Source organism: Coptis chinensis, chromosome 6 (genome assembly GCF_015680905.1).
Source record: "Coptis chinensis isolate HL-2020 chromosome 6, ASM1568090v1, whole genome shotgun sequence".
Classification (NCBI taxonomy): domain Eukaryota; kingdom Viridiplantae; phylum Streptophyta; class Magnoliopsida; order Ranunculales; family Ranunculaceae; genus Coptis; species Coptis chinensis.
This window is the reverse complement of record NC_141461.1, coordinates 91,697,716-91,769,504: the sequence shown is the minus strand read 5'-3', so window position 1 is coordinate 91,769,504 and position 71,789 is coordinate 91,697,716. Positions and strand designations below refer to the sequence as shown.

The 71,789-nt window shown below is 36.9% G+C and overlaps 5 protein-coding genes and 1 long non-coding RNA gene across 6 annotated transcripts; 3 read left to right on the top strand and 3 right to left on the bottom strand.

The window, feature by feature from the left end:
- Positions 1-14,737: 14,737 nt before the first annotated feature.
- LOC147495404 (GATA transcription factor 21-like) lies at positions 14,738-16,241 on the top strand. Its single transcript, XM_086564056.1, has 3 exons — positions 14,738-15,124; positions 15,254-15,646; positions 15,742-16,241. Exons 1-3 carry the CDS (start codon positions 14,927-14,929, stop codon positions 16,075-16,077), a joined length of 927 nt encoding a protein of 308 aa, XP_086420182.1. The 5' UTR covers positions 14,738-14,926; the 3' UTR covers positions 16,078-16,241.
- Positions 16,242-20,793: 4,552 nt separating this feature from the next.
- On the top strand, positions 20,794-27,678 carry RH20 (DEA(D/H)-box RNA helicase family protein). The gene is made up of 9 exons (XM_086564055.1): positions 20,794-21,181; positions 21,732-21,911; positions 22,014-22,175; positions 22,268-22,422; positions 24,840-24,932; positions 25,038-25,123; positions 25,217-25,443; positions 26,346-26,579; positions 27,291-27,678. Exons 1-9 carry the CDS (start codon positions 20,860-20,862, stop codon positions 27,347-27,349), a joined length of 1,518 nt encoding a protein of 505 aa, XP_086420181.1. The 5' UTR covers positions 20,794-20,859; the 3' UTR covers positions 27,350-27,678.
- A 1,603-nt stretch (positions 27,679-29,281) lies between these two features.
- LOC147495402 (uncharacterized) lies at positions 29,282-33,920 on the top strand. Its single transcript, XM_086564054.1, has 3 exons — positions 29,282-29,744; positions 29,839-30,000; positions 33,287-33,920. The coding sequence occupies exons 1-3, from the start codon at positions 29,696-29,698 to the stop codon at positions 33,595-33,597; spliced, it is 522 nt and encodes a 173-aa protein (XP_086420180.1). The 5' UTR covers positions 29,282-29,695; the 3' UTR covers positions 33,598-33,920.
- A 2,410-nt stretch (positions 33,921-36,330) lies between these two features.
- On the bottom strand, positions 36,331-38,414 carry LOC147495401 (uncharacterized). The gene is made up of 4 exons (XR_015199984.1): positions 38,219-38,414; positions 36,915-37,026; positions 36,711-36,833; positions 36,331-36,598 (listed from the first exon to the last, which is right to left on the bottom strand). It is a non-coding gene; the product is annotated as an uncharacterized LOC147495401 (long non-coding RNA).
- Positions 38,415-38,963: 549 nt separating this feature from the next.
- On the bottom strand, positions 38,964-43,841 carry LOC147495400 (uncharacterized). Its single transcript, XM_086568369.1, has 4 exons — positions 43,770-43,841; positions 42,896-43,170; positions 40,055-40,207; positions 38,964-39,798 (listed from the first exon to the last, which is right to left on the bottom strand). The coding sequence occupies exons 1-3, from the start codon at positions 43,839-43,841 to the stop codon at positions 40,198-40,200; spliced, it is 357 nt and encodes a 118-aa protein (XP_086424495.1). The 3' UTR covers positions 38,964-39,798; positions 40,055-40,197.
- A 4,415-nt stretch (positions 43,842-48,256) lies between these two features.
- On the bottom strand, positions 48,257-51,257 carry LOC147495399 (rust resistance kinase Lr10-like). The gene is made up of 3 exons (XM_086564053.1): positions 49,608-51,257; positions 49,125-49,358; positions 48,257-48,683 (listed from the first exon to the last, which is right to left on the bottom strand). The coding sequence occupies exons 1-3, from the start codon at positions 50,601-50,603 to the stop codon at positions 48,417-48,419; spliced, it is 1,497 nt and encodes a 498-aa protein (XP_086420179.1). The 5' UTR covers positions 50,604-51,257; the 3' UTR covers positions 48,257-48,416.
- Between the last annotated feature and the right edge of the window lie 20,532 nt (positions 51,258-71,789).

Here is a 71,789-nt window from a genome sequence, read left to right as displayed (position 1 = left end):
TAACTTCAGATCGACGAGAACACTGAGTTCTCTAAAGATTTGTCAAAGTTGGAGCATTTCGTCTAAATTTTGTCTATGTTCCACGCCAACTCGCCATGCATATGAGCTAGGTGGTGTTGAGTATTTGAGAAGGATATGATAATTAGAGTGATGGCAAAGTCGTGGGGTAAGGTGATAGGGTGTCACTGACACTTTGCCTGCCCACTCATTTAATGACTTTTGTCAAATACTAAAAAGAGAAGACGTCCCCATGCAAATCTTGATCCACCACCCTCTTTCTCACGAGTCACGACCAGAGTCTCCCAAAAGCCTGACAAACAACAATCCTCCTTCAGTTCTTCCTCAAGGAGGAAAAAGATATCAGCTGGTCTCAGCTTTCCCACCTAATGTTATGCCGCGTCAAGTAAATGTAAGTGTACGTAAAGAAGCTAGAAAAAGCCACTAAATTATTTTGTTTTCATTTTGGAAGTCTCTTAAATTTTCGAGCGTCGTGATCAGAATAATCTTGTGGCTAACACATAACACGGTGAAAATCTGCAATCCTTCAACGATTTTTAAGACCTGATCCGAAATAACTAATGATGGGAGAGTTTGTCTTATAGAACCTGCTAATGTACTGTCCTTGATTCGTTGTCACTGTTATCATTTGTCTAACACTCTTATCCCAAGTTTAAGGCGTGGAACAATATGGATCTTATTGAAGTTTATCTATAATAATATGTCTTTCAATTCATTTGTTTAGGTACTTTCACATTTTCCACTCAAATAGCTGTCATATTGTCAATTTGTTACAATAATACCAAAATTCATAAATGCGTCTATAGTCTTTACACTTGTATGTAATATTGCGCAGCAATAACGAACGGTCTTTAAGCAGCTACAAGGAATATTTTTGTGTTTCTCTTCTAGAAAATGATGTTTCTAGATCTTGAATTCAGGATTGTTTCTAACTTGAGAATTAATTATGAGGTAATACCAGGTGCCCCACATTGAGTGAAGTACATGCGATTCGATCTCTCCTGAGTACCGTTATTTAGGAGCATTATCAGAAAGGACTTGGGAAAAAGAAGAGTATGCATGCCACTTGTATCGTATCTGAAGCGTACGATCATGAATGTGCTTGCCCCCCCAGTCCTGATTCTTATCGTCCAACTGGCCAAGTATTTAAAATGCATTTCTTAGAGCATTCCCAATGCAAGTGAAAATAATCCCCCCCCCCCAAGTCCTGATTCTTATCGTCCAACTGGCCAAGTATTTAAAATGCATTTCTTAGAGCATTCCCAATGCAAGTGAAAATAATCCCCCCCCCCTTATCACCACCACCTCAACACTTATTCACCCTCTTTTCACCATTTTAGTGAAAAACAAGGTGAAGCTGTGCAATGCAAAGGTGAATAAAATATTTCGGACGGGATGTTAGATTCCGTCTGGAGGTTTTTGATTGAGACGGAATGTAATATCCCGTCTCGTATTTTATAACTAGACGGAATGTAACATCCCATCTGATGAGTCAAATATGAACAGACGCGAACATGCTCCATTTTCACTTTCTTCCCAGCCTCCATTGCGATTTTCTAGCCTCCATTAACAATTTTTTTTCACAAACTTCAATTCCTAATGACTTCTCCCCCCCCCCCCCCCCAATGCATCCCCACCAACCTCATCATATGAAGAGCATTCCCAATGGTTTGGAAATGTCAAAATATCCAAAAAAATTAGCAAAAAGGATCGTCGTCAAGAACGCAAAATGTGGGCGAGGAGGACGAAATTGAATTTGGGTTCAATTTTCCACCGCATTGTGAAATCGAGGAACATCCACCATTAGCGTCAACATCGGTCTGACACGTAGCAAATCGAGTGGCAGAGCCTCAAGTAAGTTTTAGATTTTTTTTATGTTAATTATTATTATTTATATTAGTTTATATCAAGTTTGTTGTTGTGTAATTAGTTTGAATTTGTCGCATTGTTTTAAAAAAAAATAGTTGTAATTATATTGTATTGCGTGTTGGTTGAATGTAGGAAGTACACCTATGGAAAGTGCGTTGTACACTTTCAAATGTTGTGTTGTGGTGGCATTGTATGAAATAAAAAACAGATCCTAATTTTGTCACGGTTACCAACATTATAGCCGCCACATCATTTGGGAACTTTTTGAATTTTAATTTGGAACAAAATGATCAAGCATTGTTATTTGGGATAGTTGAGCGGTGGTGGCAATCTACCCACACATTCCATTTCCCATAGGGTGAGCTTAGGATTACCCCTCTTGATTTCACAATGCTCACGGGTTTCCCAATTGGTTATGGAGATGTCGTTCCTTTTGATGAAAATTTAGAGGTTTTTACTACGGCGATGAGTTTCTTTGAAGGTTTTGATTTGGTAGAAGATGATGAGGAAGACGGGTTTTTGAGATTATCAGCTGAACAGTTTAAGGGATGAGCTATAAATATGAGTTGGTTTACTTCGAGATACTTGAATAGGCTCAAGGAGAAGCCGAAAGACTATCATATTGGTGAGGAGTCGATCCACAAATATGTACGTGCCTTCCTCTTCTACTTTGTTGGTGCGGTATTATTCAGATACGCTGATAGTTATTTACGTATTGGGTGGATGGCCGCTGTCTCAGACGTATAGAGGATGTGGGATTATGACTGGGGTCAATCCATCTTGGCATACCTTTACCGCTAGCTAGACCTTGCAGTTAAGACGAAAGCCGCTAAAGGCAATTTGTGCGGCTTTGTTTGGATTATACCAGTAAGTCTTATTTATTAAGTTATTGTTTCATTTCATTTATTTATCTAATTATTATATATATATTGATATTGTATTTTATCTATTGATTTAGTATTGGTGGTACGAACATTTTCGTGTGATGCATCCTGTGTTGAAGAGGTTGGAAGAGAATGAGACTCATGACCTAATTCCATGTATTCAAGCATATATGGGGGGCTTCATCATAGGTAGAGGGGGTATGGGGATCTATCGCATAATATTCATAACACTTGTTAGCAGATTGAGCTTTTAGGAGCTACTCGAATTGAGTGGCAACCCTGGGCCGAGTCCTTCATATTTCACCCCTTATGCGGATATTCTAGATGTTCCAGAGAACACTGAGTACCGTAGACTATCCTATATATGTCATAGAGCAATGTTTCTTTCTCAGCGGCGAATGATACTTGTAGGGTCAGTAACTGCATGGTACCTTGGGGACAGATGTTGGCGTCAAGTATCTGGAGAGATTGTTATATCTTACCCACCACCTATAGATATGACAACCCCTGATATTCTTCCTGCAACTCTTTCACACTATAGAGCAAACCCAAATGATTGGCCAGACGCATCAGCTTTCATTTTTATGAGAGACTATGACTTGTATTGGAAGAGGGTTGGTCGAGGTCTCTTGCTAGGTCCGGGGCACCAATTTTGAAGGGGTTACTTCTGAAGCATTAAGGCCTGACATTCATTTCCTAGAAGGAGTGGAGTTGCCACGATCCGCGCCCCAGGGGTGTTTCATGATATTCAGATGCCGCAAAAGAACTCCACAGATATTTGATGAGTCGGACATTTGGCACTGGAGCATGATTACTTCTCAGGGGCAAGATATGAGCATACCTATTCCACCAGTAGATTCCGCATTGGTAGCAGATTTGTCAGTACAGTTTGAGCAGTTAGCCGAGGTTAGTATGATTTGAATTTATTCATGATTTATTATTATTATTATTCACTATAACCCCTAACATGCATTTGTTTTGTTAAATAAGAAGAAGTAAGGTCAGAGCTCCTTAACTACAGCTCTCTCAGTTATGCCATGCATGCGTCCTTCATAGAGTCCTCTCGTCACATTTTGAGTACTTACAAGAAGAGCGAAATCGAACTTTGTAGCTTCAGAGACGTGTGCAAGAGTTGGAGAATGCTGGAAGTGCCACACCTCAAGCTCAACCTCAACCAGAGAGGCGACAATGACGTAGGGGGGAGAGCTCTTCGATCGAGCCTTCTCGTAGGGGGAGGAGGTCCCAGTAGACATTTTTTTGTAGTTTGTAATAATTGTGCGCCATTACTTCTCTTATGGCATTTGGGATTGTTGTGTGTAAGGACTTTTTTATTAACAAGTTTTTCTTTGATGAGTTTTGGATATGAATATGTCATTAAACAAAGGTTATGACAAAAAAAATTAAGAAATTATAAGTTAGTTTTTTTACCGAGTTTCTGTGTTAGACTTGGATGTTGTTCAGGATTGTTGTTTGTCTTATTTATTATTTCCAAAGTATATTAGCAGTTTTTGGATATGAATATGTCAATAAAACAAATGAGGTTATGGAAAAAAAATTCAGAAATTATAAGTTTGTATGTTTCCAAAGTATAAGTTCGTATGTATCCAAAATTTTGATGGAATTATAAGTTTGTATGTTTCCAAAAAAAATTCAGGAATTATAAGTTCGTATGTTTCCAAATTGCATTTAACTCATTTCCTATGTCTTGGTTATGACAAGAAATTTTGATGGAATATCACTCTTTTTGCAGGTGGTTTGGTTCTGACAGGAATAATGTATGGTGTAGACCGAGATGGAATGTAACATCCCGTCTGGTATTTTCAAACCGAGACGGAATGTAACATCCCGTCTGGTGACTAAAAATCCATGCCTCTACGCCTTTTACTATTCCATACATTGGAATTATGGATGGTGGCCCATAAATTGGAATTATTGATGGTACATTTGGATAGACATTTGGATAAAATGTGTTGTCACTTGGAGAGTGAACAAAAATCTGATAAAATGTGTTGTCAATTGGAGAGTGGACCAAAATCTAACTATCACATGTGACCTTACCTTTCATATTTCGTTTTACTCTTCTTTCTTTTAGATCAAACAAACAAACAGCCATCTTTTTTCCCACAACCAAGCTAAAAATAGAAAAAATGTCTAGAGAAGAAAGAATTGCATTTAACTAAAGGTTATAGGGAAGATCTAGTAGTAATAGTTCGTCTTCTAGTTTTACCGGGTCGTCTTCTGGTACTTCCGCTGAAAATGACTACATGGAAAGAGTAAGAGATGAGCATAATGATATGATGAGGCGAAGGAGGAGGAGGTTGCAGTTATTATCCACTGCTGGGGCATTAATGACTCAAGCAACCATTGAAATTGAAGATGTGGATACAGACAAACGCGGTGGATCTGTGAAGGGCAGAGATTACACGTTTAGAGATGGTGGTGATTTCAGTAAACAAAAGATAATGAGGGATTACTTCATAACGCCTTGTAGGTGGCCTCCTCATAAGTTTAGACGAAGGTACATGATGACAAGAGAGCTTTTTATGTATATGTTGAAAACTGTTGCAACATTCAACGATTACTTCAAAGACAAGGTGGATGGATTGGGTCGGCAAGCAACTTTTGGGTTACAGAAGGGACTAGCTGCAGTTACACAATTAGCAACTGGTTGTTCTTCTGATTCAACAGATGAGTATTTACAAATCGGAGATTCCACAGCAAATGTATCTATGAAACGTTGGTGCAAGGCAATAATCACGGCGTTTGAGGAAAAGTACTTGAGACGGCCAACTAAGGCAGACACTGCTAGGATATTAGCTGAAAATGCGGCAAGGGGTTTTCCAGGAATGCTTGGATCAATTGACTGTATGCATTGGGTGTGGAAGAATTGTCCAACTGGATGAGCTGGAACACATGTAGGGTACAAGAAGGAACCAACTTTGGTACTTGAAGCCGTTGCAGACAAACACTGTTGGATCTGGCATTGTTTCTTCGGCTTACCAGGTTCGCATAATGACATTAACGTGCTTCATCGTTCTCATGTTTTTGAATCATTAGAGCAAAGTGAGGCTCGTGCTGTTGCATTTAATGTGAATGGTAATGAATACGATATGAGATATTATCTTGCTGATGGTATTTACTCAAAATGGGGCACATTTGTTCAAGCCATTCGTTATCCAAGAAATAAGTATGAAAAGATATTTACTCAACGTCAAGAAGCTACAAGAAAGGATGTTGAAAGGACATTTGGAGTTTTGTAGGCACGATGTCATATATTGTTAAGGCTTCTGCGCATTGTCATAGTGTTGTTGTTCTTGGAGACATAATGAAGGCATACATTGTAATGCATAATATGATTGTTGAGAATGAACGTGAAAGTGGAGTTTGAAATTGGAAAGGTCAGAGAAAAGAAATAATACCTGCGCTCTTTCAGGAAGAGGATGGTTTTCATTTTGTCTATCAGATGATTGAAGCAAGAAATAAGATTAGAAATGAAGTTACACATACTAATATTCAAAAGGACTTAGTTGAGCATGTTTTTAATTGGACTGGCATTGAAGAAACAGCAGATCCGATACCAATTTATGATCCAAATTGGTCGGATCCAGAGGAGGGAGAAGGAGGCGAAAATTAAAATGGAAATGAAAGTGTATTTCATATGTATTTCCTAACGTGAACTATGAAGTTCTAAAGTATTTCCAATGTATTTCCTAACGTGAACTATGAAGTTCCAAAGTATTTCCTACGTATTTCTTAATGTATTTCCTATGTATTTCCAATAAGTTCTTATGTGTTTAATGAGTTGTGTTTTAATAAACTATATTACAATGTATTTTAATTTTATTGGTAATTGTATTTCTATGAAAATAATTATATTGGAAAGAACATACATAGTGCATTAATTAAAAAAAAAACAGTGAAATAAAAATACATAGTTCATTAATTAAAAATACAATGAAATTAAAATACATAGTGCATTAATTAAAATAAAATACTAGATATTACATAAGCTTAGTTAGAGCTAGAACCACCTCTAGCCCTTGCCCATTCATCATGTATTTCAGCTTGTTGTTGCTCGATTATAAAAGTGGTATCGGGATGGAGGACACTTGTATCGGTCGCTAAAATCTTAGCTTCATATTGCATCTTTTGAAGCCGATTTTTTTCAAATTGAACTTGATTTTTTTCCATTTGAATATGATTTTTTTTTCTTTTGCCATCATAGTTCTTTGACCATATGCAAGTTCCCTTTCCCTAAGTTCTAAGCATTTTTGTGTTTCATTTGCATCCTTTACAAATGTATCCTCTAAACGTGTAAAGTAACCCTCCAACATACCAACTGATTTTTCTTTGTTTCTCTTGGACTTGGCTTTCTTCGATCCAAGAGGACGTTCCATTTCTTGAGGACGCTCTATTTCTTGAGAACCCTCCAATTCAACTCCACCAACACTTGGTGAATTAGAAGTTAAATCTTCACTATCATTTTTGCGACCTTTTCCCTTTGTGAGGCAGCTTGACCTTGCCTCAAAAACGTTACTCTACTTTGGATTATCCTTGAGTATAACGTAACAATGATCAAGTGAAAAAACCATTTTTTCTTGTAGTTGGTACGTCATCCTTGCCTCGGACAACTAAAAAATAAAATGGTGGTAATTAGACTAAAATAATCATTAAGACTAAGATAATTAAGCTAAAATAATAATTAGACTAAGATAATAATTAGACTAAGACTAAAATGGAAATAATAAATATACTAAGATAATTAGACTAAGACGGAAATAATTAGACTAAGACTAGGATAATCAATAAATTCCAAATTGACAAAGTTGTAATTACCCGGCTTTGTATTGTTGTAAGCATGTCGAGCCTCCACCGCATTCACAAGCATGTCGAGCCTCCACCGCATTCACAATTGCAACAAACTTGTTCATCATTTTTGAAATATATTTCCATATACCGCTAATTGAATCGGAAGACCTATCCGAGTATCCGACCCACGTGCTTGATTGAACTCGTTTGTTACACGATTCTAAAATCCTTTTGCATTTTGGAAAGCACCAACAATGGAGTCTTCACTAATTTTTATCCAAGCAAGACATAGAGCTTGATCTTCGGACATGCTAAAGTGAGTTTTTGCTTTTGCTTGAGTGCTACCACTTGCTTGAGATGCTTGAGATGATGCCATTTGATATTTTGTTTTTTTGAAGAACTGATTTTAAAGAAGAAGAAATATGATATATGATTGTACGTTGGAAGTGTGAGTTGAAATGAAACAAATGTTGTATATATACCAAAGTTTTTTATTTTGACCGTTCTGACTTTCTGATTGTTGGTGGACTGTTGACGGGATGTTTGATTCCGTCTAGAAAAAAAAAATAGCAAGACGGGATGTTGGATTCCGTCTGGTGAGTTTTGTAATCCAGACGGAATCCAAGATCCCGTCCAAAGTTAACAAGTCAGCCACTATCTCGGTGAAAGATTTCACCTTGAAATCAACTGGGAAAAATAGTCATAAGTTATTCACCACTGCATTGCACACCCATTTTTCCCAAAAACTGGTGACTATAGTCACAAACCCCTCATAATCCCCTGCATTGCAAATGCTCTTAAGTATATTATTATTTCAACTCTTAAGTTGAAAATATATGTATCTTCTAAAACAACGATAAAATTTAAATGATACTCCTACTTCATCATTTTTTAGTATATTGTTGGGTTAATTCAATTTTGGCCCCACTTTTAATAGGGTGTTCAGCATTTGGCTCCTGTAAGTTGTGTAACGTAAGTCATTTTTGGCCCCAGTTCTGTTAGTTGACTTGGTTAGCTTTAACTGCTCCGTAGCATATTTTCAAAATGACAAATTTACCCTTCATGTGAGTTGCGCGTGAATCTCGTAAATACTAGTTTCGTAAAATTTCGATTTTGAAATCCAATACAAATTTCATTTCGATGATATCGATTTAAAAGTCCACGTGGCAAGTATCTATGCTACAAACACTGACAGCTTGGATTAAAATGTTACATATCACGAGATTTTACATATCACGAGAATGTAGTGGAGAACACGGGAAAACAAGTTATCTTTTGGGTTTCTTAAAGCTTATGAAGCCATTGTCTCTCTCACTCCAACCCACTCCAAAACCATACTCCTCTTCAAGTTATCATATCACTTCATCAACTCATCTCCTCTTCAACTCATTATATTATCACTTCATCAATACAAGTGAAGCAAGTTTAAAACATCAGTACCCTTTAAAATAGTGTGTTCGATTAAGTGAGTAGGAAACTTTTCATTTCATTGGAACAATGTGAGTTGGATCAAGTGTGTGGAAAGGTACGACCTTTATGTTAGTGTTGCACGTAATTTTGTGGGAATTTTGTTGTGTTGTTGTGATGCATGAAAAGTGATGAATATAATAAGGAATGTGGGGACCAAACCCTAGAAATTACTGAATGGTAGTTTTGTAACTACATTTACTTTCGAAATTTGAGGGCTTTTTAAATTGAACATAAATTAGCCCAAATTATATCACATAAAATGGGGCTTTCGTCAAATTAGGGTTCTATTTTTACTTTGTACATAAATTGGCCCCAATTTCTTGTAAAAAATTGGGACTTTCATCAAATTAGGGGTTTATTGTGCATATTGAACGTTAAAAATAGGGGGTTTTGTCTAATTATATTTTGATTTTACAAATTTAGCATGTTGCTATTGTTAAAGCTTATTTAATCATAATGTCTACATGTGTTTGTATGCATGTTCTATGTGTTTATATGCATGATGTGTATGCTTAGTATATGTATGCAATTGATTCTATATAAATATGCATTTCCAGAGTTATGGCTTCACCTTTAAGAGGTCAGAGAGAGTTCCTGATACACTATGATGGTTTCTGGATGCAAATAGTGCCTGGTAAAATGAAATATCTATATTATCATGGTGGTTCTCAGTTTCATCTTATGTTAGATGGGGATGAATTGAGTTATATGGGGCTCATTGAAGATATTCACAAATCTATGGGGGATGATGTTCCCATTAATGGTGTTAATTGCATTTGTAGAGGGTTCTTGACTACCATTTACAATGATGTTGGAGTTCTGAAAATGTGGGATACTATTAAGGCAGAAAGGGATCAAAAGTTTCATTTGTTTGTCACCATGGTCACTCCAGATATGATGCAACCTACTGAAGTCCCTGAACCTAAGCTCCATAGTAAGCCCAATGCCAAACAATATAAGAAGTAAGCCCAGCATTGGTTCTGTTTTTAAGTCTAAGTTGGTTTCAACCCAAAGCCCAAGCACATCTACCAAACACCATATTCTTAACTTTGAGGTAAGAAGGTCACCTAGATTTTCCTCTCCAGTTATACAACTTTCTCTAATAAACCAAGCTTCTCCTCTTACAACAGAATCTAAGTCCAAGTTAGTTTTAACCCAAAGCCCAAGCACACCTACCAAACACCCTATTCTTAACTTTGAGGTAAGAAGGTCACCTAAATTTTCCTCTCCAATAAACCAAGCTTCTCCAAATGAACCAATTCTCATTAGTCTCACAACTGAGAACACTAATCAAGGTGAAGATGGATATGAAGAGATAAAACAAACTGCAGAAGATATTGTGAATGAGTTTGTTGAGTTATTTGAAACTGGGGAAGCATTTATTGATGTAATACAGAGTAATGTGAGTGAAGATGATGTACAGAATGATGAGAGTGAAGATGAAGATGCACCTGGAAGGTACTTTCAGAAGTTTGAGGTAGGTGGTCCATGTGTGAACATGAGAGCTAGGTATGAAAGTACCCAATCTGATAATGAAGACGAAGATTTCACACCTAAAAAAGATGATGAACATGCTGATGACTTGGTGAATGACGCAGCAAATCTTGAAGAAGAAGTTGATGATGTGATTAATAGTCTTGGGAAGTTCACAAACAACTTGTACTAGGAACAATACCAAAGTGTTGAGGATGAAGATGTAAAACAAGAACTTGTTTTGAAGCTAGAACCTGGCATGCAATGGAAGTCAAGGGAAGAATGTAGGAAATTTCTTAAGACTTTTACAATACAAGACATATTTAGTTTCAGGCAAACGCAAAATGACAAGAAGAGGTACATAATTTATTGTATTGGTGAAGACCATTCAGATCAAGAAATGGTTAAAGAATGCACTTGGATGGTAGCATGTAGTTTTACAACAGACAACCATACTGTGAAGTTAAGGAAATATGTGGGGACTCATACTTGTGAGGTTGATGGAAAGAATCGTGTTGTACAAGCCAAAGCTCCATGGGTTGCAATAGTTCTTGAGGATTTCCTCAAAGATCACCCAAATATGAAGCTTGTATATGTTCACAAGAAAGTTTTTAGAAGATTTGGAGTTGAGTTATCTTATTACACTTCTTGGAAATCTAAAGTCATGATGTTTGAGAAAATAAATGGGAATTGAATTATGAGTCTAGTTATGCAGTAGTATCTGAGTTGAAAAACCAGATATTTAAAAGGAATCAGGGAAGTGTAGTGAATTGGTATAAACATGCTAAAACATATGAGTTTGTTGGATTCTTGCTTGCTTACAAAGCATCATTGGATGAGTTTGTCAATGGTTGTAGACCTATGATTGGATTAGACGTGCCATTTTTTAAAGGGAAATATGGTGGATATTGTCTAAGTGTCATGGCCTCAGATGCACAGAATGGGATATTCCCAATTGCTATATATGTTTGTAGGGGTGAGAATAGGGATACATGGAAGAAGCTTTTGAGCAAGCTTAGGCCTCATCTAATCAAACACAATGATCCATTGACATTTATCTCTGATAGACAAAAGGGTCTCATTGAAGCTGTGAATGAAGTGTTCCAGAATCTAAGCACATGTAATAAATTACATTATACTTATTTACATGTATTCTATCATTATTCTTTGAATTTGTTTAGGATTTACATTATACTTATTTACATGTATTCTGCCATTATTCTTTAGGTATTGCTTTAGACACATGTACAAAAACTTTAAGGTGGATTTTAAGGGTCAGTTGTTAAGAGATTTGAGCTGGAGGGCAGTAGAAGCATTTAAAGAATGTCATCATGATATTTATATGGAGAAGATAGAGGCTGTGGATGAAGAAGCTAAGGAGTGATTAGAGAGGGAAGCAAAATCCACTTGGGCTAGGTCACATTTTGAATATCCACCTCATCTCATGAGTGCTGTTAGATTTGGCTATAATAACTACCATGATGATGAGGTTTTGGCTGCTAGAGCTTATGTGGATGAGCATGGTCATGATGTTTCTGTTGAAGAAATTCATGCTTATATCCATAAGTATAGGGACAAGAAAGAGGAACAAAGGGTGGTTGTAGTACTACCAAGTGAAGATCTATGTGATTGGGAGAAGGAAGCTTGGGAAGAGTATTGTAAGGAGTATGTAGATGAGTATATTATCATCCCTAAAACAAAATCTAGAAAGGATAAGGGTGCTAAGGGAGAAGGAAGTTCAAGACAGACACAATTAAACTGCTAGGGGAAGTAAAGCACAAGTTCAAACACAAACACAAACACAACCAATGATGGTTGTGCAAGCTTTAATGTGTGCACAAGAGTTTGAAGTTCTGCAGATTCACCTCAAGCAAAAGAGGAAGAAGTGACCAGTACATGATTCTTTGATTCTGTTTAAAATTATTAATTTTTTTGTTTTTATTTATTTTGACTGAATGAATGAGTGTTTCTGTAGCAAGTAAATGTTGATGCTGGTGGTTGGTTGGAAAGACATGTTGCTGGTCTTTTGTGGGGGGTTGTAAAGACATGTTGATATGTTCCTTTTGTTTTGTCCTGTCATTTCGAACTATGACTTTTTGTTAGGTTTGGTTCAGTTAATGAATGCTTTTGGTTAGGTTGGTTATGACTTGTCTTTTGGTGTTGTAATGAATGCAAAAACTTGAAATGCAATGTAAGGGATGAAGTAGGATTTATGTACTTACAGTGTCTATGTAATGGATGAAGTTTGTTATGTACTAGATGTATTTTGTAATATATATAGCAACTTCAATTTCTTCTTAGATAATAAATAAACTTCATTACATAGTAATACATAACAGTACAATTAGCAGTACACAATTCCTCTCACATTAACACTATTGGCACAAACATTAGGTAGATGACACCCATTGCATAGGTTACACACTTCACACAGCTCAAATTCTTCTTTGCACAGGCTGCAAGCTTCATTCTCAACTTTTCTGTCAAAGTAGATCCACTCCACAACACTACATTGGTCAAATACTTCAAATACTTGTATTCTAGAATTCCTCGTTGTCCACTCCACAACACTTCAAATACTTGTATTCTAGAATTCCTCGTTGTCCACTGTTAACACGACCAAAAACCACTTTCATAAAGCCACAACAACAAGCACGAGGGAAATGCATCCCAAAGTACTTACATGTAGGAGCATATTCCCAACTTCAAAACACGATTGACAAACCTGCAAAACAAACATAAATTGAAATTTAGTCATTCCATTTACATATATTTTTGTTTTTGGCCCCTGTTTCAAAATAAATTTTAAGCTTTTAGCCCTTCCTCCATTAATGGATTGTGGGATATCCTTCAAACAAAATACAAACCTTTGGTGCACCAACGATGACAACTTCACTGCCCCGATTGTATTCTTTGATTTGGAGTCAGACATGAGCAAAAACCAATAAGCAATTGGTCCAGTACTTATAGATGATCAGTATATCCGTTGGGAGCAACATTCAAAGCTCCAATGGCTAGTCACTAATAACCTTTGGATCCCAACCGTTGGATTTGGACACGTGTCATTAGTTTTTGTTTAAAAAAAAATCACTTGTGGCACGCGTGAGGGGTATTTAGGTCATTTTGAAATTATGAGGAGCAAAACCTATGTAGCAGTTAAAGCTGACCAAATCAACTGACAGAACTGGGGCCAAAAACAAATTACGCACTTACAGGAGCCAAACGCTGAATACCCTATTAAAAATGGGGCCAAAATCGAATTAACCCTATATTGTTTATACTGATAATATGGGAGTTCAGAGAGCATAACAGAGTTCATTATTAAGGATTCAAAGGGAGTACATTCACTGATAGAGTGATAGGCAACGGTGAGTTCCATCATGGGATTTTGGTGATCTAACACCTTAGATAAGTTTTTTCTACCAATTGATTACTGTCCCAATGAAAATAGGTAGTCCCGCACTCCCGCTTCACTTCTTCTTCCTTCGATCTTTTCCCCTGTATACAGTAAATAATGGTCATGTCTTCTGTAATAGTAATCTACAAAACTGACAAAAGGTGTCGGGGGACTAGTTCATTTGCCATATAATGTGGTGAGCCTACTTCTTCCAAAATGCCTTATACAATTAGTAGTCCTTGGATTATGGTTGCATTGAACAAGTAATAATACGAAGGTACTGATCTTGAGGCAGACTTGAGCATTATATATAAACCTAGCTTCTTTAATTAGCCTAGTTGGGAAATGACGCCAGGCCATTTGAATTTATAAAGCAATAATTCCAACCCCAAAATCCCACGCCAAGGTCAAGGGACAAGGGGAGGCTGAATGAGGTGCTGTTTGAAAATGAGTCTGCAAATATCGAATATCATATGCATCGGAGGATCTTGACTATACCAACAAAAGGTGAACTTTGGAGAATGAAAAAGATTAGACTATGTGATTCCAGACGACCAATTGAACTGTTTTGAACCTTGTTCAATAATTTGCCTAACAAGTGGTCCAAACTGTATGTGTTGTAGATATCATCTATACTTACGCATCATCCAATATACTCTTTATTTGTATTATTTGTGTATATACACTGTGCAAGTAGTGTATGCATGGGAGGGTAAAATATTGCAGATAGGATTTTGTCATTTTGGGTCGTGTGGTTGCACTCTTCACGTTTGGTTTTGTTTTCTCCATTTAAATTGTTTGTTTGCTTGCCATAATCAACTCACGTGATCTTCTTTAACGTCTCTCATACCTTCTCTTTTCAGAAATTTTTCCATATATTTACCTCAGTCTTGATCAGGTCCTTTTGCTTCTAGCTAGCTTTTCAGTCTCTCTAGCTTCCCTCCGCGCAGTAGTACAGCAAGAGGACTGTTTTTCTTTCCTTTTCTATCTCTTTCTCTCTTCGATCATGACTTCATCATTTTCTCTATTGCCTCCTTCAGAACCCAATGAAGACCAATACTTCACATTTCTTAGTTCACCCTCACAAATTTCTTTCTCTTCTTCATCTTCACTAGTATCTCCTATATCCTTCAATCCATCTCAAGATCATCAGGAAGGAAGCTACAGTATACAAATTCTAAAACAATATCAGCAATCACAAGAGGTAAGGGAAAAAGGGTCTGGTGTATTCCTATTAAATACACATTATTATATTATTTTCGAGTGTTTGAGCTGAGTGATATGATTTGTGATCTTGCTGATTTCTGTATTTATGATATTGATGTTATATTAGATAGATGAGTATGCTTTAAATGGAGGATCAAGTGATCGACAAAGCCTTTCGCCTCCCTCGCTCTCAAGCTTGGAGAGTGGCAGTGAATATGGCCTCAAATTATCTCTTTTTGAAGGTGATCAGCAAAAAGATGTCGGCCCAAGTGATAAAGGATCACTTAGCTGGATGTCTTCAAAGATGAGGTTGATGAAGAAAATGATTAATCCTGATAGAATGGGTGCAGAAAAACCAATAAGAAGTAAATTATGGTTTCAAGATCAGAATCAATCATCATCGCCTACTAATGCCAACATTTCAAGTGACAGTTTAGCCAACAACACTATGATCAGAACTTGTTCTGATTGCAACACAACTAGAACCCCTCTTTGGAGGAGTGGTCCTAAAGGTCCCAAGGTAAATTCACTCTATCGATCACCTTTCTATGATCTATTGATTATCTAGTAACACCCCACTAACCATCTTATGAAAATTGTACTGTGATGCTGCAGTCACTGTGCAACGCGTGTGGAATTCGACAAAGGAAGGCCCGAAGGGCCATGGCGGCAGCCACAGCAGCAGCAAGAAATGGAGTTGCCCATACGGACACCTCACCTGTGCAGACTAAGCTGCATTTCACTAAGAAAAAGTCAGGAAAGGGTCATGTTGCACAACAGAATAAACAGTTCAAACTCGGCATAACTCCTCACAATCGAAGGAATCATGGTTTTGAGGATTTTATAGTGAACTTGAGTAACAACTTGGCCTTCCACCACGTGTTCCCACAAGACGAAACCGAAGCCGCTATCCTGTTAATGGCACTCTCATGTGGCATCGTTAGTGATTGAATGTTTTATTGATGTTTTTGGTAATATTTCAGTCACTTCATTAATTTTCGATTGAATATGTGTGTGGAGGGAGTTTATTTTTGTTGTGGGAAGAGAGAATGTGAGGTACCATAGAATTTGGTGAGCTGCCCAAATCAATAAAATAACAGTTTTTGTTGTGATTTTATCTTACGAGTTTGTGACTAAAAAAACCCGTCTTCTGTCTTTGTTATCTATTTCTATTCCGTACAAAAATGATATCTAGGGTTTGCCAACCACATTTTTCATGTTTGCTACTTTGCTGTATTTCTCTTTCTTCTCATGGTATGAAATTATATGTTCTTTCTTGCTAGTTTCCAGTCTGCTATATATATAGCTTTGTTTTGAGATAACAAGAAGAATAACGGGAATAACCCAACAATTTAAACTGATCATTCTACTATTTTTTGACTGCTGGACTGATATCTTCTTAGATACTATGTTACTATATTTCAGGGAATTTAATACAGAAACAGGAATAATCCTTTCATGTACATATAGATTTGCTATTTACATCCTTTTGTTGCACATTTGTTGTACAATATATATACAAATATAGAAAATGAAAGGTATTTATCATATCAGGCTTTCTCCTAAACGGACATGTTTGTGGAGCAGCTTATACAGTGTATTGAACAACTTTTTAATTTAAGCTTATTAACTTGTTCATGGACAGTTTATATTGGACACTATATAACTATATAAACTGTGCAAGATACTATATAAGCTGTTTGTTAGGAGATAGTCCGTTTAAGAGAAAACATGCTTATCATATTATGATAAGGGTGACATGCAACCATAGGTACTCTCTTGAGAGATCTAAATATAGTCCATTATTGGTGGTGGTACGATATTGAAGGAAGGTAACGGTCGCCTCTCTCTCGTCTCTTGTGTCAGTAATTAGGTAACTGGGTGGTTTATTCAGTATAGCAAGTACATGGGTGAGATAATATATCCAGAAGCAACAAACTCCTTTGGCATACATGTTTGGATCGTTGCTTAGAATTCAGACCAGAAAGAGATCCAGCTGAATTGAACAGTGTAAGTTTTTAGTTACCACAAGATTAACAGCGCAATGTTTTGAAAAAACAGTTGTTCTCTACGCAATTATCATCCTTATTTGTCGCAAAATAATTAATTTAGCTTAAGACTCTCGGATGTAAAAATGCGGTGAAGGAATATAGGAAAACAAAGATCCAATAGTTTTCTGTCAGAGGCAAAAAAATCAAACGACTGATTCTTATGGTTCTTGTTGTTAAATGCCGCAAATGAGCAATCAAGGAGATTCTTGACTAGCAAGCAACACATACACGTACAATAAGTAGTATTCCTGGATTCTGATTTTGCAATTGATAGGTGTTCAGGAATATGATAGATATGAGAACCAATAATATACAAACGGGAGAGAAAAGTTTGGACTATGATATAAGGAGATGAGCTGTATAATAATAAATTCATTAATACCAACTATGTTACTGAGATCATCGATAAAAAGAATAATATACTCATATATGAAACTGAAAAACTAAGATTGTTTACCAAACCTTATTGATGTAATGATGCGTTTGCCCGTGTTAATTTCGAGAGAGAATTGTCCTGCCTTTCCAAATTCCAACTTCAACTCGCGTGTTACGTTGATAAAATGCCACAAAAATATCACGTGTTGGCATTTTGGGGTTTCGAAATTCAATGTGCATAGCTTGTAGACGTCAAATTCTAGCATGTCCTTCATGGCATCGCGAAAACTAAATCGATGGAGACAGAAACCAAACCTATATACCGTGATAACACTAAAAAATCAAATGGCAATTGACAAAGATCGAATCATCAGACATTCTGTTATGTCGCCATGGAATTTACACCTTTCATTACATCAGTAATGTCATGAATTATCATCAATAGGTGGATTACGGGTAATGTACTCGTGCAGTGATTTTTTGCGATATTTTCTCCAAGGGCTCCAAGCCCAAATATGTCTAATATTTTGAAGAGTCTTTTACGTTTGGGGTTTGGTCCGCATTAATTGTTTTATAAGGTTTTGGTCCTCCTGACTAACAGTCAACCAAGTTGACATGTGCCTCACACACACATAAGGGTATGATGGGTATTTACAAAATACCAACCGTCAACAAATAGGTTGACAATTTAGTCAGGAGGACCAAATCCTAATAAACTGATTAGTGCGGACCAAACCCCATATACCAATTATTTAGGAGGACCAAAACCTAAAAGACCCTATTTTGAAATCTAACTACCAATGCAATAACCGTCTTTTTCTTCGACTTACCAATTTGCCTTTGTCAAAATTTAAAGAAAAATCTAAAATATTTGTTGAAAAAAAAACAGAAAATGATCTTTCAAATGTGTGTTTTTTCATCTTCTATGTTGACTCATAAATAGAATGATTTTCCATAAATCTCTTTTTATTGGGGCTCAAATGATAATTATTGAATTTTTTTATTAAATAAAAAAACAACAGAAGGAATTGTTGACCAATATTCTAAGGGTAAAATCGGAAGTGCATATCTAAAAAAAATGTTGCTAGCTGGATCTCCAAAATTAAGTGTTGCTTCTTGATTGGGCTTGGAGAACTTGGAGGGAATATCGCTGGGAGCAAAAAATCACTCGATACTCGTGAGTATATTTAGTGATGTGTTTGTGTATGAATCTGAGAATCTCCAGTCTTACTTTTTTTTTGCTAAAGGGTAATTGTATTAGATAGCAAAGAAAAAACAGTATACATTTGTGAGGGCCTTGGGTAGACCACTCCAACATACATTTCCTAAATTTTTAAGAAATAAATCTGAAATAGGTAGAGTGTTGGTTCTCTAACCTATAAACAAAATTAGGTCTATGCTCCCACCATTGCTTTCGCCTTTTGCTAGGGTTGGCTCCTTTCTTTGCACACAAGTTGCTCCTTAAATTTGCCTCCCTCCATGTGCTTGTTAGAACTATATTTGCCTTTTTAGGCTCTAAACCGAGTTGGTTTGGAATGCTTTGTTGTTCTGCTTGGGAGTCGACTCCACCCATAAAACCCCATCTCAATCGCCAGAATACCTTCAACAATAGCTCTTGATTGACCACATAGTTTGAGCCTATTCCCCAATGTAAACTATATTTAGTGATTGCCTGTGTGATTTGTGTCAAGAATCCTTGGTGCTCGTCTCGGTTTATTCCTCGGTCCCAAGGCATGAAGTGCTTCCAATTCTAGAGGGTGTTGTCCATGGTGCCACCAGAGAGCTCATGTGCTCTTAGAATAGCCCTTTTGATATGTATTCTGACCTGCCCCTTCTCAAATATTGGTGCTCTTAGAATAGTCTTACTAGAATGACAGGAGCTCAGATCATAAGATCTATAAATTAAGTGACTTTTCTTTTAATGCGCTTATGCGCGTTGGGGTTGTAGCTCAAATAAATGGTATAGTGTTTTATATATGCCCTAAAGAGATGTACGTACTGTACTCCATTGTTTCCTAGAAGATGGATGTAGCCTAAATGGTAAAGCGCTTTAAATGGACTAAGAAAGTACGAGGATGCCTTGCATCTATCTACAGTCTAATTTTATTTATCTAATTATGATTTACTAACCCGTAAGCGGATGCGAACACTTGGGTTAGGTTTGGCAAAAATGGAAGCTAAGCTAATTGTATCTTATCTAGTGCATGTTTGTGCCCCCATCTCCCATTTCTTCCCATGCGTCTTCTTCCTTCTCCATTCGATCTCCAACAACTCTCTCCCATCTTTTTCATTATCTACAGTCTCTTAGCTAGGTCTTTTTCTTCATTCTTGCGCGCTTCAGTATCTCCTTTGTGTTTTTTGTTATTTTGCTAACCATATCACGAGAGATCTTCTACAACGTGAAAACTTTAGTGCAATAATTGGGGATGTAGCTCAAATAAATGGTAGAGCGTTTTAACTGTACTAAAGAAGTACGAGGATACCTCATATCTCCATATCGATTTTTTGTTTCTTGCGAGTAACTCAAAAGGGCAAATGTGCAATGCGACTAAAATTAAATCTCTCACAGAACCACACTTTCTTAAGAATCGCCCACATGGACCGGGACAAGAAAATATCAGGTTTACCCCTAAAGCAAAAAAAAAAAAAAAAACTTGCGCGCGCCTGACTTATGCATACCTATTTGCAAGTATGCACAACAATCAAATTTCATTCCTAAAAATATGTATACACAATCGGTGTGCATATTACTGCTTCACTTGTTTCATGTTAGGTTTTGCATGTTTAGTTTAAGGTTGCAGGTTAGGAATTACGATTTACTTCCATGCTAGGAAATGTATATGCGCAATGATTGTGCAAACCTGTTTGAATAAACACATAAAAATCAGTGAGCATAGCTATTGGGATATAGACAATGATTGATAGCTATATACATTTCCACGAACAAACCATCATCATTGTGAATACCAATTAAGAGTATGCACAAACAATATATGAACAATAATCAGTTTGTATGTCTAAAATAGGTATGCACAATCATACCTTAATGGGTATGGTGACCTATAGGGGTATAATATCCGAAAAAATAGGCCGGTCAATATTATTTATCTTTGTGGCATAATTTTTCGCGTCAAACTTGGTTTTTTTTTCCGCATATTTTAATTCCGGATTTCAAAACCGGGTGGGTCCATTTTGACCCGAACATGGGCCGCAGTAAAAAAGGCCCATTGTCCTTCGTTTAGCAGAACTTCAACACCACGGCTAATTCCCTTGTCTTCCTCAGCCCCCCTCTATTTTCTCTTCAACCATGAGTCGTTACGACAACAGGTCAGGTGACCCAAGTTCATATCGTCCAAGAACTGATTCTAGTTTAGGCACTACTGGGTTCGAACCACCACGTTCTAAAAAAGAATACGATTCCAGTAGTGCCCCTGTTGTTTCACCACCTAAAAAAATAGACTTGTTAGATGGTTTAACTCATTTTGAGAAAAATTTCTATGCTGAGTCACCTTCTGTTGCTTCAATGACTGATGAGGAAATTGAAGCTTATAGATTGAAAAGACAGATTACTGTTGAGGGTAAAGATGTTCCTAAACCTGTTAGAGAGTTTCGCGATATCGGCTTTCCAGGTATTTGGTTTAATTTGTTAAAAATTTATGCTACTATTGTTTGTTGAGCTTGGCATGGATAAAAGACTATTATTTTACTAGGGAAAAAGCTCAAGAATCTTAGGTAGAGTGGGAGGAGTTTGAAATGAAATAAGCATTGAGTCAGTCTTAGGAAGTTGCATTAGTTGAATTCAGATAATGTTCTGATGCTGCTAATGAAGAAAATGAAACTGGGCACATTGGCAAGTCTGCGAGGCACCACCTACTCGTCTAGGCTGTTTTTCAGAACAATGTCTTCAAGATTTTTTTATGAAGAATCTTACATAAAAGTTTCCCATCGAAATTGTCTCAAGCGACTTCTCCCTCCATACCTTTCCCGTGAGAATTTTTCCCATGTAAAATCAAACACACCCTTAGGTTTTTGTGTCTGTGGCGTAGCTTCCAATTGTATTTGCTATAGTGGATAAATAGCTACTCTAGGAGTCTGCTGATTCATATATCCCTTTTCATGTTTGAGATATTATAATTTCTTGCTTGGAAATGACTGATTAAAGAAATAATATGTTTGCAGAATACGTCATGCAAGAAGTTATGAAAGCAGGATTCGTGGAACCTACCCCCATTCAAGCTCAAGGATGGCCAATGGCTTTAAAAGGTAGAGATCTCATCGGTATTGCTGAAACAGGATCAGGAAAAACACTTGCATATCTGCTTCCTGCTATTGTACATGTTAATGCTCAGCCAATTCTAGGTATATTCATATTGTCTAGCTATTTCTTTGATAAACATTGTTCTTCTGCTGTTTCCTTTATACTCGAATGACTCGAGTTTACCGTTGGGTTATATTTACCAGCTCCAGGAGATGGTCCAATTGTTCTAGTGCTGGCCCCAACTCGTGAACTTGCTGTTCAGATACAACAGGAAGCTACTAAGTTTGGCTCATCATCGAAGATTAAGAGTACCTGTATATATGGTGGGGTTCCTAAGGGACCTCAAGTTCGGGATCTTCAAAAGGGTAAGAAGCACTTAAATAAATCATGTGATGATGCAAAACAGGATGCTCATGAATTGAATGCTCTAGGGTTTAAAATCCTTTCCCTGGTGTAGGTGTTGAAATTGTTATTGCTACCCCTGGAAGGTTGATTGATATGATGGAATCTCATCATACAAATTTGAGAAGGGTTACATATCTAGTTTTGGATGAGGCGGATCGGATGCTAGACATGGGTTTCGAGCCGCAAATGAAGAAAATTGTTTCTCAGGTATGCTTGTTTTCCCTATTGCCACATGACAGTATGACACACATCTTGATTATTCCCAAACTGCTAGACAACAATGAGATACATGCATATGCTTGTGTTACTAAAGTTAAACAAATATCTCAATAAATTTTATAGGTTCTTGAGAATTCCTGACATTCCAGAACTCGTGGAACTAATTGTCATTCTGGATCAAAACCTTGTGCATCAGTCTATATATTCTGAAGGGAAACCCTTTCATTTGTATCGGCCATGTGTAACGAAAAAAAAAAAAGTGGGGATTCACTCTTTTATAAATTAAGTTGGAAAGAATTTGTAAATTAAACTTAAAGTTATGTTTGCCTAAATTGGAAACATATGCATTGATATGGACATCAATGACATCTTGCACTATTGGTTTTCTGAAATATAAGAGTGTGACCGCTCTTTTCATTAAAGATCTACCTTAGTTCGTGAGCGAGTGAAAGTTGAAAATAAAAATTGTCATCTTAATACATAAATAAGGTATCTGAATTCAAAACTTTGTAATTTATGGTGTTTCTTTTATACTTTTTTTTTGGTACTTGTTCATTGTTTGCTATATAAATTAGGAAGTCTTTCTTCTGTTCAATTCAATTGCTTAACTGAATTTGAGATAGTTAACTAGAAAAGGATGTGAATCATGTTTTTCAAACCATAATCAGCTGTTTGGTGTCTAGTGATACGTATGGAAAGTCTGATAAAGCACTTTCCTCCAGGTGGATGGCTTTGGATATCTGGTTTGAGATAAAGAGATGGTGATTAAAATGATTTTCTTTTGCAACAAGCAATCAAGGATGGGACTCATTCTATACTTAGTGGAATTTTTTGATAGTCATCATCAACTACAATGCAAGTTACTGTCTTCTGTGAATCATGTTCCCAGTGAATGTGTTGCTCGTGGTTGGTTTTCAATCATAGAATCCTCTTTAGAAAAATAAAACCTAAAATAATTAGATAAACAGTAAGGCCTATTTCTGGTTGATCAAGACTTTTTTTGTTCATATTCCTTTCTCCTTTCATCTGAAGTCCCTTGGAGAGGCTGAGCCCATCTTACACTTCTATCTAAGAATGGAACTGAATATAGTTTTTTAACTCTCAGTTCTTATGTGCACTTCTAAGTTAAAATACCAATTTCTTAAAGTCTTTCTATAGATAGTAATTTACCTTAGTTGGTTGGGGAAAAAAAAGGAGATTGCTGTATAAAACTGAGTGTTTAAGGTAAGGTGGAATATGCGCATGGGGGCAGAGAGTTCAAAAGCATCTGGGGTCATTGGCCCTTTTGCGTGAAACCAAACATATTTGGAGGAAAACAATCGTTACTAGGCAATCATCTTGAAGGTGGAAAAGCCTTCGTAGTTCTTATGTATGGTCAGTGGTTGACTAGGAATACTGGTAGTTGCTTTGGCGATCTGGATTAGGAGGATTTGATTACTATCATGCTATATTGATTATCTTGTATTGACCGTACTTCTCTTCTATTGGTATTTTTTGTGTTTGTGTTTGCATAATGGAATTTAATGGTGTAGAGAATCTTTCTGTTCCTTCTCTTGTTTACATGTAATAATGTGCACGCTAAAATGAAATGAAGTACATCATTCTCTTCCATTATTTATATCATTTACGAAGTCTGGCAAGGGACAAACGAACCTATACAAAATGGTGAAACATATACTGACTCCTGAGATCATCTTCTCTTGTATGTCTTCACTGTTGGTTAGTGAACATCGTAGGCTGAAATGAACTATTTCACACCATTGGATTTTACTAATGGACAATGGGTACTTCTATTCAGATTTTAAATTTGGAAATCTTGTTGGATGGTTATTTAGCAGTTACTGTTGTTAGTGAGTTTGTTCTGCGGTTTTGGAATAGCCTTTGCATCTTTTTTTCTTTTAGTCAATTAGAAAGTGTAATAAAGAAAAGTTGTGTCGAGCTAGACTTTCTCATACTTCATACAAGTATACAATTTCTTAGGCAACTTTACATTAGTTGGATACTTGTGCACTTTACACTGTTATGTCGCATGTCATAGGATGGAAAATTGTGCATGTGGTGGTTGGTTGTAGGTTGTGTTGTATATGTTTCATCTTGATTACCGTTGTCAGTTAGCTAGTAGCTTTTGCCCCATAATATGGACCAATCCTTTAACAGTGTATCTTGGCAACTTTGTTCTTTACACTGAGTTATTAGTAATATAGGTATTTCTATATTTAGCTATACTTCCAATATTTGAAATGCTTTCCCTTACGAAGCATAGGATATGGACCCCCCACACAGATACACTCTCCTCCGTCTTTTGGTGGTGGTGGGTAACTAAGTGAGACCTTGTTTGGATTTATAATCAAATTATTATTGTGGCAGTGATAAGAAATTTGGCGTTGTGGCATCTATCTATGCAGATACGCCCAGATCGTCAAACTTTGTATTGGAGCGCTACTTGGCCTAAGGAGGTTGAGATACTTGCGAGGCAGTTCCTCTACAATCCATACAAGGTAATATGTCAGGCTTTAACAACTTTTGTTGGTCTTATCCTGTTTTCTGACATTGTACCAGTTGCTTAAGTAATATTTAGCTTTACTTCATTAAACTTGGCACAGGTGGTCATTGGTTCTTCTGACTTAAAAGCTAACCATGCTATTCATCAGCATGTGGAGATTGTTTCCGAGAATCAGAAATACAAGAAGTAAGAAGATTGTAAATTTTTTTGGTGATTGTCAGTTTATTGGTTCTTCTTACTGCAACCATTGTGCACTTATTGTGTTTCTGATAATTACAGGTTGGTGGATCTGATGGAAGATATTATGGATGGTAGTCGGATTCTTGTGTTCATGGACACCAAGAAAGGGTGCGACCAGATTACAAGGCAGCTTCGCATGGACGGTTGGCCTGCCCTCTCAATCCATGGGGACAAAAGTCAAGCAGAAAGGGATTGGGTTCTCTCAGAGTTCAAGGCTGGAAAGAGTCCAATAATGACTGCTACAGATGTTGCAGCACGTGGGTTAGGTAAGTGAGTAATATATGGTGCATGTGTAGACTCTGATAAACTAGATTCTATGGATCATTCTAGAGCTTCTTTTACTAATCTGATAGTGGGAGAAGAGTTGGTATCAGCTGGTGCGGATTGCAGACCTAGTTTGGACTAGTAATAGACATTGGAACAAAGACAGAGATATGTCTCATTTTCCAACATTATAAGGAGTAAGGAGTGTCAGACACTCAGACACAACCACCCCCTGTAAACCATATCAAATCTCACGTCAAGTGTGTCAACATGGAAGATTCATAGACGATGGCTTACTAGCCTTTTTGTACTAGTAGTTCATATGCACACACAATACGTGCATGTTTTTAATTCATTCTTTGTGTAGGGCAATTGCATGTCAATATAAAATGGGAAAAAGTAAACTACAGAAATTGATCCGAGTAAAATCTCTTATTAAAAAGCATTTCAAGATTATGATGGTGGGTGTTTATATTGGATTTGGTTGATGTTGGTCCACATGATTGGAGCATGGTATATTTTCTAGCATGGGATGTGGACACATGAATCATTCCACAGCGTGAGATGTCCACATCTGGTTTCGACACTTTTTCAGGGGATCTACAAAACACTTTTGTTTACTCTTTGGGTGTGAAAGAGTGAGAAAACAACATTGTGATGATCTCATCTGGTCTCTAACTTTGTTAATCCAATGGTCCCCTATGTGGTACTGTTCATCCACATATGTATTACAGGAAGATAAATAGGGTATTACATTGTTAATATTCTTATGAAGGAGAATTTATGTGCTTCGGCATGAATAATGAGTAGGTGCGCAAAATGGGCAATGCACTATTTTGGTAATTGTAATTTTGATTAGAAAGATCTCTCATATCTTTCTTTTGTTTCATACTGGTGGTGTCAGATGTCAAGGATGTGAAATATGTGATCAATTATGATTTCCCGGGTTCTTTAGAGGATTACGTCCATCGCATTGGTCGTACAGGAAGGGCTGGTGCCAAAGGAACTGCTTATACTTTCTTCACGGCAGCAAACGCTAGATTTGCCAAGGAACTTATTGTCATCCTTGAGGAAGCTGGACAGAAGGTCAATCCTGAACTGGCAAAAATGGGACGTGGTGTCCCCCCTCCCCCAACTGGTAAGTTTACATAATTAGCAGTCATTTTACCTCTCGATAAAAAAATGTCAAATTTTGTTTTAATATATCTTATCTAGCAAACTGTCCTCTGTGGTTAACCAAGTAACACATTTAGACTAGTCAATTGGTAGATAACCTGTTTGAGGGTCCTTTCTCATAAAAATGCATATCGATCAAATGACTCATTTTGCAACATGTTTATTGTGGACTCCACTGAAAGCCTTTCCTCATAAAGTGTTTTTTTTTTTAATAAGTAAAATTAATTGATTAGGATGATAAAAAAAAGATACAAATGTGAGAGAGAATCTCACTAACGGGGTATAGCCAGTTATACACTGAAAGACCATGACCTAAATCCCATTTTAAAGAACTCCTTTAAAACAATTATACCCCCTATGACGATCCAAATACAAGCTCCCAACTAACTACCCACACGCTAACAAATGTGAAGTCACTGGCGAAAAATGCAGTTTGACTGTTTGCAGTGGAGTCCACAATAAACATGTTGATTCATAAAGTTGACCACCTTTAGATTTTTCTGGTTGACTGTTTGCAGTGTGATGAAAATTTTCTTCTAGTTTGTGTGTAGTATTGTTTATGCATTCTTCCAGTTTGTGTGTTTATCCGTGTTCCTTAATTTTGTTGAAGGTCTATTATCCTCATAAGTAGTTTTATTTAATGTACATTTACCTTTTACATGTTGTCATACAGGTCATGGTGGTTTCCGCAATCGTGGGAGGGGTTTAGGTGGTGGTCGTTCATGGAACTAAGAAATTAATCATTTCAGAACTGAATGGCTATAGAATTTGATCCGAAATGGGCGGAAGGAAGAATTTGATCTTTGCAATCACTGCCACAAATCATTCTCTTTCCTTTTAGTTGTGAAGACGCTATTTTTATATGGCAGCTTGCTTTGCAGGGTGAAGGAGGGTTAGTTATGCTAGATAGATGTTCTCAGCGTTGAGACCTGACTAGCTGGACAGTTAACTTATGCACAGAATTGTAAATTAGAGCACAACAGTTTCTGCTAAATTCCTTCTGCCACTTGGGATATAAGACAAATTGAGGGTTTAGTAATTGAATAGTTGTTTACCTGTTATGTTTAAGTTTCTTAGGACTTTCCATATATATGTACATTTTTTTGAGACATAATGTTTTGGTTGGAGTGGCTGAACTGGACTTTTCATAAATTGTTCCCCAGTCTACAACAGCCAAGAAGTTTCGGGTTTGGATAGGAATTCTCATATCTTCTGTGCTGGAGTATACAGTCACTTGTCGAAGAAGAAATTTCTTGTTTACACGTAGTAAAACCAAGGATTCCCCTAATTCTGTACTAAGTAAATTTTTCTGGTAATACCTTCTAGGCCTCAACCACAATTTATGTTTTGTCAAGTTAGCGTGTATCTACAGATTATGTATCAGACACCCAATATAATCTTTATTGGGCAGCTGTGTAAGATTGCAAAAAAGACAAATGGAATAAAGTTTGATACAGGGATTGATCATCTGCTGCAACTTCAAATTTTATTTTCAAGTGAGCGGAGCGAAAGTTTCAGTGAGGGGTGGGGGGTAAGTGGCCCAATATATAGTCTGACTTCAATTTTCTCTCTCTCCCTCTCCTTCTTTCACTCTCTACCACTTTCTCTCTGTTTCACTCTCTGCACACTCCCACTGCAATGCAGTATATTAGTTATTTTTATTATTTTTTATTTTCCCCACTACAATGCAGTATATTAGTTATTTTTATTATTTTTTATTTTCCGTGGATGGAACTTTGACCGTGAGTTGTGAGGACGTTTGTGGGTAACTTCCATATCAAGGTCTCTCTGCTTGCTGACGTGTGTTCACAAATTCGGTTCAAAAGATTCGGTTGCTATAGAATTTTGGAAAAATTAATCACACGACCTTTTTTTTTGTGGTAACTAATTAGCCAAAAGTTAAACACGAGTTTTCTTTGGTTTTTTTGGTTATCAGAGAAAAATTGAAGCTTGAACACGAGTTGAAGAGGCGAAGATGGGCAAGGATAAGTTGAAGAAGACCTTTCTCTTGGTACTCTTCGGCCATGCTCACAGATTAAGAAGGAGAAGAGTTGGAACTTGGAACAAGAAGGGGTTGCCTACCTTCCCTTATGCTTACTCGCCCAGCAGTATGTTTAAGAAGACGACGACGTGTAGCTCTGCTAGTAAGCAAACACCTTTTCGAACCACTACTACAGTTATTAAGAAGAAAACATCATCACCACCTCCGTGTGGAAGATGAGCGACCAAGGATATTAGTATCTATTTCTTTGTGCTTAGTCACTGCACGAAAACAACCAAAACCTACGACTACGAACTGGTACAAATTTGACCTGAAGACAAAAGATTCCAAACGTCCTTATGAGATTGTCCACATATGCCAAATGCCCCGACAATGCACCTCTAGGATTCAGTGTTGCGCATTCCTGCTGTAGATGGCATGGTTTACGCCTTGCCATCTACATTGAACTCCAATTCCTAAAATTGAACTCCAATTCCTAAAATTCCAGATACTACTGTGGTAGTAAATTCCTGCTCCCGAGGCAAGATTGTGACTGTTAATGGCTATATGTAAATCACATTTAGATTTTTCGAATTTATCTCGAGGATCAATTAGTGCTAAACAAGAGACCCATCCCATTAACGTATTTAGTTAATCCGTGAGCGGAGCGAACATTTTGGGAGAAGGGGGAGGGGTTTTGCGGACAAAAACCAACTTGGTTGGTATCTGTCTGTCTGTCCTCATCTCTTCCCTTCAGTTTTTTCTCTTCTCTCTCACTCTCTCTTTTCTTCTCCCTCTCCAGACACTCTAAATCTCCACTCCTCCTTCTCCATCTCCACTCCTCCATTTTCTTCTCCCACTCCGCTCACCCCCACTGCTTAGCAGTATACTAGTAATCTCAATACCAATCTACGGTGGATAGACTGATCATAAAAGTTCACAAAACTAAAAAACAAGTGTGTCGTCCTTTAGTGAGGTTGCATGTATGCAACACACACACACAAAATGGGTTGCTTACTAGCACCCCTAAAAAATAAAAGCATATTCCTCCCAGTTATGTTTTTCGGAAGTGTGGGAGAAGAGAAGAGAAGAAAAGAATGAGCAATAACGAGGGCCCCAAACTCTATGCCACAAAACCAAAGAAATGTAAGTATTTATATCCATTCATTCTTTGCTATATTAATACCTTTTGTTGTGACAGTGACATTTTTTTTTCTGGGTTGATGAAAAAATAAAACAGCGCAAGTGAAGCAATACCAACAAACAGCATCAACAACTGCACCAAACCCAATGGAACCACCAACACCAACACCACCACCATCGTCTGCTGCGAATCAGTCTTTTGCTAGAAGATATAAGTATGTCTGGCCACTTCTTTTAACTGTCAACCTTGGTATTGGAGGTACTACTTTTATTCTACTTTCTTTTCTTATTTTCCTTGTTTCTTATTATTAAATGTTTTGTATTACAACTTATTTTTGTTTTAGTTGATAGAATGATGGGTTTTATTGTGTTTATTCTTTGTATTGCGTAGAATTGATTAGTATGGTGAGTAGGGCTTCGTTGCTTTTTAATGGTCAGTTCTTTTGTAGTTGACTGGTGTTATGGGTGTCTACATTACAATTACGAGTTTCATCTTGCTTGTTAAAATCACTGACATTTACTCAATTAGTAGGCCTTTTCTTAAAAACGACTTTTATTTATGTGGGAAATTAGCAATTTAATGAGAGTTTTGCAAAGCTATATTTCTGTGATTTTCAAATAGTTTGAGCAGAATGTCGTAAAGTTTTTATGCATTTGTGATGCTGCTTTCTGCACAAGGGAAAACTATACTGCTATGGTCGAACCATATCGCCCAATCAATATTTTCCCTAGAACGTCGTAACATGTTCATGCATTTGTGATGAGTTATGTCTGCCTTGTACGCGAGTTAAAGCTATACTGCAATGGCTGTACCAGATATGTTGATGATGAGGTGGAGGTAAGATACCTGTAGGGAAAGAGGGCTATAAGTGAGGTAAACGACCTTTGTGTATTATTCTTATAGGTCTGCCTTTTGAGTCGTATAGCTAGGGTCAAGGTCCGATTGTGAATTGGCTTCGACTTGGATGTCTAGAAACTTTGAGGAGTTGCGTAAGTTAGCAGGAATGATTTTCGGTGGTAAGGAGGATGAGGTCTTGGACCTTCTCAGGCTACCGGGACCATTACAAAAAGACAAAACTTCATTGTAACCATGTACATATACTGAGTTTGCCGCATATATACGATCCAGATGCACACACTTAATATGGTTCGTGTCCGGTGTCCATCTTAAGGAAACCCTGACATCATGCATGCAAGGTTTAAGAATTGATGGCAAAAATAAATGATTTTTTTTTTTTGGGATTCTGAAAGTGAATAATCTGAAATATGAGTATGGTCGTTTGTCCTTTGGACAAAAAATGAGCTTGGTTAAGAATTGAATAAAACTAAGGGTCATCCTGCCGTTGAGGCTATAGCCTCGAGGCCCTTTTCTGTCTAAAGCGTTGAGGAGGCGTGTGCCTCAATGAGTGTTTTTCTACACATTGTGTGTCAGTTCGCGAGTGTATATACATGCTTTAAGAGCCAGTTCGCTAGTGTATATGCATACTTTAAGAGAAAGACAATAACTCATTAGTAGTTAGGCATAATTGTGGCAGTGGCGCTGTAGTTTTTGCTTCCACCTAGATCCATATGTTAATATGTTATTTATCTTCCTCACATATAAAAGTTGGTTTTCTTTTGGAATTGAGGGTGTTTGTTTGGCTTAACACACCTCGAGGATGTTGATTGAAGCTCGTAACATGGTCTGACAGAATTTGTGACTGGAAATCATGTAGGCTTTGACCGCGCAGGTCTGAATCCTGCTGACGACTTTTTTTTGTATGAATTATTACCGAGAATAAGAAACTTGGTGACACGAAATTCATTATGTGTAGAAAGAATCCCCATCTAAAATGTTAGACGATATTGCTAAAAGTATTTGGGGAATTGATGTAGCCATGATCCAGCTTGATATGTGAGAAGTCCGTACCATCTAGCAATTCATAGACAATGAACTAAATTGTCATTGATCTAATAGATCAACTTAATTAAACCAAGATTTGCAGAAAAACACGGGATCCTTGTGGTGATATGTTTTGCTTGCTACTTTTTCTTAGGAAGTCATTGTATTGGAATTGATTCTTCTGAAATGGATTTGGACAAACAATTAGTAAATTGAAAACCATTTTACAACAATAGTTATCAAAATGACCCATATTTCTGAAACTGTATCTGTTTTTCTTTCCACACTTTCTTTTTGGATTGGTGATGACTTTATTGTGATTTGAGAGCTGGGAAGCGATCCTTGTAGCTTGCACTGAGTCTTTGTGTAAGAATCCTTTGGAAAATTAGAGTTTGAATTGTCTCAAAATTTGATGGTTTTTTTACAACATATTTGGGTTTGGGTTTGCTGTGAGCAAGGGCCGAGTCACGCCGGGTATGACGACGCTCTCAAGATTATGAAACTCCTATAGTCCTATATACTCATACTCCTACCTAGATTTGTAGATATTTAAGATTTCAACCATGCGAGTAGACTGAATAGTGAGAACCTGTGGTCACTGCACCTTCCTGAACTTATTCTTAATTAGTACACTACCTTGGCGGCGGCCCTCAAGAGAAATTCCTTGTGTCACTGCTGGTTTTGTATGCTACAACAATAAGCCAATTTCATGGTTTGAGCTCATCTGTATATTCTATCAAAGAGAAAAGGTGATTGGTTCAGCAATTAGTGGCACTGGTGGGACAAGGCATATAAGGACAAGGAAAGTCAGTGAAAGGAAAGTGATTCCTTGGGCAGTTAAACTGCTTGTGCCAGGGGTAAGATTTCCTAACCTAGACACCGTTGTTCTTCAAGGTGGACTTGGTCATATATAACATCTTTAGTGCCGTCCTTTTATGAGGCTTTTATAGAATAGAACAGTGTTTATATGTCGTTCTTAGCTTTATGGATGTTCTCATATTTCCTTTGTTGAACTTGTAGGCTATCTGAACCTACTTTTTCTTAACTGAATTTGCCTTCAACAATTAAAAGAAAATGTAATTTTATCCAATGGCTTTAAATCCTTTAATCTAACCTGGCTTGTAGCAAAAGAAGCACGCCAGGCTATGTCTTGGTTTAATTGGGTCTGCTGGTTTAAATGGGTTTCTGGGGGCTACAAATTTCATTCTCCCATGGATGAAGTAATAGTTTAAAGAGTCAAGATTGGGTAATCAGGGCTTTTTTTAAGAACACGGAGTATGGGGTCTAAGATGAAGTATGTGAGGGATAACAGTAATTTTTAGTTTACATTATAGGGGTCCTTGATGAACATTATGTTTCATTGCTGAAACTCCCCTTGCAGGTTGGTCGACTCTTGTTGTTGACTGGAGTGAAGTAGACGAGAAGGTTAGGAGTGAGGTGAAGCAATGTCTTGTTATTTGTTAGCTTCTGAATGTTCTTCATTACTAATCAGAGGACTTACAACGGTGTGTTATAGACTTGTAGAATATTTGATTTCATGCAGTTGTTTGAAGGGTGTATGTCTTGTTATGAATCCCAAATTACGTATTTATTATCTTGGAACTAATTGGAATTATAGATTATAATGCATATTTCAGTTGAGCTCTGCTTTTGGCTGTTGTAGCTTACCTTTTCCTAAGGACAAACAAAAAAGAAAAAGGCGCAGAGGATGGTGAAGTTGCTGTAGCTGTCCCATCTACTCCAGTTGCAAATACAACTGCTCCAGTTCCTGAAGGACCACCTCCTCCACCTCGCATTGAGCCTGTGACAGTTCGCGAACCCATTCCTGAGGATAAACAGAGAGAGATTTTCAAATGGATGTTGGAAGAGAAGAGGAAAGTCAAGCCCAGCAGTCCTGAGGAGAAGAAACGGTTAGATGAAGAGAAGGCCATTCTTAAGCAGTTTATACGAGGAAAATCCATTCCAAGCTTGTAATTTTGAAATGCTAGTTCCAGACTTCCAGGTTCCAGTTCAACATACTCAAAGATTGATAAGCTTGGGTAATCTTCCTTGAAAAGTTGGAGTTCATTTCTCTTATTATTTTGGGATATTGTTGCATCACGTGTGTTTATTATTTGCTCTTTACAGTTAGATACTTAGTTGTCTATGATGCATGTTTGTTCTGTGCCATACAGTTGTATGAGTCTTAATTTGGCCTGGAGAAACTGAAAATGAACTGAAATGGTGATACTGGGGGATTTATTGAATCAACACGACTGTTTGAGACAGAATTTAAATGGAACAGTATTTGCTTTCAATATGCACTTGTTTTTTTTTCTTACTATTGTCTATTATTATGAGCAATTTTCTGCTATCTTCGCTACCATTCCTGTAGTCTGATTCGTTCATCTAGTGTGTAAGAGCAAGTCCAATAGGGGACTACTAGTTTTCAAACCCATCCTACAAACGGGTGCTGTTATATTATAGTGATCACTCATTCAATTTTTTTGCAGTGTGAAAACCCATAAAAAGAAACAACCCAGTTGCCGATTTCCCGTTAATTAATTATTCCTTAAGCACTTGCTTTGAGTTTTCGATTTCTTGTTAATTATTTTTTGAGGTTAGTTCGATGTTGTTGCATTCAGTTTTCGATTTCCCATTAATTTTTCTTGGAGATTAGTTTGTTGCATTTGTATCCTATTTCGAAATCCCGTTAATTATTATTTTATATTAGTTTGATGCATTTGCATTCATTTTCCGATTTCTCATTAATTATTCTTTAATGTTAATTCAATGTAATTACATCTAGTTTCCGATTTTGCCGTTAAGTATTCTTTGAAGTTATAGTTCAATATAGTTACATCTAGTTTCTAATTTTCCGTTAATTATTCTTTGAGGTTAGTTCTATGCAGTTGTATCAAGAATTTGCCGTTAATTATTATTCAATGTTAATTCAATGATTTGCATCAAGTTTTTAATTTCTCGTTAATTATTCTTTGAAGTTAGTTCAATGTAGTTACATCCATTTCGATTTTAGGTTAATTATTCTTTGAAGTTTGTTCAATGTAGTTATATCTCATTTCGATTTTTAGTTAATTATTTTTTTGAGGTTAGTTCGTTTTGAAGCATTTGCATTTATTTTCTTATTTTCTATTAATTATTCTTTGAAGTTTGTTCTATGCAGTTGCATCCAAAATTTCCCGTTCAATGTGTATGTAGTTACATCCAGTTTTCAATTTTTCGTTAATTATTCTTTGAGGTTAGTTTGATGCATTCACATCAAGTTTCCAATTTCTCGTTGAGGTTAGTTCAATGCATTTGCATTGCGAGTTTCCGATTTTTCGTTAATTATTCTTTGAAATTAGTTCAATATAGTTGCATCGAGTTTCTCATTTCCCATTAATTATTCTTTGAGGTTAGTTCAATGCTTTTGCATCCAGTTGTCGATTTCCCGTTAATTATTTTTTGAAGTTAGTTCAATGCATTTGCGTCTAATTTCTTATTTTCCGTTAATTTTTCTTTGAAGTTAGTTCAATGTATTTTCATCTAGTTTTCGATTTTCTGTTAGTTATTCTTTGAGGTTAGTTTGATGCATTCACATCAAGTTTTCAATTTCTCGTTGAGGTTAGTTCAATGCATTTGCATTGCGAGTTTCCGATTTTTCGTTAATTATTCTTTGAAATTAGTTCAATATAGTTGCATTGAGTTTCTCATTTCCCGTTAATTATTCTTTGAGGTTAGTTCAATGCATTTGCATCCAGTTGTCGATTTCCCGTTAATTATTTTTTGAAGTTAGTTCAATGCATTTGCGTCTAATTTCTTATTTTCTGTTAATTTTTCTTTAAAGTTAGTTCAATGTATTTTCATCTAGTTTTCGATTTTCTGTTAGTTATTCTTTGAGGTTAGTTCAATAATTGTCTCAAAAAAGACATGGGCGATTGTAAGAACTTCTGAAAGAGAGTAGATAGTAATGACTTTAACTACGATGTTGCAGGTATATTCAAGAACATGAGCACTGATATGTGTACTGTGTAGTACCTTAATCCATCAAGATTGTTCCAATGTCTCATTTGCCAAAGAACTCAAGAACTCCTCTTCATGGTTTAGTATTTTAAAACCATCTACTCAATGTAATTCTTATTAGTACCATTAGAACGTAACACACATATCTAATACCATTAGAACGTAACACACATATCTAATGAACGTAATTCTTTTGGCTTGCTACGTATATAGTTGATGATCAGCTGATTGAGGTACCCCAACCATTTTAAAAGAAAATGCAATTATATTATTAAGGTGTATTGGGTTTTCAAATTGGTTTGGGCCTTTCAATTATTTTAGTTGTCAAGACCTTTTTCGTTGAAAAACGCATTATTTGTGTAAAAATGCACAAATTTGTGACTGGGAGTTGCTACATTAATTAGCACATACGTACGTTAAATCAAATAAACAACTGCAAAATACATATTTAGTGAGGATCAAATTATATTTTCCATTGAACCATAGATAAACTCGACGTTCCTTCGACACTAACTATAAGCACCAAAAACGAAAATCATTATAAGTGGGAAATCTGGAAAGAATATCTCCACTATTTTTCGGTAAGGCTGCAAAGACAATTCGCATTCATTGAATCCGGCATCATAGCTGCACAAATGTGTCCAATAGTAATTCGAGATGCCAAAATGACGCCATAATCTAAATAGACTTAAACATAGAAAGACATCAATACAACCAAATGAAATACAAAAAATATGAGAAAGAGAACACATAAATAGTCTTTCCTGGTTTCAAAAGTGAGGACGGTACCAAAAAGGGGTCACATTGTAAGAGCAACCGCCAAAGTATGCCCTCAATAGAGTACACAACATTGTATACGATCTTAACTTTCCCATAAACCCCATAAGAAGACCCTAATCACACATCCAATGTCAGGCATCATATTTGTAAATCTGATACCTTGAGGAAACTTAATCTTGAAGTAGGTAATTGCCTGTTTTAACACCGTTAAAGAGAGTTAGTACAAAACGTAATAAATATTGAAGAGAATAAGAAATTGAATATTTAAAATAAGTGAAACAAAGACAAAAAACAATCTTATTCACCTTTATATTCTCCTCATTGAATTCTTCCTCTCATGGGTTCAAAAAAGGAATAACTTGCAATGAGTAATACATAAGTAGAAATAGGAGCAATGCCGTGCACAACTATGAAGAAAAAGATAATTACTGTACATATTAAGATGGATTAGCCCATGCAAGAAAAATCATAAGCGGACAACAAAAACCGGCAAGAAGTTGAAGTAGTACCTGAACTCCAGTGGGGAGGTTGAAGGTTCAACCCATCTCGATCTGGACTCGAACAAAAGTAAGGTTCTTTTGGTTCAAACGATCCTCGGAAGGGTTCATTGGACGCATGCCCCTGTCCGCCATTTGGAAAGTTGTGAGGCGTTTTTTCTTTTAGTATATAACAATGAACAATAATGAAGTCGACTCAAATATATATTTAAGTAATTAAGCTTGGTCACCAATAAGAGGAATCATATTGTACTGGATGCTAGAATAAAAAAAAGGTAGGAAAGATGTAGCTACTCTATAATTGCATTTTATACTTAGACTATGCTTAAATAGAGGTCTTAAAGAAAGTCTCATACTCTTTGTACCTTTTTTTGAGCACCTTAGCAGATCATGTGCATTGTTGCATATTGTCAAGTTTAAAATTTTGATGCTTTTAATCTATTTGATATAGTTTCATGATCAGTATTAACTTGTGTCCTTACTCTTCTACCTCATGTGACATCATCTTCTAATAAAAATATTTCCAAGCTTTCCTGGTATTTCGTTACAACAAATTCCCAACCGCATACTAAGAAATAACCCTTCTACAAATTAAATTCAAACCCATAGAGAAGTCATATTTACACCATTTTATCTTTTATTCTATTAGGAAAACAATAATTTAAAAAATTAAAATTGGTTTACACCATTTAATCGTTTAGTTAGTAGTTTCAAGTTTGAAAATGGAACGCTCAGTAGCGACTAAAATAGGAAATCAGCAGCCGTAAAGGAGTAGGAAAACTGGATCCAAGTCAATTCATTTTACGTGGTCAAGACCATTCACCTATTCTTTTCCACCTGTTTTATCGAAGATTTTATTTTAATACTAACCAAACACTCTATGACCACCATAATTAGCGTAGTACACAAAGGTTTAGTCATCAAGGTCACTACCAACAATCTTTCCAATAAACCAAGTAGAAGCAGTTTTATTTCCTAGAAGAATTGTCAAAAAGCTTCGAACGGTGACTTCTTCTCTAAGTATGATCCTATAATTAATTAGGAGACCCAATAACATAAGACGCTGAAATAACCCTTAAAAAAATCCCCTTTGGTACTATCCAATATAAACATCCTCACCGTGAGACTATGACCCCTCTACGGATGAAGTCCTTCTAAATATCATATCCATGTTATAGGCTAATGACTACTCATCTGGTGTTAGCTATTACATAATCTTTCAATAATTTCAAGTTATAGAAGAACCATGAGAAAAAGGAAATAAGATCAGTGTGAAAGGTACATGGTAACAGAAATTTGAGATAAAAACAGTGTACCTAGATAATTAGTACTTGGAGTTGCCTGCTTGCATATTAGATTTTCTCGATCTCTTGGCTGGAATGTTGCACTACTTGATACACTTAGCAGAAAAGGTGACAATCTAAACATTTTGAAATCCAGCACACTCAATTGACCATTTGCTCATTACAGTGACCACAATTTCCATAGCCAAATCCATAGCAGATCCCCTAAATGACCTACATCATAGAGATCACTATTATCTACTAACAAATGTTAAATTTCTTAATAATTTGAAAGAACAAAAGAAGACTAATAATACATGATTAAGCATAACTTGCCTACTGTATAAGCATATTCTACTATAGATTATGGTGCCTAGATTTTCTTCAATTGCCAAGCTAGAAATAAAGGGTTTGCTTTTATGTATTTTTGTGTCTCAGATACGGTTTGCAATATCTTTGCGGCTTGGATTCAAGTGAAAAAAAAAATCAAATGCATCAAATGCAAAAAACATACCCACTACCACTGCAAACTGATTTAGAAACAACAAACTAATTCAGAAACTGTGTAGAATATTAGGTGTTTCTCTTGTGAATACTGGATCATTTAAATATAGTAATATACTACAGTTGGACACTTTATCATGTCAAATATACTACTCGGGTCGTCTCTGTATTTTCTTTTTCTTAGATATAAGTATTAAATTAAGTGACCTACTATGAGACAAAATTAAGTGAAAGGAAAATGACTTGACCAATTACTTGATTCAAAATTAAAAAATAAACTTAATACACTCTTCTTAAACTGCTCACCAGAAGTTCATCGGAAAAATAAATGCTCACTATCCACAAAGAAATAATAATTCAATGAAAATCCATTGTATAAACAACAACTTTCAAGTAAATATATGTTTATGTTAAAATGAAGTCTCTTGCATAATTAATTAAACTCAAACAAAATAAACATTTGAACACTTTTGTTTTAACCCAACAACTTTGAATCCCATAAAAAATTGTTTTTTCCACTTTGTTTTTCTTCACTTAAGATTGGGTTTGAAGGTTATACAATCTCAAACATTTTTTTTTTTTTTTGAAATTTAAAAGAATTTGGAAAAGGTGTGTAAACCCATTACCGGATCTGACAATCGACAAAGTTATTTGTGTCTTGGATGGCACCTTTGCAATCACTACTTTATGAAAATCAAATCTGTACCATTCGCCAGTGTTGGAAAGTCGTTGGTGGTGTTTGGAACAATGGTGGCTAGATTGGGTTCTAACTAACTGTTATTTGGTTTGGAAGAATATAAGTGAGTCAACTCACTGATTTATTTGTTTTTTCTTATTGAAAAATAGAAACTTGTGTAAAATGTCAACATGTAATTTATTTTGTCACGTAGTAGGTCAGGACGCTAGCAATTCTCTTCTTTTAATATTTTTTTTTTTATGGTACAACAATGACTATTGATTTACAACTGGAGCAAAGTTGAGAAAACAGGTAATTAAGAAAATCAACTTACCTTACGTTGTAATGATGCAAGAATGTGGTCTACTCGACTTTAGCTTCAAAGGTAGCAGTTTCAGACTCGCTATCAACTGCATCACATATAACATTGTGGCTGCATCATAGCATAGAAAGGTAAACATTGACGTTTAGTAGCAACAAATAACGGGACGTGAACAATAAGAAGAGGGCAGCATTAAGTGTCATAATGGATGCTAACTTTGAGCCCATAAATTTTATTTGGTTATATCTAGCATTTCTAGTGCTGAAAGGAAACAGGTGGTATTGATGTATCATACTCTTATCCATAACCCACATGCTAGTTCAAAGTAATAGCATAAGTAATTCCACGGGATAAATTTTATATGTACCTGTGGTGACTGACATTAATGCTCTTAAACTAAACTCACACTCCAATTCAAGGTAAAGAAAGGGTGCAATGAATCCAACACATGATGCCTTGTTGCATCCACATTGATAAGTTGAATTGCCTCCAAAATATTTGCATCGTTCATCATATGTACCTGCGAAAAGGAAGTGAAGATGCATGGTAAGTTTTGTTAAAAGAATTTGGTGAGCTTCCACTGTAGCACCCAACGCATACTACTCACAATGACACAATATGATTCCATTCAAGAACTGATATAGAACTATATTGTTACAAAAAAAACTGATATAGTAATATGTGGAATTACGCCCCCATGAGAAATTTCTAAACCAATTGTAATATATTGGGTGAAACGCTTAACAATTTCAGAGTAGTTGTTATCAAGTTGTATTTCATTGTATTCTTCGTCCATAATAGCTTGCATGTTTTGTTGATGTTGTTATGTTAGAATAACCCGCTACATAACCAATTATGAAGGTAATCGGAGGTTTCAGATAGAGGCAAAAAATAGTTATTTACTGATTAATGAACCTGCCTTCAAAAGTCACTATGTTAAAATCGATTGTGTATAATGAAGTGTTCCACCAATTGATATACCAAAACTTAGATATCTATTACTTGACTTAGTAGTATTGATATAAACAATGCACAACTAATATCCACAATACCATTACTCCTAATACTATTTGTCATATATATAAGCTAAGCAAATGCATCCATAGCTTACAGATTATCTTCACAACCCGCTTATTTGTTATTATGAAGTGATTGAGGGGCAAAATGGGAAGCCAAGGGGATATTTTTGTCTAAGTACATAAAAGATCGAGTTGGGGAGAAATACCAAATCCAACACAAAATTATGCACATAGACGTGGATAGTCTCAGAGAGCTTGAAAAGGGACTGCTATTATATAATTTTTTGGTGGACGGTTTCATTCTGGTGATCTTGCGGTGAAACACCCTAATGGCTATATAGAGATTAAGGATAGGTCCAAGGACATCATTATATTCGGGGGTGAAAATATCAGTAGCTTGGAGGTAGAGAGCTTTCTGTATCAACACCCTCCTTGTGTTTGAAGCATCAGTGGTGGCAAGACCAGATGAGCAGTGGGGAGAGTCACCTTGTGCCTTTGTCACATTGAAGCTAGAAGTAGATGGATCAAAGTCTAGTTCTCTGGCCGAAGATATCATGAAGTTTACAGTTAAACCAACCCAAAATTAGATCTGACTTCTTCTTCTCCACCAAGTGAAATCGACCCTTTCTCCTCCAGCAACCCAACTCCCCTACTCTCCAACTTTTTTTTTTTTAACTCTATTTTTTTGTCTTCACCATCATGACTACTGAAGAAGTTAATAACCCACCTTCTTTTCGTCATTACTCTGAGTTAAGTAAATATTTTTTCTTAGTAAGTAAACAAACCTTTTTAGTGTAGGTTTCTCAAGCAATCAATAAAAACTGCAAAAGAGCAGAAGATCTCCCCTGAAAAATTCCTCACCAAACCCCTAGAGTCTAATGAGGTTGAAGAGAGAAATTAATGACTTCTCTAGGTGAGTGATTTGTTGATGCAGTGGCCAAAGTGTGGAATTTAACAACACTTTGAAGTGCAAAGTAACCGGCGAAGATTGAAAGAGTTCCGGAGTGGGGTTTAATCGAAAGTTTTTTTTTTTTTTTTTTTTACTCGAGGCTCAAAAGGAGTTAGTAATATTCTTGTTTTTTTCTCTCTTAATTTTTTGTGAGTAAAAATCTGACGTGGACACCCTAAGAGAGCTTAAAAGGGGACTGCTATGATATATACTTGAAATGCCTGACTATGTTACAGACATAGCATGCACTTCTTAAAAAAATTCCAAGCTACTCGGCATTTGTAATGCATACTACGTAAGTATGTACATAGTGTGGGTGTGGGTTGGCACATCATTAACTCAAAATGAGTGACCCTGCCTTAACTCTACAATCAATAACAATTAGCACAATACTTAAAGTGCTCATGGAACACTCTAAACCATATATTTATGTGTCCCTCGATGCTCTATAGTCTATACTAAATTAGAAATCACGTCCGAGTAATACTTGTATTAAGTAAAAGCATATAAATAAAGATTAATAAGAAAAATAAATAAATAATTTTATCTTGATTAATTTGCAAACAAAAAACAAAGTAAATTGGGTAGAACAATCATTTGAGAAAAACTATATATATGCTAAGAACATGGCAAATGAGAAAAACATTAAGGTAGCACTATTAAATGAACTTCTTAACAAATAAAGAGAAAAAAAATATATATATAAGGTAGCACAATTAAGGGGGTGTGTAATATGCAACTAAGAGGAGTCCTCCGAGATCAATTAATTAATATGCAATTGTATATTAAGTTGGTTACTTCAAAAGATTCCCAATTGACTACACAATACAATTCACCTGATGGCTAATCCATTCTAAAACAAATAGTATACCTAATTTACTTATTAAAAAAAAACACACACACAAATTAAGTATTGAAAAAAGTGTCAAATTATTTTTTCCAAAACAGTGATGGACTCTAGATAAAGAAGTTTCTCCCACTTTCTCTCCCCATAAATCACATAGCCTTTTATGTTAGCGTCCATCAATTTATCTACAAATTTAATAATAGCAAAAAAAAAAAAAAAAAAATTAAAATTAGAGATTCGTTACCTTGAAAGACAAACACAGTACCAATATCATTTTGGCAGCTCAACATGAGTAAAGAATTGTTTTTCATATACCCCCATCATTGGTTCCAAGTCAATACAAACAAAAAATCCTTTGGAAAAATAATAACAGTTGTTTGGAAAAATAATTACCTGAAGTGAACCATATGAAATATCTTCTGGAATCCGTGAAACTTCCTCCTTACTCTTGCACAATAGAGAAAGATTTGTGTCTTCAACTGCAACCATGGCAAAACAACACCATCCATTTCAACAGGAAGAGAAGTAGATCTTGTAGAGCACTCAGCAGCTTCACTTTCCCCATAATGCAATATAAGGTCTGTGTCTTCAACATTTGAAAGGAAATCATCTATGTATCTCTTTGCATCCTCGGTCAAACACTTGGACATCCAACCTCTACCATTATTCTGGTAAAGAAGGAAAAATACACCAGGCGTATCAGGAAAAAAAGAACCAAGTGAAGTAACGTTTACCACAGTTCAAATCCTTAAGTCTTGCTAGCAGCTCATAGTTCAGGATGGAAGATTGCCGGTTTGAAATCAGTAACTTTAAAAGGCTCATAAAATAATTGGGCAAAAAAAGAGCCAATCAACAATGGTCGAACTAAAAAAATTTCATGTTAGATTTGTATCTATTAAATTCGGAATTAATGAGGATATATACTTGATATTGGAAGTCTATCAAAACCAAACATACATTTTCTTTAGGTAAAATCAGAATCGAAGACTTATTTGCTTGTTTTTTTGTAGTAAAATGCGTATATAGGGATCAAAAATTCATTTGAATACTCAAGTAGCCCACAAAAATCGTGTTTTTATTTGTATGTGGTAACAAACGAAAGAGTTAATTCCAGTATAATTGAATCAGTTCTATGGAGTTGGATGTTTGTTCTTCAAAACACAAAATTCTCCAATCAGCTAGTTTTTCTTCGAAGAAATACCAATGCCCTAAGCTTCAAACATAACTAATAATTAAAATCAATCTAGATGTGTTATGAGAGGCCTACCTTTCTACCAAGTGACGACTTTTCTTGAACAGCAGGATTTTTTCTCTCATAAGTGAAGACCTTGAATATCATGCACGGGGAGTCCCACATCAGAAATGTTACACTTATCAACAATCCACGGGGGATGAAATGTGATGGGATGGGAAGATGAAGTGTTGTTTGGGTTTTGGAAAGAGGTGCGGTGGGTTTTAGAGTGTTTTGTTTGTCGTGAAAAAAAAAAAAAAAAAAAAAAGATTCTCTGTTAGATGTTGTTTCTCTTTTTTTTTTTATCTGCCAATTCATTGTTTCCTCTCTTTTTTTCTCCTGATTGCTCATGACTATGTACTCATCAGAGAATCTCAAGGGTTGTTTTTCATTTTAGTCGTGGGTTTTTCTTTTTTTTTTGGGAACAGTCGTGGGTTTTTTAGGCGGGTTTCCATTCTAAGTGGGAGACATCTATCTTAGTTTTTTTCTCCATTTTTTTCGTAATCCCTCTCCTGATTTCTCATGAGTAAAATAGGGTACTTAAAATTTGCCGACATGGACACCCTCATAGCGCAGCAAAAGGGATGCTATTATATATATATATATATATATATATATATATATAAAGAAGTATATTTTTTAGTATTGATTAAAAATGACTAAATAAAGGACCAATCGGCCTAACACATAGGAGAGAAGATACCAAAATGAAGGTCAATCAAACAATCACTAATTCACTATAGTCCCAGATAGATATTCATTTGAATACTTCGTGCAAGAGGTGAAAAACTAAATACAGGTAAGCAAGTTCAATTCTCTTGGAATCCAAAGTAGAATTTCAGAATCTAAGATATGAATCCACTATAATAGATACTACATCGTAATAGGCGGTTAAGACATGACATACCTAGAACTTTTGAAGCGTGAGAGGCGTTGGGTGGGATCGATCTGAGCATTCCAGTTGATCAAGTCCTTGGCGGATGCAGATATGTGATCGGATGGAAACCGCAAATTGGCGACCCGATAGAATCGAAAATCCTCAACTTAGTCTTCCCCAAAATGGTGGCATCCCAATCGAGAAGAATGTAAAGAATCAAAGACTCCGGACATCGGTAGCTTGGTTGTAGCCCCCACTAATACCTCGGGGGCTATATATAATGGACTTCAACCGCCCCCGTAGACTTTTTTCCCTGTTCATAAAAAAACCAAATTGTTTACACCCCACTCGCCTATTATAAGTTCGGGTTGATTCGATTCCCCGCTTGCATAGTATTGTGATTAAACTTGATATAAAGTGAGCTATGCTAAAGGGTTTTTTTGCAGCTATCCTGCTCTTACTCTAAGCATACTTGAAGCGTCGCCATCGTGACTTGTCTATCTTGCTCTTGTTTTAAGTGGAACCCAAAAAGTGCTGCCACCTTTGTACATGGCCATCTTGCTCATGTTCTAGTTGTTTGTCGGTTTTATCGAGAGAAAAACAAAACCGGAGGAAAGTTCACGGGTAATAGATAATGAAAACTACGTGTAGTTCTTATTTGTAGTTAAAAAGACCAATATGAAGCACACAAATCAGCAAAAAATATATATGAGTTTTGATGATTTACAATCACTTAAGATAAATAAAAGATCCAAGCCTTGTAACTTATAAAACAATTGTCCAGCTCTAACTCAAGGAAATCACTAAAGGCATTAAGCATAACAGTGACAATTGCAAAAAAAAAATGGCACCCATATAATTTCCTCCATCCATTCTTGTGTTATGTTTCATCTCGGTGCATTAGGAAGATAGTCATTCGCGATGAAAGCGACAACAATGAGCTGAAATCAGAAAGAACATGCAGTATGTTAGGATTGAACATTTAATAATATAGTTTCTTGTTCAGCAAAATTTGAACTTCAGAGGCTGAGCCGATCGAGGTATGTTCTAATGGTTGTTAGAACAATGAATTATATTGGAACTTCCAAGTAACTCGGCTTCTACTTCCTTATAACTACTGTGTATTAAAATGGGCTCACAAAGACGACCACCTTTACATTACTTTCCTCTAACGGTCCACATCTTGAGCATGCATAGTGCCTATCGTCCAACTTTTTTCCTTCCACAAATAGAGATCCTCAGATAGAATGTAGAAATAAATATTTCAAAGCAAACAATTGGTAAAAGAAAAAGGGTTATATTTCTTCCGTAAGCACTCCACTCTGTCAATCCAAAGCCAATAGCCATTCCAATCCGACTGACGGCAATTATGATAAATAAACTTTCTCGGCTGAGTTCTTTGCAATAGTCGACAATTTCAAAGGCTTGGCCGAGGAAAGCATGTCTTTGCCGAAATATGGAAGTACCAAACCAGTTTTCTGAAAATCTTTTTCCTAACTGCCATTGACGATTGGAGGACCTCAACTAATCAATCTCTCCTTCCTCTACATCCGTTAAGGGGTCCTGAAAACTATTGGGCTCACATTCTTCCTCCTCCTATTCCTCCTCTTTCATGTATAAGCCAAGTTGCTCCAAGGGGTTAGTACATCCTTGGAGCTTAAAGCCACCCATGCCATCTTCTGAGTGAATTGGACTTGTTTCATCTACAGAACAGGTTATCTTTGCGTCCAACTTTGATTTGTGTCGGTGGTAACTTTATTTTGGACTTGAAATCACAGATTTTGACTTAAAATTCTTTCAAAAGAGTAATTGAGTTACATTTGACAAACTTAAATGAGTCTTCCGTGGATTAGGAAAAGATGGTAATTGTGTAGTGTTATGTCTCTGCGTATCTCTGTTTTGAGCTTGCTCATATTTCATGTCTTCATTGTGTTGAAAGAGTTTGCTAAACAACAATAATTTCACTGGCTGCTAACTCGAACACAACTGGACTTAATTTAGTTAAATTTCTTTGTCAGACAGAACTACGTCTGATATAAGCTAATGATGCATTACAAATTTTAGGTACTCACTTGCATCATTTTGAAGATATACACAGAGGAATTCCTCTTCATCAGCAACCATTCCCTTGAAAAGCAAGCTTTCAAAAGCTCTTTTTTGTTGACACCATACTCGGAAGTTATCGAAGCAGCAGGGTGGCTCTTTCTCTTGTCAAAAGGGGTGCTGAGTTCTTGCCCTTGCTTGCGGCCAACATGGAACGACCGAATGCATCCGCGAATTCTCGGGCGTAAACATAGGAATAGGGTTCGTCTTTATTGGCCCAAGATCTTGGTGCCGATCTTTTCTTGATGTTACCCGTGATGAGAAGAAATTACAGGTCAGATCTTAACATTCTACTTAGTTAATTTGACAGAAATGACAACTAAAAATGCGTACAAAATTTATAATTCAAATGATAGGAATAGAATGTAATTGGTTGAGTTAGGAAATCTTACTTCTTGCAAGAAGTCTGCAACCTCTTTCTTTCAGGACATCTAAAACCCTTGGCTTCAAAGAACTCGAGCACGTTCTCCCGAGGACCTTGGTAGACGATCTGTCCCTCTGAAAGTAGAATAATATTCAGAGGCGGAGAAAGAAGGTTTTCGGAGACTCGTGGGGTTTAGACTCTTATTTGTGGGGGACTCGTCGTATAATTGAACTTTTTCCCTCTCCTGATTTCTCGTGAGTAAAAAGGTACTTAAAATTTGCTGACGTGGACACCCTCACAGACCAGGAAAAGGGACTGCTATTATATATATATATAAAGATATGGGCTGCTAAAGGCAAATATAGCACTCCAACCACAAAAATGGCATTCCAATGAGGCTGTTAAAAGGGTTTTAAATTTGAAAAGAGTCAAAAACTTGGCCAAAGGTAAGAGCTTCGTTAGCAATTGCTATAATAAGTTTGCCAAAGTTAATACCTTCGTTAGCAGCTGTTATAATAAATTCGGGAGACTGGCGACATAGTTTCTACTGTCCGTGTATTAAATTTTGATGGATGGCAGAAACTGTGCCGTCCATCCAAAAAAAATTCAACTTAAAATTACAAAATAATGGATGGACCGCTGTCCATATAATTTAGCACTTCAAAACAGAGAACGCGATTGGATTGATTTTTTTATTTTGGGGTGCCAAATTTGGCTGGGCAAGCTAAAAGGCCGAGCACCTTTTAGCAGCCCAATTTAGCAACTCTCCATTGGACTTGCTCTAAAGAATGAATAATTCTCATCAAGATAGCAACCTGAGATGGATTCTGTTCTGAAAGAAATTGGGGACTAGGCGCCCTGAACTTCGAATGATACTGGTTAATCATTTGAATTGCCACCTGGAAACGCCTTTGTCAGCTGCTCAACAGTAAACTTCTGATGCCAAATAAACTTGGTCTCACTGAAAATGGTTAATGGATTCGACAATGACACATAACAACCCATAATGTGAAATCATCCATTAAAGTACATTAGGAATGTGGTTAGTAAAATGCCTAGTAGACTATACATTCACCATATAGAGCCGCCAAGTAAACGACGCGGGGGAGCACATAATTTAAAATTGCACAACATGGTATCTAACACATGATCGAGCAGATAAATGACATAACACCAGAATGGCAAAGGAGTAAGAGATAGTAACTTGGCGGTTTGCAACAACTGACTGTTTGTTCCAGATAGCCGTGTAGCAAGTTTTTGTTGACAAACTAAAACTAAAAGGACTAAACATCCAACATAAAATAAGTATCCATAAACATGAACGGTAGGGTAGGAGAAATTAATATTCCACATGCACACCTATACCATCCAAAAAAGCTCCACCTCTACCATGAAACCCAACAACCTTCCCATTCCTCCCAGAAGTAAAGTAAGTACCTCTCTCATTACCAAAAGGTCCATATTTTTTCTTGTTAGTGAAGAAACAAAGGGATCTCAAAAGATGTAAACCTCCAACTTGGTCCTCAAAGTGTTTATAAGCATATTGTTCAAAAGCATGAAACCCGGTAATTCTCATCAAGTACTCATCTGGGTAATCTAATTCAATCTGCAATCCAAAACACGAGTATGAGGAAAAAAAAAAAAGAGAGAAAAATCTAGAAATGCTAAAAACATAATTCTGATCTATACAAGTTCTTCCACACATTGATTATTTGTCAGGGTACCACAACTGAATTTTGATTCTGATTTGTAATAAACAGATGAAATCTAATATACTTGTGAGGATGACTTCTTCACCAAGATGATGAACATATAATAAATTTTTATACCATCTGATAGTTTTTAACCTGTCTAATTAAGATTGAAGAACTTGTTCAAAATTAAGCAGTGTCGACACAACTTTATGACGATTGTGATTAGAATTTGACACGGTAATATATTTTATGGTTTTCTATTATAAGTATCTTCATGACATCCAGATTATCCTTTTCAAACGTTAAAAAAAAAAAAATCAACACACTGCTAATATAAGAAAAACGCATATTACCTTGTCAAGTGTATCAGCCTCAACCCAGCCATGCCTTTCAGACACAATGGACTCTCCATTTTTTCCACAATACTCAATCTGGATACCCCGAATCTCTCTCTCTCCTCTGGACACAAGTATCGTCTTGATTGTTGAGAAAACACCATCATCCCACTCTGACCCTCCATTACCACCCCAAGGCCCAAGAATTACTGATTCCCTTTTTTTTTGGAAGGTTACTGATTCCCTTTGCTCCTGCGTACACATTATACCAAAATAAGCCATATACTTTTGAACAGTGACAATATAGTAATATGGTCATAGACTTTTTTTTTTTTTTTTTTTTGGCTGGCATATGGTCATAGATTCATAGTTTAAACAAATCTTTTGTTTGCCAATTTATAGATCAGTTGGAAGAATAAGAAGTAAAATTAGGAACTCTAATAAACGACTATGGAATATAAAAAAAAATATCTCTCAGCACAAGATAAGACAGATTTGAACCTTTTCCTTCTCTTCAAGCTCAATAGGTCTTGTCATTGTACTTGAAAATTCCAAAGGCCAAAATGGATTGGGGGGTCTCGCAACTTCTTCTGTACCCTCGAGAAGTCTCACCACATTGCTCATGGATGGTCTGTCTTGAGGCCTATATTGCACACACCATAGTGCAACAGTGAAGATTCTCTTTGCATGTTCAGTATTTTTCTCCTCAATCCCACAACCTTGCATAAGATCATCTAGTTTTCCTTGCTTAAACTTCTCCCAAACTTGTTCTGGAAACGACTTTTGGCCATCAAATCTTCTCCTCCCTAGGATCTCAAATAACATTATACCATAGCTGTACACATCACATTTATAAGTTGCTGATGAGGATCTCATCCATAGTTCTGGAGCGCCATAATAAGGAGTCCCTCTAAACCCAGACATGGTGACATGACTTTTGTCCGTGGTTAGAAGCTTGGCCAATCCAAAATCACCAACCTTGGGACAAAATTTTGAGTTGAGCAGAATGTTGGAAGGCTTAATGTCATAGTGAATTATTCTGGGTTCGCAATCCTTGTGCAGATAGGTGAGTCCGCTTGCTGTGCCAAGCACAATATCACACAACGTCTCCCATGCTATACTTTCCTTTTCATATAGAATTTTCTCTAGAGATTCATTTTCCATGAATTCATAGACAAGTGCTTTCACGTTGGGCGCGAAGCAGAAGCCATAAAGCTTGACCAAGTTCCTATGATGGGTCTTGCCAAGTGTGCTCACCTCAGCCGTAAACTGATCTTTTATTGTGTCAGGTAGTACTCCATCTTTCAGAACCTTAACCGCCACTGGGACGCCGTTGTGTAATATGCCTTTGTAGACTGTTCCAAACGACCCAGAACCTAATTTCTTAGAAAAATCAGAAGTTAAGGTCTGTAGTTCCTCAGGGGAATATCTCTTTGGTTTTTCTAACTCCAAATCAACAATTAACCTCTCAATGGTTTCCAAATCTCGATTATCCATGATCTTAGATGATATTACGTATTAACAGACAACTAGTGTCCAACCAAGAAAGACTACAAAGTTGGACGGAAGTGCCGAAGTGTGATAACTGGTTGTTGATAAGCTAGTTATTATGAACCACTCAGAAATTAATAGAAATAAAAATGTAACTGTCAAATACCAGAAATGGTGACTGAGAGCTTCTTGCCAGCCCGAGTTTTTTTGCTTCCAGAGAGGAGATGTACAATCTCCGTCCGTTTGTCTTCTGACCCTCACTTTCTTCTTCCTCAAATTTCTTTCTGCTCCACTGCCTTGCGGTTAACTAGTTTATATATGGTTTCAATGTTTCAAGCACCACAACTCCACAACAGATATCCAAAGAAACCACAGAGGTACAAGTCTTATATCTTAGATTGTTACCAGAAGTTTTCAAATGATAAATGTTCTTCTCACAGAGTCACAGCCGCCTACAAACAACGAATATAATAATGTTTGTCAAAGAGAAGAAACAGTCATTTTACCAAGAAACAGTACTCGCCCATATAATGCAATAATGCGTTACTCGAGAAGGAATAGACAATTATTTATTATATTTATGAACAAAACAACTGGCAGAAATGTTGTTGGAAGTAGTGGGGTCGTGGGGAGAAGTCTTCGGTTTTCTTCTTTTTAGTTTCCCCTTCAATTGTTTGTTTAGTACATTGCTTTTCAACAACACCCCAGAGACCCATCTCTATACTACTATTGGATCAATGATATAATAATTTTCAACAGTTTTATATTTCATAATCATTTCATACGCATACTCAAGTGAGCTTAATAATTGCAATTCTATGCATTTCATTTCTCACAAACCAACTCATTACACGTACTCTTACACATTCATTAATTCAACACATATCATAATGAGAATAAGAAAAATAAAGAGAGAGAGTCTTCAATTAAGAGCATCATCAATTTTTTTTTTAAATAAAAAAATCCAGCAAAGTCTCTTTTGTATTTTCAACATTTCAAAATTTTAAATTATGTCATAACCTGAAAATCAAACAATACAATTCTCATAGACCAACCATACCAAAATATATAACTTTATATTTATACATAACACAAATTACTTCTAAAACTAAAAGACAACTCATTAAACATTAAAGAAGACTTTGCATAATTTTTCACCTGGGGCTAATTCTAGTAACGAAAGGGAAAAATAAAATAAAATAAATACTCCACGCCCACTGATCCAGTTCCTCATTTCTCTCATTCTCCCCTCGACACATACTGTTCACACCATTCTGCTACAATATGGATAAATGTGCCATAGAGCAATGACTGCAATCATGTCGTTGAAAAATTCTTGCAATTTAACTTAGTACCTGCACGCAAACCACATACACATGATTTTTTTAGACTTGATATATTTAGCATATTATTTACAAAAGAGATGGTTCTCAAAATGAAATAATCTCTATTCTTACTTTTAAGTATCCACACTATCATTAAAAAAAAAAACTATCATAAAAACTTACATAACATATATATGGATACAACATATTCTTTAATTTCTAAACCAATAAAAGTAGTACTCTTTAATTTCTTACTCTCATTTTCTCATTGGTATCGATGTCCTTAGAGAAGAATTTTTGGGTATACGACATTTGTGGTACAATTTTTTGCATTAGGTGGAAGAAAAATGGATATTCTTTTTGAAGAAGTACATTTGGATATGGCCACATAAAGTTGTCAATAACTGAAAATCGGTGTCCTCAAATCAATGCCAACATATTACACTGATTGGCCTTGCGACTTAATTGTCATGGCATAAGCTAGTCGAACAGGGAATTGTCGCCTTGATAGTTTGAAAGGCAACTCCGAATTTTAAGGAGCCAAAGATATTCTTGGGATGAGTACCGGATTTCCAACTTTCTCTCCAGTCAAAAATTTGGCTTGAAGGACTTTACTCGCACATTGAAGCACCATAAGTCGTGTCCCATTGCAAATGCCATCTTTAGGTGCTATGTTCCTGAGCAACATTATAGGACATCCAGGTTTTAACTTGAGATTGAAAGGTGGTAAGCTAGAAGGCACATGATACAACACGAAACTCTAACAATATTGTTTCGTTGTTACTTTAACTAATGTAGATTTTAACAATAAATGATGTATCATAAAATACCATTCAAACAACATTTTAACAATGAGCCGATTTTTCACGGCGGAATCGATTTTATGATACATTTATATTCAAAGCTACATGATGTATTATTTTTAGAATTTGCACCCAGTGTAATTGGGAGAAAGATACTCCAACCCCTGATATGGGATTCACTGCTACTAAATGATCAAAAAGGCCTCTAACATAGGGGGCACGCTATTTGTGAGAAGTTGAAAGCCACTCTGAGGCAAGTTGAATGGAACTTGTACCAGGGTGCTTGTAACGCCCGTATTTTTAAATACGTATTTTTCTATTTTATTAATTAATTAAATTAATTATTTTCAAAATTCGTCGGATTGGACTCGGGATACGTGGGCCTGGTTTTGGGCCCGAGTCGGCGTTGGGCTTGGGTTTCGGACCCAAGTATATAAACACATTTTTCTAGAAAATAGGGTTCCTGGAGAATAGAATATATTAAAAATGGAGGCAGAGCTTAAAGCTAGATTTCTGGAGGGTGGAGCGCGACGGTTCGGACTACGAGGGATTCGTCGAGCTGTTCATACAGGTGAGTAGCTATTTTTGCTATTTCACCGGATTTATGGTTTTCCCTGTATCGGAGTATACCGACTAAGGTTTCGGCCTATTAATACTGTTCGTTATACTGTTGTGTTGGACTTCGTGTCTTTGTATTATTCAACTTTGTTAAATTTCGTTTTCTGTAATTAAACTGTTGAACTCAAGAGAGCGTCAATGGCTCCTCTGTGTGTGTGCGTTACCGGGATGTCGGGGGATGTAGCACAAAACATGCTGATGTTATAAGCCCATAGCCTGATTGTGCTCCGACTCTTTAGGACTGGAAACTTCAAGGACGCGATAATGGGGGCGCGAAGTTGAATGGGGTGCGAAGTTGATACTGTGATACTGGGGTATTGTTGTGGTGGTGGGGGTAGGAAGATTGAACGGTGGTAAGGTGTTATGGGTGGTTGAACGGTCGAGTGGGGGCTGTGGGAAGCTGTGAACAGCGGCAATGGCGGTCGGGGGTCGAGTTTTGGAGGTGAGGGAAATCGGTTTTTGTGGGTTTTTTTGTGGTTTGAATTGTTTTGATATTGATTTGTGGGTTGTTGATGTATGTGTGAATGTTGGAATTTGATGGGGGCTGTTTGAGAGCTTGAGCCAGCCATTAATGGCGGCGGGATTGATTCCTAGATCTAGTTTTGGTGAGGGTTGGTTTGTAGGATTTGGGGTTTTTGTGTTTACAAATGTTGTTTGGTTTTGGATTTAGAGTAAAACCGCTTGGTTAGATTGGTGGTTGTGTGAGAGGTGGTGGCCGGTCGATTTTGGTGGTGGTGGAAGAGAATGGGTGAAGGAGATGACTTGTTCACCGATTTGGGCTTAGGCCAAATCGGTTGGGATAAAAATCTATTTTTGTGGGCGGTTCTATTTATTTGGTTGGGCGATTTTAAGTTATTTTTGGACCCAGTTTAATTAAGTTTAGTTTGGGCCCAGTTTAAGTAAGTTTTGGGACCAGTTCTAATATTAGTCTATGGGCCCGTTTCATTTGTATTTTTGGACCGAATCCACTTAACTGTTTTGGGCCAGTTCAGTATAAGTTTTTGGGCCCGTTTCTAATATTGCATGGACTAGTCCATCGGACTTAAAATAGATCTATTTGGGGTTTTCCAATGTTTAGTGATATTAGCTTTTCCGACCACTTAGAGTTTAGAACTCTCTAAATTGAAGCAAAAGAAATCAAGGTTCCTTACTCACGATCTTCGTTGAGTAGAGTTAGAATAAGGATTCGAACTACCTAAAGTATAGAACAACTACAAATTGTGGTTTTAACAATAAAGGGAACTAAGGAGTAAAGGTTATAATACTAGGTTTCTTCCTAACAAACATTAAAAGCAAAACATTTAAGTTTGAAATCATGCACTTAAACAAAATACAAATTACTAAAAAGAAAGGTGGAGAGTTAATCCTCCTCATGTGAAACTATCATTAGTTGTTTATTTGAAAAAGGTTTTGATTCTTCCTAGACTCATAGACAAGTCCCTAATGGAAAAAATAGAGTTGATCCCTAGCATGCATGGCTCACTTAAGAGCTCATACATGCTAGCAAGTGAAACCAAACAATGACTTATCTCTAAGCTCATTGTTTGATTTCTAACTAGACACTACACCAACTATCATTTTGGGATAGGATGTAGTGTTAGTTGTTCATCCTAAAACCTACCAAACTCACAACCAATGTTTTTTCCCTCACATGAGTTGGATTAACTCCCCAAAGGGAAGTTAGCTCATGATCCTTGGGACAAGGACTTATGAACTAATGAAAACTCAAAGAGAGAGAAGAAAATCCACAACCAACTCAGCTTCTATTATTTCTTAGAAGAACAAGTGTTCCTCCATTAAAACTATTACAAGCTTTTTTGCAAAAATAAAAACTAAAACTAACTTCTCATTTTCACTAAGGAACTAAAATAATGCCATGTGAGGAAAATAAGTCAAGGGAGTAAATGGAGTATCCCCACCTTTGTCTAATTTCTTCTCCATTTGAGAGAAATCTTATTTCCTCCCCGTGAATTATCAAACCACATTGATTCATTTTTATCTACCACATTAAAACAAAGTGACACCTTGCCTTTTCTCACTTTTATTAACACCTAATCTAATTTATTACATGCAAGGTGTCAACTTTGCACCAATAATTTGTTATCTTTGTCTTGACATGCTCCATGATTGATGACTCATCAATCTTGTGGCCCCGCGATAGTGGGTCCATAATGCGATCGATGGCGATCCGGTATTTTTAGGCGTTTTACAACTTCCCGCCTATCGTAGAGTTCATGCATACGATTATCGGAAAGCTCTCTTGTCGCATTTGGAGTCTGGTTGAGAGGTAGGAGCTTTTGGAAGTATGATGCTTCTACGTGGATTCATATATCGCCGTTCCTCGTGCTTTATTGCGGGTTTAACCAATATTTCCATGTTTCTTTGCAAATGCACGCAAAAGTATGAAAACATATTTATTTCATGATTATTAAACACATAATGAACCAAATTTATATGTCTCAATGGGGTTTCATAATACACTTTTGGGTGCTTATCACACTACCCCCAAAGCGACACTTTGCTTGTCCTCGAGCAAAGAAAGACGATAAAATAGATAAGTGGCCAAAAATGTGTAGTCTAAACTAATTCTCGTTTAGCGAGAGTGCGATTGCATTGACCATATGCAACAAGGCCTTAAACCACTAGGAATTCCCTAGTGGACGAGTTATAACCTCGTGAGAGTTTTCGAGAAAAGATACTCACAAACTTTATTTATACTACTGGCGACTTCGATGTGTGAAACTTGTTTCCTAAATTAATCTCGGATATCCATACATCTCCTTAGCGGGAGCGAGGATTGATTTCTTTGAAACTCAAGTTAATATGTATTCAATAATTAAAACATCTACATATGATTATTCATGCGGTGAACTTTTCATTGAAATATACTAGCGGGGTTGTTTTCGGATCCTTGGAGAGCATACCTAAATGGGTTCTCCGCGGTATGTGTTGAAACACATATTCACTCAAAATTTTTCCACTCGGGTTTTGTTAACTCCGTGTTAATGCGGTGGGCACACGTTTCCTTATCTCAATGGCGGTCGGAGGAGCCGATGTCAATTAATCCGTCTACTACTTATTATCACACCACCCTACTCCTAATTGGGCTAGAGGTCTTTATTAGGTATTGTGGGGCTTAGGTGATAGTGTACAAGAAAATGGAAATGGATAATCAAAATTTCTGAGTATGAGAGAATAGGGTCTTCATATATTTATACTAGAAATCCTTTTTCCTTTCCTTCTTCTTAACTGCGAGTTTTTCAACCTTGTTCTTAAGCCTACGGATCACGGATTTTTTTTTTTTTTTTTTTTTTTAAGGCTTAAGAACATGATTCTATTTTCCTTTTCGGAAGCAAGTGGCCTGACTTAAATTTGGGACAAGTCTTTCTCTTTATTCTTTCCACATTTCATCCTATTTCTCATACTCATCACTTAGGTAGGTTCTTTTATTTGGTTTAATAGATGGGTAAGGAATTTTTGTGGTGAAAGTGAAAGGTTTGATGAAAGGTTGATTGGAGTGACTAGCGGTAATATTTGTAGCAGGTAAGAATTTTTAGCTATGTCGATCAAAGAAGGCCTAAATTCGCCTAGGGTTGGGTGGTGATCAAGTAAGTAGATCGTAATTTCCTCTAATTGGAAAAACTACTCCTGCTGTGTCATCACACACAAATCACTCATATCAAGGCTTTTGGTTAGATTCTCACGGGATTTATAGTTTAAGTAACTAACCGTTGTTTCGAAACTTCTTGCTATGTACAATCAATGATACTCGATTACATGAATATTCATGAAAAGATGTATAAACTATTAAATGCGTATTATCTAAAGTTTCTTAAAACAAATCCTAATTAGGATACTAATGTGAGATTTCTAGACAATTTTCATCATTGACAAGGAAACAAGACTTTGTTACTAAGTACAATTATTAATATGAAAATAAAAACTATATATAGGCTACAAGATGCCTAATTCTTGCTATAGGTTTAAAGCACCCCCAAAGCGAGAATGATGCTTAGTCCTCGAAGGATCAATAATTAAAGAGAGAAAGTACACGAGAACGAGTGAGCAAAATTAGGGCTAGATTCTTTGGAGCAGAGAGGTTGGAGATCATAATATATTATTTAGAAAGAACAAGAAAATGTTCAATAGCACACTAAACATAGCACTGCGATATAATAAACCCTGACATCTGAAACATGAAAAACAATAGCACACCAAATAGAAGGTTTAGCTAGATATATGTACAATGGCAAACTCAAGTTTACCATCGGCCGGGGATGTGAAGGTCGGCGTCCTCTTTAAGGAAATGCATTTCCTTAGCATCGCCATGATAGATAATAGTCTGCGCCAAATTTACGCCCATTCCTTGTCTCGGATTCTCTCAAATTGGTCTTCATCTTTTTAGTCCTTTGGGTAACATCGAACATGCCTCGGTATCGGCGGGGCCTTCCATTGCGAAACCTTAATGGCGAATGATTACGTTTCTTTGGGCACATGGAATCCACCTTGATTGATCATGAAAAGTAGGCTGCAAAGCTGTGGGAAATGTGTCTTCATGATGATTAAATAGCGGTGGGTAAAAGTATATACTTATCACGAAAAGTCGCGAGCTCGTTTTTTGGAACAACACAACCTAAAATGTTAAATAATGCATGACCACGAGCTAGTGCAATTGAATACAAGTATGGCGACCTCATTGGCGTTAGAAAAATGCCAATCTCCCGTAATGTTTAAGAGTACAAATAACATGGCAGTCCCCATGTTCATGGTCATGCTTGCTAATGGAATGGTGATGTTAGCGCCATGGCACATGGCCATCTCCTTCGTTTGATCTCAAGACCATCACCATAAAGTAAGCTGGCGCTTGCCTTTGAAAGGAGCGGTAAAATTATGAAAGATGTCTTTGCCAAGATGCGGCAGGGTTAAGTGATATGGAAGGTCAAAGTTAGAGCAAGTTGTTGTTGAGAAAAAGATATGAGGTGTGTCACCAACTTTCGGATTGTGAATCCGTCTAAGTAGAAACCATGCGCATGGTTGAATCTTTGGTGTGTCATCCATATTAGCATAAAAGTATGCAGCCAAACTAGGAGAATAAGTTTTGGTCGAGGTTGAAGAATTAGGGAAGACCACCCAATGTTTGTGATGTAATCATGGAAGAGATGGCCATAGGCATTGGAATCCATCATAGACTGAAAGGATTGCTTTCGGGGGAATGATTTTGGGAGGGACCATGGATGATGAAGATCTTTGTGTTTGATGAAGATGCCATAGTGGATGAAGTAATAAACTAGATGCGGCAAGCTGGATGGAAAAATGAGTATGTAAGAAAATAGACCCTCTGTAGCACATGTTAAAATTATATTAGTCACAATGGAAATGATGACAATCCTACTAAGCATTTCATACAAAATAAAACAAAAGGATAAGATAAAATACATAGATACGGAAAAAAAAGCGTAATAACATATATGATTATATACTTATTGACTTAGTAATATCATGGATACGATATTGATCTAGGAGATGCATATTTTGCACCGATTTGTTTAGGTCTTCTATTTGTTGTAATTTTGCATCACGAATGTCCCCTTGGGCAGAGAAGTCTGAGTTTGATTTTCCATTAGGGCGTGATTTTGCAAGGATTGAGAATGAGTTTCAAGATCTCTTCTTCTGTTCAACATCATGAGTTGCTTGGCGATCTTGGAAATCGAAGAGTTGTGATGATGATATTACGACGGCGTGTAGTTCCTCGAACCACGATGAAGGAGTTTAATGCCGTCCATAGGATTAATAATATTCACCATGGCATTTTCATCAAATAAATGGTGAGAATTTGAGCTTGGGGTGTTACGCTCATCTATCGAGTATTAGGGGTCAAAACCAACAGAGTAGTCTGTTTGAAAGACCTTTATATATGCTCTTTGAAGGGTGTCTACGGAGAAATTCTTTGGATAACCCCGCATCATAATCTAGCGTAACCAAAGTGGGTAGAGCTGGCGACCTTCTTGTTTTCTTGGTGATTACGTTCGGAGGTGTTGGATCATACAAAAAGTCATCTCTACGAGTTTGCAAAATCAAAGTAGGTGAAATTTGAGGCTTTGTGACTTTGATTGGTGTGATGTACCTAACACATTATGTCCTGACCCGATTGGAGCACAACCGTTGATTGTTTCAAAAGCGTTGAAGAACAATGTGATGTGTATTTTCGGCGTCGCCATGAGATCTGGTAGCTTCATGATAAAGTTTTCGCGGAATCAAATGATGACTCTTGAAAAAGGGACTCTGGTTATTTATTGGGATTTGAAGTATGTAGGAGATCATGTCCTTATTCAATTCAAGCGTTGTCCATAGGCATTGAAGTAGAATCTTCCATCTTCATAACGCTAAATTGGTAGAACATCAAAACCAATTCTCGGGAATAACTAGGTGATGAATGAATTATATAGAAGAAGCGTCCGGCCTGACAGTGATTTCGATGTCAAAATAAGGAGAAAACCGGCCCTCTTGAAAGATTTCGGGGTAGTCTTTCTCTGCCGTTATTTTTCTTGGTTGAGCCATTATTGAGGGAAGGATAGTGAAAATTGTATGAATAAGAATGGCTTAAAAGAAGAGATTTATAGCCAATCGGAGTCAAGTGTAGTTAATGACCCATGTGATTATGAGCGGCATCATAGGGGATCCACGATAAAGTCTTTGTCATGTCGGATATCCAAATATAATTAATGAGATTGTTGAATGTTTAGAAAAATACGGAGGAAAGTTTCCACCGGGGTAGTTAAACTTACGCGTAATTTCAGAATTGATGATCATAACTTCGATAATAGAATATGGATAGAATAATCAGTGCATCTGTGACAAGTGTTATGTGTACCTTGTAGCGTCGTGATTTTCTCCGAACACCATGTGTATCCATTAATGATTTTGTTGAATTTTTGGATGGCCTTTCGTTGTTATGGTTTGCTTATTTATTTACTTATTATTATTATATATATATATATTTTTTATTTATTTTTTTTATTTTTTATTATTTTTTTTTTTTTTTATTTTTTTTTTATTTTTATTTTTATTATTATTATTATTATATATATATATATATATATATATATATTATATACGAAAAAGACAACTAATAGACACAACTAATTAATCTGGAACTTCTCCATTTAATCGTAACCATTACAAATGTGTGAGAATTATTTAACACACCATACTAATATACAAAATGAAAATCAGAAAAAAAGAAAAAGCGGTTACATAGATCTAGTTATCTTTGCATCGTGTTATGCATGAGTGACAAGAGAATGATGATAAAAACTTGTCATCATCACAATTAATGTGATAGCCCATTAGCGTTGCTCCTTTTCCCATCGCTCTAGTTTATTCATTATTGTCAAGAAATTGAAAATTTGTGAAGAAGAAGTTGTGAAGATTGAGAGAAGGGAATGAGTGAAAAGGAAAGGAGAGTTGTATTTATAACTTGGTTTACGACCGTTGGGCATGTGACCCGTTTGGATCGATCCGTTGGGTTCGACCGTTGGGCTTTGAGAGTAGGCCCAATGAATCAAGGAGCAAACTCATATTTTTGAAAGTACTATATTAGCATAACATAAATAATTTCTCATTTAAACCGTGCGGAGATACAAAATTATGAGAAATCAACCGATATATAATAATTTAGCACTAAAAATAAAAAGCAATGCATTAGGGAAATAAATGACATAGTCATTTTTTAAACCAAAGAAAATAAGCGACTCTTGGGAATCCTCGGGTTAGCGAAGATGAACCGGGTTTCTCGTCTTTGACCCACGACGAACTTGAAATTTGAGTTATTTGAAGGGAATGTGGCCTATAGGCTGTAGCAACTGATCTTGGAATTCTTCTGGCGATTAGCCATCATCATTCTCTGGAATTGGCCTTGGCGATTTCTCATTTCTTCTTTGGAATTCATGCAGGGAAGTAATCATCTCTTCTGGCGAAGAAACATCCTGCAGCATACTAGAATTCATGTTCCTCGAGGCATCCATAGGAGTATTTATTGGTAGCATGGTATCTTCGTTAAAAGCGATCACAGTGGTGAAGAGGAGGAGGAGGTGCGTTATCATGCTCAATGTCATCTCTAGCTCTCTTGGGTCCCAATGGTCCAAAACACAAGTCTCAAAATTCCAAAATTCTCGAGAAAGCCCTTGTTTCAATGAAAGGCGTAAGTATTTGGAACCCTAAATTAAGCATAAGGTGAGTAACAAGTCTGACAAGAGGGTGAATTTGTTTGGCGCGGGTCGTAAGAATATGGCCCGGAAATGGACCATCTGAGAAAGTGTGCTTCCCTCTCTGTAGGATCCACAACAGGTGCAAGAAAGTCTTGTTCCGCGTCGAGGAGGTCTTTGAAGTTCAATGACATTGTCGCCAACCATTGAGTGGCGGCTAATTGGTTCACGTCGGCGAATCTTTGGTACCGCCTTGATTCGAGCGATGTTGTACTCCCCTCGAGAAGCGTGTCAAACATCAAATCCCCGTGGTTGGATACTCGACAATAACGGTCGGGCTATCGAGTTAATGTCGGAATCTAGCGGTATTGAAATCAACTCGGCGTGAGTTCACGTTCCATCCCATCCGCCCGTAATCAAAATTCGTCACCCGGAAACCTCCATTGTTATAAAATTTCAACACCAAATCTTGAATATTGAGCTGGGATTGATGCAAAAGATATTCCCACTCTACACTTTCAATTTCCTCATCAAAAATGGGTGAAACATCCGGAATTATATAGATTTTGAAATTTCTCTCATATAATTTCGTCTTCGTCTTACCATGCCATAGAGCGGTTTAAATTGAATTTTGATAGTGCAAATAGTAAGAGGAGGTGGAGGAGGTGCTTTGCTGGAGGAAGGGGTGGAGTTTGGTGGTGGTTGACCAGCGTCTTGGTCGATTCGATGGTGGAGGTGTAGCCTGGGTGTATGTTAGGGGACCAAGATCCGGTTTTGTGGGAGAAGAAAATAGGGGGAATGGCGTGGGTGCTTGTGGCGTGGGCTTTAATACCGGATTGTGGGTTTTGGGTCGGGTCAAAATTTTGGCCCAAGTACAAATGAATCTGAGAAATTCTGTTATGTCGAAATGTTCGAAACTTCAAACTTGGAAATTCGATTCGTTTCAACTCGAATTTTACCCGATGAGATATCGAAGCGATCGAGTATTAAAAATGCCATCCATTAGAATATGAAAAATCACATTCAAAATTTTTTTTTTTTTTTTTTTTTTTTTTTAACAATTTTTGGTTTTATTTATTTATCCTTTATATACAAATGTACAAGTCGAGGAAGAGCGTGTCAACAACCGGAAATCCAAATAAAACAACACATCACAAGCGGCTTAACTTCGGGCAACTTTCATGTCGAAACCGGGTGAACCCAATCAACCGGTGTGGCTTATCCTTTATGTTTTGGGGGCTGAGGGTTTAGGGCGGTACCATCCTTGACCAATGTGCAATGGTCTAATAATAATATTACCCTTAGTACATATGGTATAGCCTCAAACCGCCCGAAAGCGATCACATAGAAAACTGAATGGGGTTGGCACGGGGAATCCATTGCCCGCGTCGAACTATGAAATATCCGATGGTGCATATCGCGACTCTCTTTTGGGCACCATCTTTGGGTGCTAATAAAACAAAAGCGTGTATATACATGTTGAGTCTTTTAACGTCGGATCCTCAAAGCGAATGTGAGTCTTTTAACGTCGGATCCACCAAGGCGAATGTGAGTCTTTTAACGTCGAGATCCCTCAAGGCGAATGTGAGTCTTTTAGCGTCGGATCCTCAAGGCGAAATCTTTTAACGTCGATCCTCAAGGCGAATCCCAACGGGACGGCGGCGAAGTTTATCTGTTGAGCTGGTGTCGGACAATAATATACCTTATACCGCTCATCTCGGATAAAAGATCAAGACACGGACGAGAAAAGGAGTTTGATAGTTCATACACCACCCATCCTTTTTGGCTCGTCGCTTCGAGCAAAAGTACTACGACCATTACCAATTCGAGATGGGTGAGATTTGGACCAAATGATGAGTTGGAGTTAGCGAGGAAGAGAATAGAAAGGGAAGAGAAAGAAGGAGTTGAAATTTTTGGTACCCATTGTTTTCACGGAGGCACGTTTGCTTTCGATTATCGAGGAAGACATTTATACTCGATTCCGAATTAGAGTTTTTGTGGACTAAGGTTCCGGCACTTGCAACCACACACTCTAGGGAATTTTAGAAAAGAAAATAGAAGAGGGCAGAAAGCTACCCTAATGGCATACTTTTTTCTGTTTAAATACATGGAAAGAAATACACCAGCCGAATCTATTAATGCGTGTATTTGGATCATTGAGAAGAGTCTCTTCGACATCACGGAGCGCAACTCATGATAATGTTTAAAACTGGCCATTTACTTGGAATTCGCTACCATCATTTACGTTTTTCGAGAGATAGCCCCATAAGGGGTGGCAATGAGATAGTGAAAGGACCGGACCATCGAGTTTTAATTTTCTGGAAAAATGTGTAATCTTGAGTTGTACATCAAAACTTTTTGACCGATTTTGAACTCTTTTCGCCAATATGTGCTTGTCATGCACTCTTTTCATGTTGGCTTTATAGGATTTGAGAGATCATAGGCATCACTCGAATTTCCTCAAGCTCGTTTTAGCGCAATTTTCTCTTTTCGCCCGCCACGTTAGTGTTATAATTGAGGCTTTTGATGGCCCATAGGGCCACGGTGCTCAAGTTCACCCGGCAGATGACAAGGTTTTCCAAAAGCGAGGCGATCACGGAGACATCCCTATAGGTGTCTTAAAAGTCATTACGTATGCCCACAAGGCATCGGATAATCGTAGAACCGATCTTTCCTAGATGGATTGGCGTTTTTCCAAAATGGATTTTATTTCTCGATTAGAGACTTCTACTTGACCAATTGGTTTGAGGATGATACGGAGTTGCCACTTTGTGCGTGACTCCATATTTCTTACTAATGATTCAAAAATTTTATTGTAGAAATGTTTTCCCCATCACTAATTATAGCTTTTGGAACACCAAATCGAGAAAATATTTTCTTTTACAAACAAAACTACCGTTTTATGATCGTTAGCCGCGACATGCCAATGCCTCAATCCATTTTGACACATAGTCAATCTTGCTACAAGTATGTATAGGAAGCCATGAGAATTTGGAAATGGACCCATGAAGTCGATGCCCCATACATCAAAGATTTCCACAATTAGAATGGGATTTAAGGGCATCATATTGCGTTGAGTAATGCGACCTAAGCTAACGAGCGATTGCATGCTTTGCAATGCTCATGTGCATCTCTAAAAGCGGTGTTGGCCAATAAAACCACATTGTAGAACCTTGGCCGGATTTTTCTTACCACTAAAATGACCACCACAAGATTGTTCATGGCGGAAGGATAACACATCGTTGTGTTCCCGGTCGGGAATCTGGCGGGCGGATTAGTTGGTCCGAACAATACTTGAAGAGGTAGGGATCATCGAAATAGAATTTCCACAGTGGATAAAACTTTTTCCGGTCATTCTGAGACCAAGATAAAGGAACTTCCTCGGTAACTAAGTAATTTACTATGTCCGCGTACCAAAGGGACGAAAAAATAGAGTACAAGTGTTCATCCGGAAAGGAATCCACCGGATAGGATCGATATCGGTATCAACATCACTTACAAGTCTTGATAAATGGTGCGCAACCACATTTTCGCTACCTTTTTATCTCTAAATTTGAGAGTAAACTCTTTGCAAAAGGAGAATCCATCGGATCAACCTTTGTTTTGCATCTTTTAAGCTAATAGATAGCGAAGCGCCGCATGGTCAAGTGTAGACAATAGTTGGAGAACCCACTAGGTAAGGGCCGAAACTTATCTAACGCAGTATACAACAAATGAGAAACTCTTTCTCGGTGGTGGTATAGTTACGTTGAGCTTCATTAAAGGGTTTTACTTCGCATAGTAAATGACAACGGCTTATCTTCTGGCGTTGCCCTCTAGTACAGCTCAATAGCATAGTAAACTGCGTCACACATTAATTCAAAGGTTTAGACCAATCGGTGGTTGAATTATAGGGGCGGTAGTTAATGCGGTTTTAATACCTCAAAGGCTTGTTTGCAACTGAAATTGAAATCAAAAGCGGCATCTTTAAGCGGGGAGATTGGTTAAAGGTCTAGCAACCTTTGAGAAATCTTGAATAAATCTCCTATAGAAACCGGCGTGGTCCTAAGAATGCTTGCCGAATGTCTCGAACAGTTTTGGTATAGGAAGTGAAGCAATTTTTTCTATCTTAGCTTTGTCTACCGATTCCGTCCTTTGAAGCGATATGTCCTAAAACTATTCCTTTAGTAACCATGAAATGGCATTTTTCCCAATTAAGAACAAGGTTTTCTCTTCACAACGATGTAAAGACCTTTTCAAGATTTGATAGACATTATCGAAAGAATCTCCATAAATTGAGAAATCGTCCATGAATACTTCCATAAAACGTTCAACCATATCACGAAAATATGAAGCATGCGGCGTTGGAAAGTACCGGGTGCATTGCAAAGGCCGAAAGGCATTCGCCTATATGCAAATGTACCAAATGGACGATTGAACGTTGTCTTTTCTTGATCGCCAGGATCTATGACTATCCGAAAATAACCTGAATAACCATCAAGAAAACGGTAATAGGCATGAATTAAGCGCTCGAAAGCATCCGATCGATGAATGGAAGTGGAAAGTGATCCTTACGAGGCGGCATTAAGTTCGCGATAGTCAATGCATATTCGCCATTTTATTGGGATACGGCGGAAATGCATTCATCTTTATCATTTCGCATAACCGTAATGCCGATTTTTGGAACTACGGTACGGGGACTCACCCAAACACTATCGAGATAGGGTAAATAATACCCGCATCTAGTAATTTTAACACTTCTTCTCGCATTCACATCTTTCATGGTAGGGTTTAGCGACGTATTTGTGGTTCACGCAGCGACGCCTTAGCATTTTCTTCCGTGTATCGCGATGGGTGCACACATTAGGTTCAATGCCTTTAATGTCATCGAGGGACCATCCAATAGCAGAACGATGTTGTTGAATGACATTAATTAAACGAGCTTTCCCGATCGCCGGTTAATTGTGAAGAAATAATAACTGGTGACGACCATCAAACATCAAGTCAGACGTATTTTAATTCGAAGGAAGTGGTTTTAATTAGGGGTGGGTGGAGTGGGTATTAAAGATTCTTTGAGGAAGGTCATCATCCATGTAGTATATCTGAGAGGGATGATCATCCAAGTTACTTGACATCCTTCATTTGTGGTCAATTAATGGTACCGACTCTAATAACTCATTGACTTCGCCGTTTGTATAATTATCGCCCTCAAACTCGAAGTCGCTAAAGGAAAGAAATTGGTACACTTCATCCCGGGAAAAGAGTTTGAGAAATACTCTTTGCGGAATCTTCATCAATCCTTTTGACTTCACCATCAATGTCGCCTCGAATTTGTTTCATTAACTTGAACACATTCACCTCGACCGAAAGATTTCGAAGGACATGGTCATGGAACCATCTCGACAGTTAATAAGAGCATTAGCAGTGGCAAGGAACGGACGTCCTAAAATGATAGTAATGGAATCATAAGCAACTTCTGTATCCAAAATAACAAAGTCTACAGGATAGAAGAAATCTTAGACTTTTACAAGGACATTTTCCACAATTCCTTTTGGATACTTTATGGAACGATCTGCTAACTGTAGAGTCATGGTGGTAGGTTTGAGTTCATGAAGACCTAATTGTTTAAATAAATAATATGGAAGTAAGTTCACGCTTAGCTCCTAGGTCTAATATAAGATGGCCAGTGTATTTGTCACCTAAGGTGCATGGAACCGTTGGTCGACCCGTGGTCCTTGTATTTTACAATACCATTGTGTTGGTAATGGAGTGGAAATTGTTCAAATGAGGAACGCTTTGTCGAGGAACGTTAGTTCTTCTTTTGTGGTGCACATATCTTTCAGAAATTTTGCATGTTTTGGTAATAATTTTAAGGCATCGAGAAAAGGTAAGTTTATTGTTAAATTTTGAAAAGTCTCTCGAATTTCGCAAAATTGTCATCGGGTTTATTCTTTGCTAAAGCGTCGGCCGAAATGGTGCCTTAGTATGAATTTGGCAAAGGGGTCTACTTGCTTGTTTCCTACATTGGAGGTGTTGACTCTGTTGAATCAGGGGAATCTTCCGTAGGTTCATTATTAGAAATAGATTCCTTGGAACCCTCCCCGTTTCTTTTGGTTGATTATCCGCATCGTATCCGATTGTCATGCTTTTTTTTCCGAGATCGTAAAGTAGTGATTGCATGCACCTCACCTTGGTTGGGGTGCTTGTACCGAGGGTATTGGTGAGTTCAAAGGTCGTGGTTTCTTTGGTTTAGGGTTTGGAACCGCTTGCGCAGGAAACACGCTTTTTCGACTCTTTTCTTGCGCCAATTCTTTGAAGTGATTGTTGGATAGACGTTAAAATTTGAGACCTGTTGGTTCATGTAAAGCGGGAAAGTCTCATTTGTCCTATCCGTAATGGTTGGCGCAGGTTGCAAATGAGTAGTAGTTTCGATTGCTTAGAAGTTGTTGATTATAGTTGGGATTTGGATTAGCTGGAACAAGGCTGCGGTTGGTCTGATAATTAGCATTATTTTGAAATTGACCTTGTTGGTATTGTTGATTATTTCCTTGGCGGTATGGAATAAAATTATTGGTAGGTCGAAGCGGGTTGATTAGCTAAAACCGTGAGGAGCCCCCATTTGTTGGTTATTTTGACGCCGTTTAAATTCGGATGTTGTCTCCACGGTGCATTGGGAATGTTGAATGCACATGCCTCCTCCGCTTGTTGAGTAGGGGAAGCATATAACAAAGGACAATATGCATCAGGATGATCAGGACTAAGACAAAGGACACAAGGAGCGGTGTCAACGTTCATGACTGGTTTTGGTAGTTGATCGTTTACTTGAACTGCAAGTGCATCTACTTTTTTAGTTAGGGATTCTATCAAATTTTTTATTTCAGGATCAGGTTTTACCTCAAAAATAGATGTGGCTTTTGTAGCAGTATCCTTTGATGATCTAGACGGCTCAGTGTTACCCCAGTGTGTACCTTTTTTCGCTTGTTTTTCAAGAAAAGTATAAGCTTCAGTAGCTCCTTTGTCCATGAAGCAACCTCCGTTCATTATATCAAGAGTTTCTTTTTGATGATCGATGGACCATTAAAGAATGAACGAACAAGGACGACTTTTTCTAGTTGGTGGTGAGGACATTCTATAAGAAGATCGAAAACGACTCCATGCTTCCGTAAAGGATTCATGAGGATTTTGACGGAAGAATTGAATTTTTCGAAGCATTTCGGTTGTTTTCTCCGAGTGTAAAACTGAAGCATGAAAGCTTGAACTAGTTTATTCCATGTGTCTATGGATTGTGATTGTTGTCCCCCTAGCCGATTGACGCTTTTCCGCTTAAAGTGAATGGAAACAAATGATCGAAGCAAGAGTTGTTCCTTAGAGATCTTTGGATGATGAAATGTTGTTGCCACTTTTTGAAGTCACGAAGATGATTGTAGGGTTTTCGTGCTCCAAACCATGATATATTGGTAACAAACTGAAAAACGTTTGGTGGGATCACGAAAATCACCGACAATGTCCTTAAGTTTGATGCGGGAAGAAGGTCCTTTCCGTAATGCAAGATAGAAAACCGAGAGAGGGCTTTCTGGCTGGTGGAGGATCGTCGGCCATAATGACAGAAAGTGATGGCGGCGAAGGATTATGATGAAGGTAATTAGCAGAAGGAGAACAATTTTTATGTGAGAACTTACGCAATTGCTTATCGTATTTTTTTCGACGATAGGTTTGTTCAATTTCTTTAGTAGAACCAGACCTTAATCTCATGCAAGCATAAAATTAGATCTAACTTTACGAAGGAATTATGAGGACGAATTTTATTATTATCTTAAGCATTAGGGTTGAACAACATATGCCTAAAAGCTGCTTTGCTAACGTAGCAAATGAAGCTAGGAATACGTGTGCATAAACCAACGGCAGTCACAAGATAGATATGAGGGAGGATTTCCGTGCAAAGCACGGTTCTAATTAAGTAACCTCAATCTTTCAAGTTTCCTAGACACCATTGGAATATGATTAAGATTTATGGAATTAAAATTTATGCAAAGGTGGTATTAAATTAATTTTAATTTAATTTAATTTAATTTAATTTAATTTATTTATTTTTTTTAAGATTTATGCAAGGTTTAAAATACAAACATACAAATACGATCTACTCATACAATACTAGGTGCATTAGCATGTGAAGATACTCTACTCATAATTATAGCTATCACGAATAGGCAAGCTTGTGTCATCGATAAATATTTCCCATCGCATGGGGTAAAAATATACATCAAGAATAATCGATATGTACGCTAATTTGTAAATCGATATTACGTGAAATGTATATCAACAAGATAACAGTGAATTTGAATCACTCATAATTATCTAAATACCTTAGCATATCTTAATCAAGATACATACGCAGAATAGATGACAAAACTAAACATGCAAAGTTTTATACCTAAACTAAAATACGACTCTTGTATTGCATAATAAATCGATTTCGACAATACTCATTGAGATTGCGAATGTCCTATAGAGAGAGCTTTTACCCCCGTAGGGTTTAGAAACAACTTACCCAACTAAGATTTTAACCCTCGTTGGAATGTTCTCCTCTTTCTTGACAAAATCGACTTAATATACAATACCGTGTACGTATACGTAGAGAAATATCAAACATTTAACAAGCAACATTTATACGTAGAAAGACATATACCCATGCAATACAATACCATTAATATGTAAATATACATTCATATGCAATTCATGTCCGTGTAATCGTATATAAATATTTACCTAAGATATCTAACTTGATTCATGCATAATTCGAGGCTAAAGCTTAAATAATAATCCATAAATTTTTCCTAATACTATATACATGGCATTCATGCAGAAAAACATACTAATAATAATATAAATAAATTACAATAATACTGAAAATTGGAACCTGTAGCTTCCCGCGTTTTCGCCAAAGATATGAAACAGACGTTTCGATTCGTCGACGCGAGTAATCCCAAAGGATTATCGACTTTTTTCCAGACTGGACCAAATATTTAGGCCTGGAAAAGGATCAAGGTGGATCAGGAGATGCTGGTGGCTGAAAATGAGCAGTAACAGAAGAAATTCACCCGAGGACGCGGGTCCCACTCGCGCACGCGGCTCCACCCAGGCGCACGCGGGTCTTTTTTTTCAGAATGACTTCGAATTTTCACAGATGTCTTATAATTTGCTGAAATGATGTTTCCCAGTCCTAACTTTTTGTACCTGAAGGTGGAACGAAAATTTTTTTGGATTACAGGTTGTTTACGAGGCAAAATCCGAAAAAAAAAAAAAAAACGTAAAAACAAATGAAACGTAAAGAAAGAAAGAGAATGGGGTTCCCCCTTTGATGCAACTTTCGCTTTGTAGCCCAAGTTCTATTGCTTTTAGAACGCAAAGCAATGCCATTTGTTATTCGCTTTTTACGACCACTTAGAGTTTAGAACTCTCTAAATTGAAGCAAAAGAAATCAAGGTTCCTTACTCACGATCTTCGTTGAGTAGAGTTAGAATAAGGATTCGAACTACCTAAAGTATAGAACAACTACAAATTGGATGTTACAATAAGGGAACTAAGGAGTAAGGGTCTATTATAAATGTTAGATTTTTATCATTCCTACTTAAACATTAAGAAAACATTAAGTTGAAAACATGCACTTGATACTAAAAATAGAAATTTGGAAGAGAAGTTGGAGAGTTAATCCTCCTCATGTGAGCTACCATTAGTGTTGATTTGAAATAGGTTTTATTCTTCCTAAACTCATAGACAAGTCCCTAACGGAAAAATATAATTGATCCCTAGCATGCATGGCTCACTTAAGAGCTCATACATGCTAGCAAGTGAAACCAAACAATGACTTATCTCTAAGCTCATTGTTTGATTTCTAACTAGACACTACACCAACTATCATTTTGGGATAGGATGTAGTGTTAGTTGTTTATCCTAAAAACCTACCAAACTCACAACCAATGTTTTTCCCTCACATGAGTTGGATTAACTCCCCAAAAGGGAAGTTAGCTCATGATCCTTGGGACAAGGACTTATGAACTACTAAAAACTCAAAAGAGAAAGAGAGAGAGAGAGAGAGAGAGAGAGAGAATCCACAACCAAACTCACTTATATATTTCTAGAAGAACTAGAAGAACAAGTGTTCCTCCATTAAAACTATTACAAGCTTTTTGCAAATAAAATAAAACTTAAAACTTACTTCTCATTTTCACTAAGGAACTAAAATAATGCCATGTGAGGAAAATA

Bases quoted from the DNA above. Each gene is read 5' to 3' on its own strand.
- RH20 (XM_086564055.1), top strand. From the start codon at position 20,860: ATGAGTCGTTACGACAACAGGTCAGGTGACCCAAGTTCATATCGTCCA. The intron at 21,912-22,013 runs GTATATTCATAT...TATATTTACCAG, and splicing joins TAATGCTCAGCCAATTCTAG to CTCCAGGAGATGGTCCAATT. The intron at 25,444-26,345 runs GTAAGTGAGTAA...TGGTGGTGTCAG, and splicing joins TGTTGCAGCACGTGGGTTAG to ATGTCAAGGATGTGAAATAT.
- LOC147495399 (XM_086564053.1), bottom strand. From the start codon at position 50,603: ATGGATAATCGAGATTTGGAAACCATTGAGAGGTTAATTGTTGATTTG. The intron at 49,359-49,607 runs GTTCAAATCTGT...ATGTGTACGCAG, and splicing joins AGCTTGAAGAGAAGGAAAAG to GAGCAAAGGGAATCAGTAAC. The intron at 48,684-49,124 runs GTAATATGCGTT...TTTGGATTGCAG, and splicing joins AGGCTGATACACTTGACAAG to ATTGAATTAGATTACCCAGA.
- LOC147495404 (XM_086564056.1), top strand. From the start codon at position 14,927: ATGACTTCATCATTTTCTCTATTGCCTCCTTCAGAACCCAATGAAGAC. The intron at 15,125-15,253 runs GTAAGGGAAAAA...ATGTTATATTAG, and splicing joins AATATCAGCAATCACAAGAG to ATAGATGAGTATGCTTTAAA. The intron at 15,647-15,741 runs GTAAATTCACTC...GTGATGCTGCAG, and splicing joins GTGGTCCTAAAGGTCCCAAG to TCACTGTGCAACGCGTGTGG.
- LOC147495402 (XM_086564054.1), top strand. From the start codon at position 29,696: ATGAGCAATAACGAGGGCCCCAAACTCTATGCCACAAAACCAAAGAAA. The intron at 29,745-29,838 runs GTAAGTATTTAT...AAAATAAAACAG, and splicing joins TGCCACAAAACCAAAGAAAT to CGCAAGTGAAGCAATACCAA. The intron at 30,001-33,286 runs GTACTACTTTTA...TGGCTGTTGTAG, and splicing joins TGTCAACCTTGGTATTGGAG to CTTACCTTTTCCTAAGGACA.
- LOC147495400 (XM_086568369.1), bottom strand. From the start codon at position 43,841: ATGATATTCAAGGTCTTCACTTATGAGAGAAAAAATCCTGCTGTTCAA. The intron at 43,171-43,769 runs GTAGGCCTCTCA...CTTCTTTACCAG, and splicing joins AGTCGTCACTTGGTAGAAAG to AATAATGGTAGAGGTTGGAT.